Source organism: Fundulus heteroclitus, chromosome 2 (assembly GCF_011125445.2).
Source record: "Fundulus heteroclitus isolate FHET01 chromosome 2, MU-UCD_Fhet_4.1, whole genome shotgun sequence".
In the NCBI taxonomy this organism is placed as follows: Eukaryota; Metazoa; Chordata; class Actinopteri; order Cyprinodontiformes; family Fundulidae; genus Fundulus; species Fundulus heteroclitus.
Window position 1 is genome coordinate 39,483,518 of NC_046362.1, and position 62,057 is coordinate 39,545,574.

The window sequence follows — 62,057 nt, forward strand, 5'->3', positions numbered from 1 at the left end:
AAGCTCGTTAAATCCTTAATGACCTTAATCTCTGAACATGATCAGCCTCATTGACCTGTGGGGCTTCAGTCAAACGTCACACATGGACGGTTCGTCCTCCCACACAGATCTCTCACCTCAGTGTGCTCCTCTGTGGTGTTCTGGGTCTCCGTCACCTCTCTGTATTTCTCCTCAGGCTGAGGCAGAACCTTGGTTAGACCCTGAGTGACCCAGCCCATCACGCCCGTCCTGACAGACAGACAGCCGTAACGTCACTTTTCATTCTCTGCCTGTATTAAATATCATGTAATCAGGGTTTGCTTTACTATGGTACCTGTCTCCATCCTCTCCTGACTGGAGAGCAGAAAAGACAAAAAGTACACAACGTCATAAACTTTTAATCATAATAATCATCCACTATTACCATCTAACATAGAAAGTACTCCTGGGTCAATGTGAGCTTCTGTGCTTTCTGTGTCTCTGCTCTGTCTTCTCTAACATAGAAAGTACTCCTGGGTCAATGTGAGCTTCTGAGCTTTCTGTGTCTCTGCTCTGTCTTCTCTAACATAGAAAGTATTCCTGGGTCAATGTGAGCTTCTGAGCTTTCTGTGTCTCTGCTCTGTCTTCTCTAACATAGAAAGTACTCCTGGGTCAATGTGAGCTTCTGAGCTTTCTGTGTCTCTGCTCTGTCTTCTCTAACATAGAAAGTACCCCTGGGTCAATGTGAGCTTCTGAGCTTTCTGTGTCTCTGCTCTGTCTTCTCTACCATAGAAAGTACTCCTGGGTCAATGTGAGCTTCTGAGCTTTCTTTGTCTCTGCTCTGTCTTCTCTAACATAGAAAGTACTCCTGGGTCAATGTGAGCTTCTGAGCTTTCTGTGTCTCTGCTCTGTCTTCTCTAAGCCCCAGTGGGTGGAGGCAGATGAGCGTTCACACTGAGCCTGGTTCTGGTTCTGCTGGAGGTTCTCCTCCCTGTTAAAGGGGAGTTTTCCTCTCCACTGTCGCTTCATGCATGCTCAGTATGAGGGATTGCTGCAAAGCCATCAACAATGCAGACGACTGTCCACTGTGGCTCTACGCTCTTTCAGGAGGAGTGAATGCTGCTTGGAGAGACTTGATGCAACCTGCTGGGTTTCCTTAGAGAGGAAACTTTCTCACCAACCTGGAGGATCTGATGGAAGCTGACTTTGGAAAGAAGCTTTTGCTCTTTGATGTGATGCTAATTGGTGCTATAGAGATAAAAGTCATTTAATGTGTATCATCTGGTCAGGTCAGAACCCTTCCATGATGACTAAACGTCTTCAGCAGTGACTCCTCCACTAACTTCTCCTGCTCCAGCCAAACGTGGGCAGCATGTAGCAGGAAAGTGAACCGTTGGTTCTGGTTACTGACCCTGGGATCTGCGTTGGAGCCCTTGAGCAGAGGAGATCCAGGAGGTTGGGGCAGAGCGCTGACGAAGCCGTTGGACAGCCAGCCAATGACTCCACTGTTGCTCTGACTGTGGGAGACGAGACACGGGTCAGAACTTCAAACGCGTGTCTCTGAATCCCATGAAGGAAGCTGCTGCAGAAAGACTTTACCCGTCCTCTGAACCGTCCTCCGGGCTTTTCACAGACGCATTCTTAACTGCAAAGTGTCAAACAATGAAAGTGAGGGAATTATTTAGGCTGGGAGTAAAACGTGAAAGAAGCTGCAGAGATCCTCACCTTCCTTGTTCTTCACAGGCTCCTCAACGGTTGAAGATGATAAGAGAGAATCAGAGAAACAAAGTCAAGTTAAACTACGTTTCACTTAAAGGAGCCAGAACCTAAAGCTAAACCTTCATCGGGTCTGGAGCCGCCGGTTGAATCTTTTTAGTTTAATCTATGAAGAATGTCGACTCTGACCAGTTTTCTGGTTCTTACGGTCAGGACTGTTCTCCGACCCAGAGGGAGTTCTGGTTCTTCAGCAGCTGAACGTTATCCTGATCTGAACGTTTCACACTAAAGACGTCTTTCAGTCTGGATCAGGATCTCATTTAGGAGGAATCTCTTATTTTGAGCTTAAATTAAACCCTAATTAGTGAACTTTAATTAGTGTTGCTCTCTGAATTGTGACATCTTGAATAGGAAAACAGCTCCAGGCAGAAAGTTTTTATTAATTTATTATTATTTTATCTGCCAGGATATTATATTTTATTTATTAAATATTTTCAGATCGCTCCATGAATCCAAACATTGAGGTAAAAACTTTGGCAGAACCTGGTCTTCCTATTGGCTGACTGATACGGCGGTCAGCCAAACGTCCTTTTTTGATTGGCTCATCGGGTCGTCATGACAACCCCCCAGCTCAGTTCTGATAGAGGAAAACAGAACCAATGGACCAGAACCAAGCTAAATCCTGAAGACTGATGCGCTCCAGAGGTTTGGTTCTGATTAGTGTTCTGGCTTGTCCTTGGCCGGGTTCTGTTAGTATGAGCTGTCTTTGCATCACCTGGTTCTGCTGGGATAGCAGGAACCGGTACCAGGAGGGACCAGCACCGACATGAGCTTCACGTAGTCAGAACCGGCGCTGGAGCCAGAACCACCGAGCAGAACCGCCAGTGGTTCAGAGGAAATAACCCACCGGTTCTGATTCTGGGATTCTGGTGCTGGCGGATCAGGAGGCGGTTCTGAAGTGAAACCCGTTTAATAATTTAATGAACTTTAATTTTCCGTTTCATTTCTTTCAGGAACTGCTTTCTGCTCCTGGTTGGTTGTTTTTATCACTTCCTGTCTGAGTTTAATATTTATTTTGAAACCTGCATAATTAATAGAAATGATTCTTAATAATGTTAATGATTAATTAGCATTGTTTTTTCTTCTGATTAAAGTTTATTCACATTGTTTTTGTTTAATAAACTGCAGATCATTCGTACTGCAGCTGATTTATTGCCTGTCTGATCATTTAACAGCAGCAGACCGACGCGTTGAATCCAGCAGTCTGACGGCTGCAAAGGAACCGAATCTTTTCCAGGAACTGGTCTAAGACTTTGGCTCAGTAGGGTGAATAATTAGGTTCTTACAGCAGCAGCGGTCCTGGCAGCTTCAGCCGCTCCTGGAGCTTCAGCAGGTTGAGGAACCACTTTCACCACCCAGTTAAACATCCTGCCCAACAAACAGAATATTCATAGTTAGCACAAATATGAACAGGTTTCTGGTGTCCTCGTTAAAGCAGAGCCATCACGCGCCCCTGACCCGAGAACCAAAGTCTGATGACGGATGTCGTTCTTTTTATCTCCAAAAAAGACTCAAACATTTCTCAGTTATTTCAAAGTCTTGGTGCTCTAGCTGGAGCTGAGAGAACCCCGCAGACAGCAACAGTTAGAAAGCAGAGAGGTAAGCTTGTTCAGATCGCAGAGCTCCGTAAGCTGCTTTACCAGGAAGCTCCACAGGTGGGAGATGATCCACGCAGTTCAAAGCAGCCACCATCAGCCAGCAGGAGGCCACTTTAGCCTCAAGACCCACAGCATCAGAGCCAGTCTGCAATAAAGCAACGATCCTGGCTGAAGCTTCATCGTCCTGTCAGGACAATCCACCTCAGCAAGCAGGACATCCTGAGGCCTGTAGCTCCACCCTGCTGCCTCCACTCTGCTGCCTCCAGCCTGCTGCCTCCACCTGCTGCAGGCGGAGCTGGAGCCCCGAGGCGGCTGAAGGATGGAGCTGCTCTGTGGTGATGAAAACTCATCCATGGGGGCCGGTGACATTAAAGGCACATTCAGTTGGAGCCTTTCAGTTAAACAACGTTTGTTTCCTGAGCAGAGAGAACACTATGAACCCAACCAGCAGGAACCAATCAGTGCAGAATGACTAAAGTTTCTGTGACAGTTTTTCTACAAATATCACAACTTCTTCCTTTGTGAGGAGGTCAGACGGGTCACTTCCTAAGGCCGGGATAAGTTCTCATCTCGGCAGTGATCACCTCAGACCTGCTGCAAACCGCTTCAGATGATTCCTTCACAGACAGTCGGGTCAAACTGTTTGCATCCCGTCATCAGATCAGTTCAGCAAATGCTTCAATGCTGCATTTCCATCCTTCCTAATTCTGCACACAACAATCAGAGAACTGACCTCTAATCAGCTGCGAGGTTTAAAGTTCAGATTTCTCTCTCGAATCCTCCGTCATTTTGTGCACTAGCTAGTTTCCTTACCTGTGAAGCTACAGGCGGTGGTGCATGCCGATGGTGTGGAGACGTGGCGCAGCCTGCACCGATCTGCTGGGATCTCCCTGGCTGCTGCCTGCAGGGAGCTAACAGGATTATCCTGCAGCACCTGAAGGTCAGGCCACAATCCCGGGCTGAGAGCTCAGATTAATGTCTGAGAACCCGTGTAGGCAGGAAAACGGCCTTTTTCCACCGTCACATTCAACCCGTCGTCTGAAGAAAGGTCTGAATTCATCTGATAGAAACCTATGAAGCTTTAAAAGAAACGCCTGAATGGGAATTTATTTTATTTAGAGGTGTCAGAGTAAAAGGTGCTGAATGCAAATCCATGTTATATTTTCTCACAAATGTATTTTAGGGGAAAAAAAGAAAAATTAATAATTTTCCTTCTTTAAGTTGTTCTACACGTTAAACAGTATTAAATAATTCTGTTCATAAGATAAATAAGATGTAATTTTATTAACCACCAGCCTTTTATTGATTAAGGATCTTTTAATTAAGGTCTTTCATGATGAAGACACTGCAGAGCTACATAAAGGTTTAACAGAACTAAACATCAGTTATCATCCACATTCTCTAGGTTTTATGTTTGATTTGATTTTGACTCCAAGAAAAATGTAATATTTTTATTTGTAAACTGGTGATTATTTGGTAAATATGATTTAAAGCATCAGCAGTTGACACAGAGGACCACCAGCCACCCACTCACACCTCAGGGTAATTAGGACAGAACAATGAACCATATTTTATGCATAGTTTCAATTTACTTGTGTGAATTTGATATTTCAATTACATTTATGAGTTACATTAATAATTTAAATTAAAACATGTGTATAAGTTTAAAAATGTGAATTTAAAGCAATTATAGGACGTTAGTGGGCCTTTGATGAGGAGGTGGGCAGGAGGGGAGCGACAGTGAGGGGGACACGGCGGGAGGAAGGTTGGTGGCTCACGGTTTGTGGACCATGTTATGCTCGTGTTATACACTCTTACCATGTGGAGCCTTAGATTTAGATTTGTGAAAGTTTAGGAGGCATTTTTTTTCATTTGTGTTAATTTTTTGTTATCGCCTTATCTGAGCAGATTTAGTTCATGTTCACCATCAGATCCACCTTCCAGGTCCGGATCATCATCTTCCTGAACTACTGGAAGCTCTGAGGCTGGAAGGTGGGGACACGCCCATAGAAATGTAGGCGGTGAATACCTTTTAAAGGCATTGCTACCTGCTGTCAGAAGCTCCTTTAGCAAAGCAGCTGCAGCAGGTGATGCTCCTGTTTCTTTAAGAGTCCATCACCTCTGGCTGCAGCTGTTTTCTGTATAAACTCACGTTAAGAAGCTCAGCCAGTAATAATAACGATAGAAAGCTCCTGTTGCGTGATATTCAGTCTGTATGTAAGCTGACAGCCGCCTGAAAGGATGTATTTCTATCAGAAATGATTCCTTCTGAGTGTTGCTGATTGATGATTTAAAATCTCCCTTTGTTGTCCCAGAGGGGAAACTGTGGCTCAGTTGAAGGCGTCCCTCAGGGAGCAGGTGCTAACCTAACCTAACTGTCTTTACCCACTCCAGAGAGGACGATGAAGACAAACTTAGCATGTGATGATGGCAGAGTTAACGAGCGTCGGGTTGGCCCTCGCTAACGAGCAACGCTTCAAACCTTGATCTGTTGATTTGTTGCAAATTTCCAGGTGAGGCTGAGGATTCGTGCTTAAAAGCATTTTCAGCCCTCCCTCAGGTATAGACTGAACGTGAAGATCAGCAGCTGGAGTTTGAATCTGACCGTAGAGGAGGCTTCGTGACACTGGTCACAGCGCTTTCTAACCAGACCTGCTTTTATACGGAGAACCAGTGGCCGGCTGGTGAGGCAGGAGGCAGTGGGCAGATCCCATTATCAGCTCAGGATAATCTGGACCAGAACAGGTTTGTGACACAGACCCTGGGTCCTTGGCTGAAGGAGGGCAGCATCACACACCTCAGACCTGACCCAACATCTGGATAACATCTGGACGCAGGGCAGAAGACCTCAGTGCATGTCTCCTAATCCTGGGTGAGTCAGCAGCAAACTGAATATTTCCAATAAACGAGAGCAGATGCTGACGTAAAGCTGCTGCAGATGATCTGTAATGGAGGCTAATCCTGATTACCTCTGACATAAAGACCTGAAGATTGGTGCTCCCTCCTGTTCTCAGCGGACCGTCACACAACGGACATCGGTCTCACCTCTAATGATTGTCTCTGAAGATATGATAAAGAATAAACATTGATAATGATAAAGAACATCAGGTTTCCAAATATAGTTCTATTTAATAAATGAAAATGCATTTCTAGGAGGCTTGTTTATCAGATTAAAAGTCTGAGCAAAGTAACCTTTAAGGCGGTATTAAATATACTTTTCAGCCCCACTTGCTTTTTTATTGGTCTGATGTAATATTCTAATCTTATTTTCTGTTTTATTAGCTAGGTGGAAAAAATAATAAAATAAAATAAAATCACAGCTTAAAAACATCAGTCTGTCCTAATCTATACAAAGTTTCCCTGAGTGAACTGATTTAATGAAATAAATTTACTTTTCAAAAATATTCTAATTTATGAAACAATTTTATCATAAGTGTCACATTTAAAAGGATTCAGTCTTTACTTCCATATAAAGTGAATAATTGATCCAGGTCACATGACCTCAGGGTCACGTGACCCATTCAGCAACAGATCGACCCTCTCATGTGACTTGGGCGAGTTTTTGAGAAGGCTGGTCTGCATGGAGCATCAATATTTACCATAAAAACCATTTAATGTCTCAAAAAGTGAATAATTGGGTCAAAACCGACACGGTGCTGCTTTAAAGCCTCTGAGATCATTTTAGCTGAACTATCTTCTGCACCTGTTCCGGTTTTCTGCTCTCCAGTCTACTTTTAATTTTATGTTCTTCTAAACTATAGAAGTAAAGCCTGTTTTACTTTGGATTCACTCTAACCAGCGATAAACACGCCTGTTTGGTCACAGACTGGACCGGCCTCTTCAGACAACAGAACCAGCTGCAGCCATGTTGGTTCTGTTGGTTCTCTGTTACTCTACCACACCTTCTAGAACATTATGCGTCACCAAAAACAGAATCGTCTCGCTGGACTAATGAACAAAACTGTTCCTCCATCTTCCCATCATAAAAATGTTTAAATAGTTCTTCCTGTATCCTTTGCTCATTGCACCAAATGCATTATGGTCTCAGTCTGTCCGCCTGTTTCTCGTCTTTTCAGATGTTTTCTGTACTACAGGCTTTTATTACTGTATTATTGTGTAGGTAGCACATTGGGAGCATCGTACAATCCAGAGTCAAATATCTCACACGTGTTCACAGACCTGGCAGATAAAGCTGGTTCTGATCAGCTCTGGCCAGCTTCTCTAGAGTTTAACTCATCCAAAAATAAACGTTTTTGCAGATAAACTGCATAAACTAGGTGTAAAGGTGCTACACATGTGCACGCATGATTACACTACAACACACCGCCTCTACTGTGCTTTCTTCCCTCGCTCTGCTGCTTTCATTTTAGCTGTAGAGTCAGAAAGGTCAGAGACCTCAGCTAAAACTGGAGAAATATGATCCCTCTGGTTGATTTTCATCAGAACTCTTGCTGCAGCATTTTGGATCAGCTGAAGGCTTTGAACTGCATTTTGTGGACTTCCTGATAGTAAAGAATTACAATAATCCAGCCTTGAAGTAACAAATGCATGGACTAGTTTTTCAGCATCACTCCTGGACAGAATGTTTCTAATTTTGGCGATATTCCTGAGGTGAAAAAAGGAAACTCTGGAAACCTGTTTAATATGGGATTTAAATGACATGTCTTGGTCAAAAATAACACCAAGATTTTTTACTTTATTACCAGAGGCCATATGTTAAAGTATAGTTTCTGTTTCTTACTAAAGTTAACAAAAAAGGCCAGTTTTACAAGGTAAAGAAACTGGGAGGACTGCAACTGCATGCGGTTAACTCTGTACACAGGACTAAATCTGAAAATTGTTCATGTTGCAAAACTTATACAGCATTTAGCAGAAAATAGAAATGCAAAACTAAAATCAAATACATTTTTAGACAAAGAAATCAAATGTTCTTAAAATATTTTCCATCAGCTAAACTGACATGAATAACTGAGGACAGGAAACCCACCAAACAAGGCAGCAAAGACGTCACGAGTTTCCTCCTGCAGTCACTGAATATATTAAATTTAAAAAGAATCTTAGATTTATTCCCAGTTAAATCTGCAGGCAACAAAATTACAAAACCATTTTAAAAATGTGGTTTAATTTAGTTTGATTTCTAGGAATATTTACTTTTATCCTGTTTTTCTTCTGTAGTTTCAGCTTTTATGAAGCACCAGCGCCCTCCTGTGGTAAAAAGCTGAATCAGACCCATGAAGAAGAAAAGACGACGTGTTGTTTTTATTGTGAAACCTTTAATGTGCTCTACACAAGAATCCACAGGCCTTACAGAACATGACCTGCATGCACCAACATGTCCATAATAATCTACTGTTCTTACACAAACCCTACAAAAACATACAAAACTACAAAATAAAAGCCTAAAAAAGGCAAGAAGTGGTTCTTTTGTGTTTCTAGCCAGAAAAGATCCATTAAAACATGTGGATGAGTGGTTAACTATAAAATGCTGAAGGTTTAACACCAAGAATACCTAAAGATGGGACTGACAGACTGCAAGGCCTCGCAGACGCATGCAGACCAGATCTGATGTTTCATTTAGGGAACATGCAGGGAAGAGTGGAGGAGAAAATGGAAACATCAAAGTTACAACAATGACTCAGGAGTAAAAGCAGAGAGCAAAGAGACACCAGGTGTTACTTCCAACACCACCAAGACTTAAGAGGAGCTGGAAAAGAGGACTCAGTGAATCAATCTAGGTCAGGAAGTGCAACGCCAGCATTGCTCCTCCTTCCCTCCATCCTTCCCTCCATCCCTCCATCCTTCCTTTTCAACAAGGTCATGGAAAGAAAATCTCCCTCCATCCTCACCAATCTGCACCAACCCCTTTTCTCTTCAGTTACGACCATTTTTACAGGCAGGCATTGCTCTCTTTCCTCCTCCTCCTCCTCCTCTCATGCATTAAATCAGCAACATGTGGGTTTAATCCAAACCAGACTTTGACCCATTCGGATGCAGCCTGCAGGCTCCTCCCTCCATTTACAGTCAGCTTTAACTCTAGATCACAATGTAAGAGATCCAGCAGGAGGAAGAGGAGCCCTGCTGCTGCGTCTCTTATCTTCGCTGCAGACCTTTGTAAACAACGTGAATAATCCGGGGCGCTGCCTGCAGCCATACATCAGCACGGCTCGCTGGGAAGGTTGCTGCTGCTGCAGGCGGAGCCGTTAGTGTGGCTGTGGGAGGGGCTGGAGCCTGCGTGTCTGCAAGCCTTTAAAGGTTGCCTCTGAGCGCCTGCATGGGAACATATGTGCACAGATGAGCAAATCATGTGATGCATGGGGGGGGGGGGGGCATTACGGGCTCAGTGGGAGTCGGGCGGTCATGGACACGCAGCTGTCCAACATTCCTGCGCCAGTCGGAGCTTCACAGAGAGGAGCTCTGCTAAAACACTGCAGCAAAACAAAGTGCAACTTTTGAGTTTAGAGAGAGAAACACCAGGATGAGCCAGAGAACCTGAAGGCAACACATGGAAGACCCGTTCTTAGCTGGTTCTACAGAACCCTGCAAAAATATTCACACCCTCTAAACTTTTCTGTCGTTCCAGTCACAAACTAACATGCTTCATGGGATTTTATTGGACGGACCAACAGAAGCAGAACTGGGAACCGGAAATAAAAATCTGCATAGACCAGTGAGCTTTGACCCGTTCTTTACTCTAACCATCCCCACATGGGAGCACTGTGGTGGCAGCATCATGCTGTGGGAAGAAGGCTGATGGATGAAGATAAATCTGAAGTTTTAGTCGTAAAAAAAGTGAAACCAAGTTTGATTTTCTTTCCACGTCAGTTCTTCACCAATTAGTGTTGGTTTGTCACATGAGCTCCTAATAAAATAAACTAATAAAAGTTTTTAGTGGGAAGAAATGGTATAAAAGGTGAAAAAGGAGTGTTTTGCAAGGCTCTAGTGTTACACCTCTGTTTTCTATGTGCTCTATTGACTTCTCTGCAGAAAGAGCGTGCTGCGTTTCTCCAGTCCAAACTACTAAAGACATTATGCAGTGATACATTTTCTAAGAAACACAGACACTATTTCCACTATTCAGAGGACTCTACCGTATTCTGGTAGAGCTGACCTCACTACTTCTCTGCATTTCATGAGTAATAAAAATCCCTAGAATAAGAGCGGCCAGAGCGTTGAGGTCAGCTCTCTGAAACCTCGTCTCCTCACACATTCAATAAAGAAGTTAATACCAGCAACGGTCCTGCAGAGAGGACGGATACCTGTCCCGTCTTTGCACGCGTCACACCCAGTCCTGCAGGGAACGCTTGCAGTGCACCAAGGCTCTGGGGGGTTCCTTGTTCTGCAGAGTTCTGAGGATGGCGTAGACCAGGATCAGGATGCACAGGATGAGCACCAACGGTACGGTCACCATGACCAGAGTCATGACCTTTGATTCGTTGTCGGCCACAGTGACGACCACGTTCACCTCTTTGTCTTCCCCGCTGCCGTCAGGCCTAGTCTCCACATCCCGGTCGCCGCCGGGCTTTGTGGGCTGGGGTTTGCCTGGCTTTGTGGGCCGGACCGGCTTCTCCTCCGGCTTCTCCTCCGGCTTCTCCTCCGGCTTCTGCTCCGGCTTCTGCTCCACGTCTGGGTCTGCCGTTGGATCGGGGACTCCAACGCAGCCCATGAAATCCTTCAGGATGGAGCGGGGATAGCCTTTGTCTACCTCCATCCTGCTGTTGTGAAACCTCCAATAGTTGGATCCTTTGTAGAAAAAGGTGTACGCTGCAGGGAAGCACGAGGCATACGTCAGTAACGCATTAGAGAGCCAAAATGTGCTACAGTCAGCATCACTGAGCCTGATCCACAGCAGCTAATGGTGGTAGAGACACAAGGGGGCGCTGTCTAAGACAAACAGCAGCAGAGTCTGCCCTTTGTCTTGGTATCGCTGTAGGTACCAGATCGGCTCGGGGCCGGCGCCTTCTGATGACATCACTATACATGATTGGTTTAACATTTGCACAATTATGCAAAATATTGTGATTGGTCTGGACAACTTAAAGTAATTATAGCGGGGTGTAGGTTTTATTAGACAGCGGGATTGCGGTTTGTAAACGGACAATTTTACAAAGAAATTCTCCACGGTCCCCGCGCCTCCCGATGACGTCACTTTATGGCAACGCCACTCAAACAAACTACATAGAGCCCGCGGTCTGCGTTTGTAACAAATCAATTTAATTAATTAAGCGGTTTCTTTTTTCTCAAAAGCTTCAGGCTTAAAGATGAACATAGAAAATGTGAAATCATAGGAATTCAAAATAATCAACCCACTTTAGTTGATAAATATGAGGTAAAATATTTAGGTATAATGATTAACAAGGACCACACTGAAAATGAATCAAGCCATTTTACAAAAAACAAAAACAAGTAAAACAAAAAAAATCTTCAACAAATATTTGACAGCTCAATTTTTTGGAAAAATATTGTCAATTTCATCTGGAATAATAAACATGTGATCAGAAAGAACGACACAGTAATATCAATAGAAAAAGGAGGAATAAACGTTATTGATTTTAAAGTGATGAATGCCGTGATTAAATTAAAATGGCTGCAGACATTTATTAAAAATTAAAAGAGTTTATGGTTTAGTTTCGCTTCACAACTTTTTTTTTTTTTTTAATTGGAAGGAAATTTCTCTTAAGATGTAACTTTGATCCTGCAAAATTACCGATTAAATTGTCAGACTACCACAGAAGCATTCCAAAATGATTAAAGGTTTTCATGCCTCGATTAAGTTACTGGAAAATAACCGTAAATTAACAAAATAAAATTGATTTGTAACAAATGGAGACCGCGGGCGTAACGTAGTTTGAGTGGAGTTGCCATATAATGACATCATCAGGAAGCGCAGGCCCCCCGAGCCAATCTGGTACCTACAGCGTCTCTCAGCTGTTGCCTGGAAGGAAAGTTCAGCTGACACCTTAAAGCTTTGCTAGAAAGCAGAAACGTTTCTACCCCAGACTTCCTGCCCGCTTTAACATTCATCTCAGAGAGCGGCGCTACAGTCAGTTTTCTGTCCAGAGGACCGGTTCTTTAAACCTTCTCAGTGTCCTACAGGCCAGCCATGCAGAGGCCGTGGCCCTGAAGCAGGAAGTCATCAGATGAAGCAGGAAGTCAACAGATGAAGCAGGAAGTCAACAGATGAAGCAGGAAGTCAACAGATGAAGCAGGAAGTCATCAGATGAAGCAGGAAGTCATCAGATGAAGCAGGAAGTCAACAGATGAAGCAGGAAGTCGTCAGATGAAGCAGGAAGTCGTCAGATGAAGCAGGAAGTCGTCAGATGAAGCAGGAAGTCGTCAGATGAAGCAGGAAGTCGTCAGATGAAGCGGGAAGTCGTCAGATGAAGCGGGAAGTCGTCAGATGAAGCAGGAAGTCATCAGATGAAGCAGGAAGTCAACAGATGAAGCAGGAAGTCATCAGATGAAGCAGGAAGTCAACAGATGAAGCAGGAAGTCAACAGATGAAGCAGGAAGTCGTCAGATGAAGCAGGAAGTCAACAGATGAAGCAGGAAGTCGTCAGATGAAGCAGGAAGTCAACAGATGAAGCAGGAAGTCGTCAGATGAAGCAGGAAGTCGTCAGATGAAGCAGGAAGTCGTCAGATGAAGCAGGAAGTCGTCAGATGAAGCAGGAAGTCATCAGATGAAGCAGGAAGTCATCAGATGAAGCAGGAAGTCATCAGATGAAGCAGGAAGTCATCAGATGAAGCAGGAAGTCAACAGATGAAGCAGGAAGTCATCAGATGAAGCAGGAAGTCATCAGATGAAGCAGGAAGTCGTCAGATGAAGCAGGAAGTCATCAGATCAAGCAGGAAGTCAACAGATCAAGCAGGAAGTCAACAGATCAAGCAGGAAGTCAACAGATGAAGCAGGAAGTCATCAGATGAAGCAGGAAGTCATCAGATGAAGCAGGAAGTCGTCAGATGAAGCAGGAAGTCATCAGATGAAGCAGGAAGTCATCAGATGAAGCAGGAAGTCAACAGATGAAGCAGGAAGTCATCAGATGAAGCAGGAAGTCGTCAGATGAAGCAGGAAGTCATCAGATGAAGCAGGAAGTCATCAGATGAAGCAGGAAGTCAACAGATGAAGCAGGAAGTCAACAGATCAAGCAGGAAGTCAACAGATGAAGCAGGAAGTCATCAGATCAAGCAGGAAGTCAACAGATGAAGCAGGAAGTCATCAGATGAAGCAGGAAGTCATCAGATGAAGCAGGAAGTCGTCAGATGAAGCAGGAAGTCATCAGATGAAGCAGGAAGTCAACAGATGAAGCAGGAAGTCAACAGATCAAGCAGGAAGTCAACAGATGAAGCAGGAAGTCATCAGATGAAGCAGGAAGTCGTCAGATGAAGCAGGAAGTCGTCAGATGAAGCAGGAAGTCGTCAGATGAAGCAGGAAGTCAACAGATGAAACATTGCTTCTACAGGAGGAGGAACTACTCATTTCTCCTACGGTTTACTGCCTCTGCTCTGCAGCACAGAGCTGCCAGCAGAAGAACTCTGATGGAGTCGGTTCAGAGCCGTTCTGCCACCAACCAAACGTCTGAAGGAAGCCCAGTCCTACCACGACACCCCCTCCAGAATAAAAGCCCAGTACCTCCATCATCACTGAGGAAGGCTCCCCGGGGGGACGGAGGGATCTTGCCCCATTTGCTGATGTCTTTAGGAAAGTCGCGGTCTGTAGTCCGAGTCGCCTCGTTGTAGCGCCAGTACCTGCAGACATAACCACCCTGATGAAGCAGGTGACCAGCGTCCTGACTCACCTTCAGCGTGCCGTCACCCACCTGTCTCCGCTGAAGAAGTAGGTGTACTCATTGGGCTCCCACCAGATAGCCGTATCGATCTTGTGGGTGGGGATTCCTCGGCCGTAGTGATGGAGGGGCTGCGGGTACCCAGGCAGCACGTCAGCCTCCCTGAACACCCAGTATCGGTCTTCTGCAAGGACAGCAGCACATGCATTTTGTAGAGGGGGGTGGGGGGGTGCCCTAGTGGCTGGAGAGCAGGGTGCACCCAGGAGAGGTTCTGGGTTTGAAACCCACAGACCCTGGGTCACGGAGCAAGACCCTCAGCCCCAGATCAGTCCCCAGGCCCACCCAGTGAGTTTTAATGGACTGTGTTGCAACAACATAATTCCAATAATTAGGACTCTAGACACGGCGGGCAGAAACGAGGCCCTGAGAGAAAAATCAAGGCGACGCGGTATTTAAATATAATGTCTTACAGCGGGGCCCCCCCCCCACCTTGGTCCTCAGGGACCCCTGCCCTGCAGGTTGCTGCCACACACCTGATTTAAATGATTAATAAGAGGCCATCCAATCATGTGAGCAGGACAGGGATCCCTGAGAACCTGGGTAGGAACCAGATTATCTTATTAGGCGCTGGGGACTGCACACCTACAGCAGTAAATGAATCCTGAGCAGAATTTCTAGTAATTAAGTGATTAGTTTAGCTTCTCTTTAGGCTGGAAATGTTAAAAGTTTTGAGGATTTGAGCTCTTGGACGATAGAAACAACCAGAACTATTCAGAAGTTGCGACTGATCTCATATTTGGACTTTAGTGACTCAAAGATTGAGCGAGTTGTCAAGAGAATATGAGGAACATCTTCAGGCTAAAACCAAAGCCGTAGATCATATTATGGGATAGATCACATTAAACCAGCAGAGGAGAAGCCACCTTTAGCGGGATTCTTATCAAACCTTACTGTGGATTCGCTATCCTCATGCAGAACTACAGACTAACCTAGCTGGCTTTTCTGACCAATGGGGCACAACCGCACTGCATTGTGGGATACCGGGGCATTGGGAAATGGTTATCCAAAACGCTGTCTGTTTTCTGGTTTTAAAAAGTTAAAAACATGGTGCAAACGTGCTGTGTCATTAACTGTTCACACAATTGGTTCAGGAAAAACAATAATAGGTTGAGATTTATCGTTTACCAACATGGAGCGCTAAACTAACAGATAGATGCTGAATAGACTCTGGATTGCTGCATTGAGACCAAACTTTCACTTTAAATGCCATAACCCGATACATGTGGTGTGTTCAGGGCATTTTCAGACTGCTTATATTTAAATCAAAGCTTGTTGTGCTGTTTCACGCGGAGCTTAGCAGGGTGCTAGCGCTAGCCAGTTAGCGCTAGCCTAGCCCCCTGAGGCTAGCAAAAACAGTTTGAGTAAAGGAGAGCCGCTACATTTCCTCTATGCATAGGAGATTAATTTAGACATTACATCAAACTGTCCTGTAATATTTCATTATAACTGAAGTAAATTAGGCTACAATGTAATTATTAAAGCTTGTTATGTTTTAGCAGGCTGCTAGCCTAGCCAGTTAGCACTAGCCTAGCCTACTGAGGGCAGCAAACAAAGTGAGAGCAAAGAAGACCCTTTGTGAATATTCCCTGCTTCTTAAATAAATTAACCGATAAGCCCCTAAATATTTCCAACATAAATGCAGAAAGGATGCCAAAGGATTAATCATTTTAAAACACATTTGTCCAGCAGACACCAGAGTGAAGCAGGAGCGCTGTGAGGTAAAGCGCCTGACGAGGTGTCCGTTATCAGAAATGGACACATGGGTGAAAAACAGATTTCTCATGGTTTGACCAGCCAATCAGCAATCAGACCTAATTAAGGGAAATGTTCGGGTCTGATATCTCTAAATAAAACTGTTCACAGGGCTTAAATGAGCAAAACACGGAGGATCAGCTTTAAAACTAAAAATCTATTATTTTTTTTACTTTTGCATTTTGTTTCAGAGGAAAACTGACGTTTTTCAGCTTGAGAAGCTTTGGTGATTAGACCCAAACTGCTGCTCCTGCAAAAACTGACCAAAAACCCAAAGAGCAGAGCTCAGTAAAACTCAACTCCACTGCCTGACGAGGCCAGATTTGTTCAAGAGCTCCAGAAAATTCATCAGAACTCAACAAAAGGTTCAGGCTTGAAGCGGCTGGGCTGTTTGCAGAGAGGAGGCTGATGTAATCCCCCGCCTCCCTCTGCTGGGGCCTTGTGGGGCTCAGCTGCAGGGTTCTGGCCCAACAACAGCTGCCACGCTGCAGAGGCCTCATTCAGGAAGCACTCAGTGAACTCAAACAACACTGCATCTCAGTCTGCAGCCAGCAATCGCTTGGAAACACTGAAACGTTCCTGTGTGAGCTCAGCTCCTCCTAAATCAAGCTGAGAGCAGAAAAATGCTGCGTTTGCACCGTTTCCAGTCAAATCAAAGCCCAGACTCGTGTTTCTGAAACTTTTCCACAGCAGTCCAGGCTTCTACCTTTAAAGAAGACGAATTTGCCATCGTGTCGTTCATAGGCGGCGTCGATGTCGTCGGGGAGGCCGTTCCAGAAGGCGGATATCGGCATGGGGTAGTTATCCAGGACCCGGTTCCTCCGGACCCTCCAGAACCAGCATCCCTATGAAGGAAACCCAAAGTAATGATGATTATTCTGTTTTTGTCACTTTTTAAATTTTTAAATGTCTGCTCACCTTGAAAACAAACATCTCCCCCCGCAGCAGGGTCACCGTATCAAAGTCGCCATCACAGATGTCGGGGGGCCCGCTGCCCGGCACCTTGGGGGGTCTGGGTGCAGGGGGAACATCCCTCCTGACTGGTGGGGTCACAAGTTCTGGCTCGGTTCCTGGTTCGGGCCTGGATTTGGTGGGGGTGGGGGGGGCCAGAGGGAATGAGGGGCTTGGATCCGGCTGGGCTGGGGGGTCCAGGTGGCTTTGAGTCGGGTCAGGGGAGTCAGGTGGGAGGTGGGTGGGCGGCGAGGAGGTGGGCTCATCTTCAGGAGCGGCGGGGGAGGAGGGGGAGTTGTTGGGTTCATCATCATGGGGGGGAGGGGAAGTGGGCGGAGCATCGGTGACCAGAGGAGAACCTGTGATGAAACAATGGAGAGACTTTAGGATCAGACCTTGGATGGCCAGACGTTCACCACTCCGGGCTGTAAGTTGTTCTAGAAGTAATAGAATTTAACAGATGATACATTTTTGTAATTTTACCTGGATCTAGCACAGAGACCCACAACTAGTAAAACACTCGTTTCTAAAAGTACTTCAGAGAGACCAGCCAAGCTAACCTGCTTACTACTGGAGTACCCTGAGAAGACCTAGACATGCAGACGGAGAACTCCTGAACCCAAACTTCAGATTGTCCACGTTGGTCCAAAGACTGGACAACACTTGCGATAAAGAGCAAAGGTCCAACTAAGATCTTAGATCTTCTGATCGACAGCTGAAGAAAAGCCTCGTTTGTTAGGAGGCAATAAATGAGGCTGGTTCCAAAGTCCTGCAGACGGCTGGAGGCTCTTCCAGCACATCCTCAGACTGAGGAAGCTGCTCCTGGAGGAAATGTGCTCTGCTGGCAGCACACAGACTGACGCTGTGTGAAGACGGCTGGAGGACGCTCAGGCTCAGCGATGGTCAGGAACCCAGCGAGAAACCCACAGAGCTGCTAGCAAGCCGTGATTCTAGGAGTTTATTTACGGCACTTTTATTGACTGCATGTTTACGGAGCCGCCTTTAGATCCAACAAGAGGATTTATGGAGCCGTCTTTAAAAAGAGGAAGAAGAGCAGCAGCTGGTTAAAAACCAACATTTTGGGGTAATCAACTGAACTTTGCTACAACTAGGGTCAAACGTCTGAATTGGCCGTTTTTGTACTTAAACGATAGTTAGCTTCAGAGCGTCCTCCTGAAGCCGGCCCTGCTGAGCTCCTCAGGGTTCCTCTGCATCTCTGAGGGTTTATTTCACGTCTGCAGCTTCTCACCATACAGGCTCTGGATTCCTCTGATGTCGTCCTCATGCAGGGCGAAGCTCCGCGTGTCCGTCCACTGGTAGAGAGGAGCCATGGTAGCGCTGGGGTTGTCTGAATGCTCCAGACCCAGAGCGTGGCCCAGCTCATGCACCGCCACCAGGAAGAGGTCTATACCTGCAGGACAGGTGGGTTAGAACAGGACAGTGACACGTTCATGCAGCTACAGGCATGTTCTACTGTCAGGTGCAGATTGACCCATCAGAACAACCTTTGTGGTTCTCGTTGTCCAGAGTCCACGGCTCATCGGCATCAAAGTGCGTGTCTCCGCCTATCCCTGGTCCAGGGTAGTAAGCGTGGGCCAGCGAGCCGCCCTCGCCATCGAACAGGGACATGTCTCCATGGAAACCAGAAGCAAAGAGCAGCAGGATGTCGGCGAGCGGCGCATGGCTGCCGTTTCCTGCAGGCAGCTCCTGGAAGCTGAGCCGCGTCGCCCGTCTCCAGACGTCGACGGCCCGGCGGATGGCGTCCAGGGTGCGCTCCTCTCCCAGCGAGGACGGGATCTGCTGCTCCATCAGGCTGGAGGTGGGAGAGAGCTGCAGGTCAGGACCGGCAGAGGAAACCGTCTGCTTCTATGTGGCTTTGCAGAGTTTGAGGGGAGGAACCTGTAAGTGATGCGGTCCTTCTGCCAGCGCTGGCCTGTGAGGGCGTAGCGCCTCCTCCTCGCCCCGTTCACCCCCTCAGGTCTCCTGTCAGGGAGGCCGCAGCGAGGCCGCCGCATCGCCCTGCGCCGCCAGACAGACAGCACCAGTCAGACATGTTAGCCCCTGACCATGCAGCCTGCTGCTCCCTTCCTGCTAGAATGATCTACCGATGGGAACCCTGACGGCCTCAGGGCTCCAGAACTAGGAGCTAAAGCTTTCCTCTGAGCCAGAATCAGCTACAGCCACTAAGGTTCAGATAAACGTCCTCAGCAGGCTGGCTGGGCCTGCTCTCCATCTCCATCTCCTACATATTCAACAGGGTGGAGGTTCAGCGCCGCTTCATCTGGGCCAGAACCAGTCTGGAAGTATCAGAGGGACCGTTGTCCTGCTGGGACCACCGGGTCACAGCTTCATCCGTCTAGCTCTGGGCGGAGAGGAAACTGAACAAAGGCACTTTTTATACGCAATGGTGACGTTCTCTGACGTATTCAAAGCTTCTTAAACTGTAAAGGTAGAAGCTAAACTGCGTCTTTTATCGCCGGCCTTGTTGTTCCTGGTAGAAACAGACCTGCAGCCACTTTAGCTCACAGCTGGTGCATCCACCATGTAGCTAAACGCAGCGAGCGCTTGGTTTTATTAAAATACTGCCGCTTTAGTTATGGCTCAGCAGGTAGAAAGAACACTGATTTTATAAAATGTTACATTTTGTGGCCCGCCAGTACGTTGGGTTCATGCGGTAAAACGTTGTGACACCACTGATGTGAAGCTAGGTCTCATTCTTTATTCCATCCACGCTGGGCGGCAGCAGACCCTCAGCATGATGCTGCCACCACCATGCTGCACAGAGGAGAACATAAAACAGGAAGTTACACTAAAACACAGAACTCACCCAGAGCAGCTGGCCATGACTCTGGAGGAGCTGCACACATCCACAGCTCAGGTGGAGAGAATCTGTCTGAAGGACAACCATTAGGTATGAGCTCCATAAATCTGGTCTGTGTGGAAGGAGCTCTGATCAGAGGAGACCAAAACTGAACTTCTGCAGAAACCACTGAACACATCTCCAGTGTGAAGCATGGCGGTGGCAGCATCATGCTGTGGGGAGGCTTTTCTCCAGCAGGAAGCGCACCTTGGCCTTCCTTCCTTCCTCTAGTTGATGACGTGGTGCGAGAGGAAAGGCGGAGAGCTCAGCAACAATGCATCCCATCAATCCGCCGCACCAACAAGGAGACTTCCAGCACACAGTGGCCGAACTGAGACTAGATTATTTTAGGATACTTTCAGAGTTGAACTTTGTCACAGGAAGCTGTTTTCCCGTTTATTCCCTGCAAAACAGGACTGTATAACGTCTGGAATTAGAACTTCAATCCAATTTAGGTGCCGCAAAGTATAAATAACTGCGCATTATGCTTCTAGTGTTAATTTAATGACTGATTAAAATGAAAAGCTAAGCGTAGGACCCACATATGCTGCACTGACGCACCGGAACCCGTCTGCTGCGTTTCCTGCCTTGGGGGGATAATTTAAAAGCACGCCACACTTTTAAGATTTCTCTGAAATCATTCCCTTCTACTTCACAGGTGTGCAACTGTTCTGACGTATAAACAGAATAAATTAAAGGAGCAATAAGCAACATTTCATTATTTTAGAAAGAACTAAAAATAGTTTTGTAGAGAACTAAAGGCGTCTTTTCAGATGGAATATGGTATGATGTCACAACATCTGTTATTCAGTCTCTTGTTTCCAAGCTGGGCCGGCCGCACGCACATACACGCACGCAGGTGCACCATGCACGTACGTGCACGTACACCTACAGGGAGGGGAAGGGGGGCCGGGTTGCAGGTGGAGGTAGAGAGAGGCGAGGCTTGATGCACATCTTGTTTTGGTCTCCAGATACTGCTCATCAGCCCCCTGGTGGTGAAATGTTGCTCATTGCTCCTTTAAGGTTAGCGGTTGGTGCAGGAAACACTAAAGCTGTAAATCAGGAGACCTTCTGCATGTTTCATGCCTGGAAGCACCTCATGGTGCCTGCTAACAGATGTTCTGCTTACGCAATGGTGGCAGGGTCCATCTCCCCGGTCACCTCCAGGCCGTAGAAACGCTGCATGTCGCTGATGGCTCTGGATAAAACCTGAGCTGAATGCATGGTGGACATCTGTCTGCTGGCCTGGGACAGGTAGCCAAAGTGACGGAGCCAGGCCTGGAAGGAGAGAGTCAGGCTTATTTAGGTCAGAGTTCTGATGTTTGAGAGGAGAAACTAAAAGCTGCAGAGCTGCACAGGATTAACAGAGGAGATAGAAACCAGATGGCTCACATCAACATGGAGAACATTCCTGCAGTGACAGGCAAGACGAGGAGGATGGAAACACCAAGAGTAAAAATGAAACTCTGTGGTAAACATCATTACAGCTCCTGAGCAGAACCTCCAACAAGCTTTTCATGCAGCTGGATCAGGAACGGTTCTGCGTGACCCGGAGAACAGAAGCTCAGAACCTCCATCCAGGAGAAAAGCCTCAGGGGCCACGTCCCATTTCAGCTTAACCCACTAAACACAACCTGAAACCGAACACTGAGCAAATATGCGGCTGGAATAAAGTATTCACACCATCACAGACGTCTTGGTTTCAGTTTAACAGGAGAAGAATTAAACTGCCGGCAGAACCGAGCCGACCTGTGGACAAGCAACACGGTCACACCTGTCCCTGCAGAACCTCTGACCCAGTTCAGCCTGGTTTGGGTTAGACGGCAGGTTCTGACACCTGTCGTCACAGTACAGGTTCTGGATGGGATTCAGAACTGGACTCTGGTGGCATCAGCCTCACTGAACCAAGACCACCAGGTTCTGGACAGTCCTGGCAGAATCCTGACCCGAACCCGAACAAGGGAAGACCTTCACCTCATTAAGCGGTCTCCATCAACGCTTCTCACTCTTTCAAAGCTTTGTTCCATTTTCTGTCCAGATGTTGTACCTGACCAGATGTGGGCGGCATCTGGGCCGAACCGAGAAGTTAGAAAACTTCTTCTGTCCAGCTCTTCCTGGTTCCATCCAATCAGAACACAGCAGAGTTATCTGGCTGTATGGAGCAGCTGTTGCTGCACACTGCCGTTCAGCTGGCTGGTGTCCGGCTGCTAACAGCTCCACTAATTAACCAGATGAAGTCAGCTCGTTAATTCCAGGTCTTAATTTAAACCAGAACAGCACAGTAAGCATGTTTGCTTGAAACTAACAATTACTCTGATTCGTGTTCATTTTATATTTTGCTTGGATCTGTGCATAAAATTAAAGCAAAATTAATTAAATGTTCTTTTACAGCATTATAACTGTTGCATCATTTTAAAAACTAAAGAATAGTCATGTTTTAAATAAAATAAATCCAGTTTTGTTCCAGTTTTAAATCTGTGTATAAATACCATGAAAGTAACATTTTCACCTAGAGGTGCAGTAAACATCTCCATCCTGATAACCAACATGGAGTCGGACCTGAACAGCCGCCTACAGAAAAATGTCTGAAGTCATGCCGTTAAAGACAAATAAATCAGTAAAGACCAAAGAAAGGAGCATCCTTCAGCTGCATGAACTCATGGATTTACTGTCAAACATTAAATTTAATCAGAAGATTAAGATTACGTCCAGAATCAAAGAAATATTACATGTGGGGTTCCTCAGGGCTCGCTCCTCGGCCACTTTAGTTACCATCCACATTCTGCCCTCGCTCACATGATGGAGTCACAGCTCAGGTGTGTTGGTGACAGGTGAGTGATGAAGGTCCAAATGGGCCTAGAAGCTCTGACTGAACATCTGCTAAGTTCATTGACAGCCAAATCTGAGTCCGGTACCGGACCAAATCGGAGTCCGGTACCGGACCAAATCTGAGTCCGGTACCGGACCAAATCTGAGTCCGGTACCGGACTGAGAAGGCAGGGAGACCATCTGATGGCCAGATGAACGCTCCTCATCTTCATGGAGACCTTACCTCAGCATTGAAGCCCTCTTCTTCAGACGTGTGCGCGCTGCAGGAGGCCAGCGGCAGCGCGCACACTGAGAGGATGAAGATGGTCCAGCGCTGCTGGGATGTCATCGTCCTGGTGTGAGTGATGAAGATGAAGATGAAGATGAAGGAAGTTGCTCCAACAGCGGAGGACAAAGCGCTTCTGACGTCTCCTGCTGTGCTTCACACTCCTGCGCAACAAGTGCTCATCTCTGAAGGTCTCAGCATCTCCGAGCTCCTAGGAGACATTAATCCATGGTCGGTGGCCGGACAGCAGCCTCTGGGTTCGGTCCGGTTCGGTTCGGTCCGCTGCAGACTGCGAGGAGAAACCCAGCTGCAAACTCAAATATCCGAGCCGAACTCAGAGGAACTGGGTCCTGCAAACTTGGACAGTTGGTTTACTCACCACAGAAAACTGGAGCCGAAGGAAAAGCTCAGAACCGACCAGAACCCGTCTGTGTTCTGGTCACAAGTTATTTCAACATTTAAAGCTTCGTAAAAACGACGGAAATAGTCGTTAAAGGATGAAAAACGTCCAGCGTAGCATGGTCTCCTCCCTGTAGGGCAGGCCGTTATATCATATAATCAAACCCCGCTCAGAACCAATGGGTGCACAGGATCAGCTACACCTGCTCACCAGCCAATCACGTTGCAGCTGACCCTCACCTCAGTTCACCTGAGCATCAGGATGGAGACGAGAGGTGACTTTGAACGCAACATGGTGGTCGGTACCAGACGGGCTGGTCTGAGCATTTCAGAACCTGCTGATCTTCTGGGATTTTCACCCACAACCATCTCAGGTTCACAGAGAATGTTCTGAGGAACTCTGCAGAGAGCAGCAGCTGAGGAGGAGAACGGGTCGGCTGGTACCAGCTGACAGAAAGGCAACAGGAGCTCAGAACCTCTGGTTCTAACCAAGGAACCCGTCTCTGACCAGAACCTGTAGAACCGTGAAGCAGCAGAAGACCACAGCAGGTACCGGACCTGTCAGCTAAAGACAGAACCAGATCCACACGGACTCACCAGAACTGGACCAGAACAGGAGAAACGTTGCCTGGATTTCAGCAGCAACGTTCAGATGGTCGGGTCAGAACCGGGTGGAAACATCAAAGCATGGATCTGTCCTGATTTGGATCAGCATCTCCAGCTCCTGGTGGCGTCTCGGTCTGAGGAACATTTCCTAGACTTTGACCACCTGAGCATCATTTAAAGCCCACAGCCCACCTGAGCGTTGGTTCTGACCAGCTCCACCCTTCATGACCGAACCGGATCCAGCAGCAGATCATGACTGGACCTTCATCCGTCTCCAGTTAGCAGATCAGTCCAAACATGCGGTTCTGTTCGGGGTGGAGAGGAACGCTCTGAGGCCTGGGGGCGGCAGGGAGTGACGCACTTTACATTTAAAGGGACGGCACCAAAACGAGGCGTAGGACAGGAATAAAAAGATTAATTACTGAGAAATTCAGTCGCAGTTCCACTTTAACCACAACTGGATGGTTTCTATGTGGTAAGGAAGGATTTAAAGGCATGAAATTTCCCCTTCATCATCTTTACGTCTGGAAGCCTAAGGCATTGAGCTGCTGCCCTGTGATTGGCTGACTTGGAGGGCCCATGGCGGGGCCTCGGAGCAGAGGAATCTGGGGGCCAGCTTTCCTTCCATCAGTCCGGTGTTTCAATCCCCACTGGGTTCTGATCACTGAGCTATATAATACACTGGAGTGCTGATTTTGCCGAAAAACTGAAGTCACTGGCCGCCATCTTGCTACTCCCTACTCTCACAGAATCCCACAGGATTTGGTTGCAACAACAAGCAGTTTTCTGGCTGAGTGAAAACGTTTCACAGGTAATTCTACAGTCAGTGGATGTACTAACACTATCAACTACTAGGAAATTAGGTGCTGAAATATTTTTCTATATATATATATATATATATATATATATATATATATAAAATGCTAAATATTTCAGCACATGACTTTCTCAGTACTTGATAGTTTTAGAACATAACATAAAACTATATGGCATTTGACATTTTAAAAGTTTTAAGCCCCCCTGAACATGAGAAAATCCTCGTTATTCGATGCTGTAGCGCACATATTCCCTAGTTACTGGAGGGAAATAGGGAGTACCAATATGGCGGCTGGTGGCTTCACAGCAAATCGTTCTAACAGCGGCTATTAGCACTCCAGTGTATAATAAAGACCAGTGGTTCTGATCAGCTGAACTGTTCTGACTGACTTTAAGGCCATCTTTGAGGGGAATTGTGTTCTATGATAAAACGGCTTACCATACCATTGACCCACATGAACTGAGAGGACGCCACCTGCTGTTAGTGTAGGAAAACTGCAGCTTCTTATTTAAAAACATGGCTATTAGATCATTTCTTACCCGTTTAGTTCTATAGGTGTGAATGTAGTGTGAAGCGCTTTGGAGGCGGTCAATACTAGTTAAAGCGCTTTACAAGCCATTTACTATTTATTCCACATTAATCTTCCAGAATCTGATCCAGTTCTGTGGCCACTAAACGAAGATCAAACATGGAGGAAAACCAGAGAAATGTTTAATCATCTTTAATGAAAAGAACAAGTGTTTGGTTGTAACTCAGCTCTAAAGTCGGCTCAGGGTTAAATCTGCAGACTGCTCAGTTTAGAGTCTCCAGACAAACTGTGGATCCCAGACTGGAGACGGTCACCGGGCCCACGGACCTCTGGGTTCCTGTGACCCAGTTTCAGACCAGCAGAAGTTCTGCACACCGTCCAGCACCAGTGACCATCTCCCAGCAGGAATGTGTGCAGCTTTCACACATTTCAGGAATCTTTGTTCCTGCCCAGTGACTCCTCAGAGGTTCCTCCATCTCTCTGACAATAAAAAGAAGCAGATCTGTTATCTTTGGCCATTTTTATTATCGGCAACAGCTTCTGGTGGCTGGGCGTGAATCTTTGTGAAAAACCTGAGAAAATATAGACTTTCAGAGTATTCTGAGTATTTAAAGGCAGCTGGAACGTCTGCAGAGCTCCAGATAAAGTTCTGTTCAGGCCGCCGGCCGTCAGAGAGCTTCGGGTTTCGTGATCTTCCTGCTGCCGGCCTTGGCCACACTGATGAGGACGGTGAGGAAGAAGCACAGAGTCCAGACGGCGGCCACAGGAAGCACCACGGTGGTGAGGATGTCTGGAACAAAGCAGCGTTAGAGACGCAGAGACAGCGGAGCAACGAGCGGCACGACGGCAGCAGGACTCACTGGACTGGACCCGGTCCGGCATCTCTATCCTGATTGGTCCGTAGGACAGCAGGCCCTGGCTGGGATATTCCCTCACTGCTTCCCTCTTGCTGATTGCACTGCAGCTCTAGGAGAGAAGGTGGGTCAGCTTTCACCGTGCCTGTTGGGAGCAGTGCATGCTGGGAGCAGTGCATGCTGGGACCAGTGCATGCTGGGACCAGTGCATGCTGGGACCAGTGCGCGCTGGGACCAGTGCATGCTGGGACCAGTGCATGCTGGGACCAGTGCATGCTGGGACCAGTGCATGCTGGGACCAGTGCATGCTGGGAGGTGTGCACGCTGGGAGGTGTGCACGCTGGGAGCAGTGCGATGCGGCGGCGGCTCACCGGCGTGCAGGACTGCTGGTCGTCCAGCTCGCAGAGCTGCACGCTGCAGTGCAGGTAGAGCTCCGGCGGATCCGAGGTGAAGCGGAACATGTCGAAGCTGTAGCGGACCGCCGCGCTCCCCCCGTTGCTTCCTGGCCGCCCCTCGTCCGGGCCGAGGAAGGAGACGGTGTGGTCGTCCACGCAGCTGAGGGGAGAAGAGGAGGCGCTGTGAGACGCTGCCGGTTCTGAGCACGGAGCAGCAGAACCTCCCCGTGTGTTCTGACCCGTTACGGATGAGGCTGTGCAGCAGTCCTGTGGAGTTGGGCTGAGGAGACTGCGTGGCCCAGCAGTCGTTGACCCGGAGGAGGAAGTAGTCTGCCGGCTCCGTCACGGCCACCTCCACGTACACCTAGAAGACACCACCGTCAGCCCAGGTGTACCTTCTACAGCCAGAGGCTACAGCTGATCCACGTTCTCAGGGTTCTGGAGGTTTCCTCTAGAGTCTGGCTACTTGATTACTCATCTAGGTGTTCATGACGGAACATTTCACTACAAACACACCAGAACACCTGCTGGATGACAGCTCTGCAGCTTTTCTCCTACAGAGTCCAGACACCTCTACAGTTTCAGTCACGGTCCGGTACCACGCCGGCATGCAGACGGAGAGGAAGGTTGCTAAAGTGCAACCAAACCTCAGACACTCTGGAGAGCTCCAGCTGATGGGTGAAACTACCGAGTATTTCACATCTTTGGTTGCCTTCTCTAAATCAGAACATGGACCAGTCTTTGCTCCGCGTCATTCTTCTTCTGCAACAAGAACTTTGAAACCATCTCCTCCAAGAACAGTGGATCACTACAGCCTGAAGACCATTAAGACTTCTACAACCGCAGCACCCAGCGAGGGAACCCCCGCCCCAGCGAGGGAACCCCCACCCCAGCGAGGGAACCCCCCGCCCCAGCGAGGGAACCCCCCGCCCCAGCGAGGGAACCCCCGCCCCAGCGCGGCGTTTCAGCGGATCGGTCACCTCACCTTGTCTCTGAGCTCGATGGTTGGCGTAGCGGCGTAGGCCTTGGCGAAGGTGTGGTCAGCGTAGAGCAGCATCTGTATGGTGGCGTCCATCTCGCCTATCTGCAACACCGTCTCGCTGATGGAGGAGACTGAAGTCAGTGAGTCCACATTAACGGGCCGATCAGAACCGGTCAGCGGACTTACCTGGAGATGGGGCGGACGGGGAAGGGCAGGCTGACCCTCCTGACGTACGGGTAGATGCACGTGAAGTCCATCTTAACCAGCGGGTCTCGGATGATGTTCCCGGTAACCTGCGGTTCTGTCTGGACAGCCAGGGAGTACAGAAGGTGGGTCGTGTTTTTCTGCAACAGAACAAAGTCCGTTAGGACCCCGGCCGGCGGACCCTGGAGCAGATGGACCCTGCTTTTACCCTCAGAGGTTTTCCTCCGCAGGCCAAGTATTTCTCCTTGGAGACGCGGAACATGAAGTAGGCCGTTTGGCCGATGACTTCTCTCCGGGCGTGGCACGAGGCGTTGGGCAGACGCAGCGCCTCCAGCGCCACCTTGTGGTACAGGAAGAAGTCCTCTGTCGCCCTGATGCTCATGTAGTCTCTGCCACACATGACTTTAATCTGAGCACCTGGTGGAGAGAAGGAGGTTAACCCACAGCGTTCAGAGTCGCTTCTGGTTCTGGTTCTACGACTCGGCTAACATTCATCAGAGTCGCTTCTGGTTCTGGTTCTACGACTCGGCTAACCTTCATCAGGAGATTCCTCCTCTGAATTAGAGCCAGCAGGTCCCTGAGGAAGGCTGAAGGAATCTAATCCTGTTCAGATGTGCTTAAAGTACTAAAGGTTCTAGAAGCAGCTCAGATTCTGCTGGTTCTGGTAGCAGAACTCCAGCCCTTTGCAGTCCGGCTCCACTGAGACCGCTTCAGGAAAACCTCGAGATGATCAACAGCGACTGGGCCTGAAGGAGCGAGACGGGTCGCTGGAGCAGCACCAGCCTGGAGCTCTGACCCAGTTCTCCTCCTGGACCCAGAACGGAGCAGAACATCACCCTCAGTGAAGATGATGGCGCTGTAGAAGTTCGCCATCCTCGGTTACAGTCGGGTCAGCCTTGGACCGGGTCACGGCCCAGCTGCAGCAGATCCACTCTGCAACCTCCCATCTCTCCAGAACCGGCACCTCCTGGACCCAGAGACGTGCAGCGGGCCCCTGCCACCCTGGACACAGACCCTTTCAGTCCCTCCCTCTGGCCCATCAGAACCAGGACCTCATGCCATCAGAACCAGCAGTGGCCTAACTCCCCCAGCTGACACCCACACCACCCCAGAACCTCTTGTGTAAACGGTCCATTTCTACCTGTTCAGTTTTTGCACCTTTTGTTTCTTGATCACTTCGTGTTCTGATCCATTCGTCACCGTAGAACTTTCCTGGTCCTGTAAAATGTTAACGGTACCGGGAAATGAATCGATTCTGATCCCAGCAGTCAGTACCTTCTACAACCAGGCAGAAGGTTCTGGTTCTCCACACGGTTTAGTTCTGGGTCCATCAGCCGGTCCAGATCTCTAGTATTTCCTTATAAACGTCGCCTGAAGGCAGACGAGATTAAAACGATTCAGCCGGTTCGGGTCTTTAGATCCGGTTCAGTGAATCTTTTCCCACATGGAGGATCTGACGCAGGACTTATTTTATATTTGTCGGTAAAACGGGTTTTGGTCACAGATTTAATAAAACCTTCCTGAAGACGATCAGGTGACGACCCAATCAGACGATCCGGAACCAAACCGTGGACTCAGGACTGGGTCGGCCAGTCTCAGCTAACGAAGCCAAACGGTTCAGATGAATTCTCCAACATAGAACCGGGCCTGTTCTCACAGAGCGCCTTCAGAACCACGACCCACTGTCCTCTGGTGACAGAGGGGGATCAAACATGGTTCAGCAGGAACCCGGGGGTCCAGATGTTCTGAACCCCCGGGTTCCTGCATGAGAGAGAGTTCTGCTGTGGTTTGGTGGAACATTTAACGGACCTTCTGACATCCTGATGTTTTCACTAAACTTTAGGGAGGTTCACCTGGAGATGCAGGGAAGCTGCTTGAGATCCTTCAGGTCACCACGGACCACAGGGGAAAACGTTTCTTAAACTATCTGCATGAATATTTGATGCTTAACTTAGTTTGCATGTTCTGGAACATCAGAGTCATGGTGGCCTTTCATCTACGGGTCTTAAATGACGTCATTTCTGACGCAACATCTCATTTATTGACGTTTCTCCTGCAGGAAGGAGGCCTACTTCGGTCACAGCGGGAAGAATAAAACCCGGCGGCGCACTTGCAGCTCTTCTGGTCTTCAGACAGGACGCATCTGGTTGGGTCGGTGCACTGATCCACGCTGCAGGTTCCTGCACAGAAACGCAACTGCTCACCTGCAAAGCCAGCAACACACCAAGCTTCCCAAGCTCCTCCAACTTCTCCTCACCTTCCGCTCTGAGACACACGAAGCCGAGGAGAAGCACCGAGATCAGCTGATGAGATAAAATCACCCTTTTAGTCTCCACATGCATACCTGCAGCAGAACCCACAGTAGAACCTACAGCAGAACCTGCAGCAGAACCCACAGTAGAACCTGCATCTTCAGCGACACCCACCTTCAGACTGTTTGAGGTCATTTTCCGTAAAAAACAAGAAAGTTTTTTCCTGTTTCTCTGCAAACCGGGACGTCGACGAGCACGCGCTGCTGTGCTCCGGGGGTTTTCTACACCTGCGGTCTCCAATCAAGAACACCTGAGGCTGTTTAATCACGGCTAGCCGCGCATGCGCCGTAAAGACCCGCGTTGGTGGGAAATTAATATTAAATGGCAAATCTGTTCACCGCCGGACGGGAAATATTGAAATATGCTGAAGCAGATAGCCGGAGGAGTTTGAGAGCAAACGGACAACAACCAGACATTCATTTAATTTATTAATTGATTTAGCAGATAAAATAAGTCAGACTAAAGAGCAGCGGAGTTATTAGAAGCAGGAAAGTTACAGAAATATTCCGGGTTATTTAACCCGAGGTAAAAAAAAAAAGTGGGTTAATTTTTTTTACCATCTTATTCATTTATAAGTCTCAAACTAAATGAATTAAATTGGGAAGTAGCGTTAAAGAAATGAAAGCAAACATAAAAGTAAATAATGCAACAATAGGAGTTTTGGAATAGATTATTTTAGTTGGAAATAACAGAACATTTCTGCAATCTAAATAATCAAGAAGTATTTTAACTTTAGGTAAAGAATGTACTTTTTAAAATCCCAAATCGCTCTGGCTCCTTTATTGGAGTTTATGTGGAGAAGTTTGAGGAGAGATGCATAAAATACAGGAACCATTATGGAAACAAATCTACTATTTTACAAGTTAAATGCCCATAAATTAGTTAATCTGGTCAAGTAGACCTGCTGCCTGTAAAAGTACAGAAGATGTTTTCAGACAGAGATGGAGGCCATAATCTATATAATATAAAGATTTTCAGCCTTAGAACAACTTTAAGTGTTTCTGTCTGGAGAGAAACTGAGGAAGTGTCTCTGTGCAGAAATGTATTCATGTGCAAACATCTCCCAGTTTAAAGATTTAAAGATATTTCACTAAAACTGTTCAGTTGAGGAGAACCGGAACTATTCTTGGGTCGTGTTTCTGTTTTATGGGACCTAAGAGAATCATGTTGTGTATGAAAATGATGAAACTATTTTATCATCAGTTAAAGAAACGCTGGATGTTTAAACAGACTCAGTCTGGCTTTTATTCACTTTTATTCACTTTAAGGTGCTTCCAAGCCGCTCTGCTGCAAATGGTGATAAATCTCTGATGATTGATTCTTAGTGTTTGTTTTACTGCTTTCTTTCCAAATCTCGTTTGAAATCAACCAGCAAACTAACATCAGAGCGATATGTTAGTTTAGCTGAATTGTACTTTATCTGCACTCATTTTATTTGTCTACTTTTAATCATGTGCATCAAGAAAAGAAGTAAAAATAGGGTTTAGGTTTTAAAAAAATACTCCGATTTTTTTGTTTTATTTAGAAAAAACATTTAATTTTAAAATGATCTTTTAATGGTGTAGATAATTATTTGCGGAATTTAAATCTATTTATTTTATTACATACCTCTCCATCCAGAGATTTTTTAGAATATAATTTATAGTCTGTTGGTAGAGAAACTACAATGTCCCAGCAGCAAAGTGAAGCATGTAGATCCACACAAAGATAGAATATAGAAAAACTGAGAATAAGAGGCTGAAAAGTCATTTACAGCATAAGAGAAATTGGTGCAGTTATTTATTACAACACGCATTCAATTCAGTTCAGTTTTATTTATTTAGCATCAATTAACATCATATAGTCATCAGATCCTCCAGGTTGGTCAGAAAGTTTCCTCTCTAAGGAAACCCAGCAGGTTGCATCAAGTCTCTCCAAGCAGCAATTTTTAAAATCAATGATTTATTTAGTGGTTTAAACCGTTTTAACTTCAGCTTAATTTAATAATAATTTAATAATTTAATTTAAAGGCACGAGAAAAGCAGCAGGTTGAGCAGCAACATGTCATCAGAAGCCGGGAAGACGTAGTTTTCCAGGTCAAAGCGCTGATCTATGGAGGGAAATCAGAATATCTGGAGGGGAAAGACAAAAGTGGGCCAGAACATTTCAGAGAGCCAAGGCTTCAGCGCCGCAGGACTAACAGGCCGTACCTCCAGGCCGTCCTGCTGCTATCTGGGTCAGAACCATCTGCTGTGAACGGGCCGAGCTGAGGAGGAACTTGATCAGGCGGGTTTGCAGATTCTTTGGTTCTGCTGGTGACCCGTTCCACTGTGATCTAAAGGAACCAACGGGTTCTACACGCAGAACGTTTGGCCTCCAGCCGCATCACAGAGAAGAAGCTGAAGAACCAGGACCTCATGGTCCAGAGACCTGGATGAACTTCAGTATTTAACGCGCCGCACATCACACAGAAAAGTTTGAACCGTGATCCAAAACAAATAAAGTTTATAGTTCTGTTAAATTAATTAACTGCGATTGGTGCAATCGTCCGCTGAAGAAACTAAACATTTTTAGGAAGGACTTGATGCTGGGTTTCAAACCTGTGGAGGCTACCTAACCTTGGTGGTTAGGTGTGGGTGGGGCCCAGGGCCCAGCTCCTCCTGGGCCCGGCCCTGACCTTGGTCTGCAGCAGCATCCGGCGTCAGTGATGCGGGGCCACCCTGGTGTTGTGAAATAGCCGGCTTACAGGAGGGGTCTTCATCGGCCTGATTCACAACACCAGCTGCAGCACACACACCTGAGAGGAAGGTCCTCGCTGCTCAGCCACACCTCCACACCTCCTGGTCAGGTTCTGCAGTCCTGGGCTCCCCTCCAGCCCCCATGGGGACCTCTCAGCTGACGGGTCTCCTGACGGGACATTTCTGCCTCCTGTTGCCCTCAGAGCTGCTTCTGACCCCCCCCAGCCTGAAGCTAAAGCAGCCATCTGCCAGGAGGACTCGGCCCAGATACCAGCACCAGCACCGCGGACTGAGGATCAGCATCTTCTGGAGGCTCCTGGCAGAGGACCTCCATTCCCAGCAGGAGGTTTTAGGAGAGAGAGAGACAACGTCTCAGCCAATCAGAGAGCAGCTTTGCTCTGCAGCCTCATCTTCTCTCAGCAGCGATGAGATGAAACTCTGCAGATCTTCAACCTGAACAAAATGTTTTCATGTTTCCAGTTCTTATAAAAGTATAACGAGGCAGCTGCACAGTGGCGCTTCTAGACCAAATAAACAGGGGGGGGGGGGGCACAGAGCAAAAGAATGAAACAATAAAACTGGAATAATAAATGATTTAGTAATATTAAGCGAGCTGCAGGTTTCAGGCCATTAATCTAGCAGATGGAAACTGTGATCCCAGCTCAATAAGGCTGAAGCTAAACATGAAGCACCGTTATTTTTAAATCCTTGTTAGAATAAAACTGTATTGATAAAAATAAAATTGGACCAATCAGTTACGAGTGCATATAATCGTAAGGAGGGTATTTAATGTTTGTTTAGTTTAGTACAGGGGCCCTACAGGGGCCCCTGTACTAAAGATCCGGGTCATTTCTCTGACCTGGATCAGGGAAATGACCCGACTGAAGACGATTCGCCTCCTGGAAGAAATCCCAGCAGCTCAGCTGAACGTCTAGTTTCACCTTCAGCAGCATCTAAAGGCCAAACATCATCATGACTCGTGAATTTCCACACTGTGAGATCAATAAAGTCCATCTAATCTCATCTTATCTTATCATAGCGGAGCATTTCACTCCTGTTCCATTCTTCTATGGGGACAGGTCCAGCAGAACAAATTCTTAAGAACTCAGGGTTGAAAATGAGCGTTTTAAAGAGCTGTATCATCATGGAATCTCGTGGGCCTCTACAGACGCAGCTCATATTACAGCATCAGCAGATTTCAGTTAATTCACTACACACAAGGACCGTTACAGTTCTGGTTCTGTCTGTCGGACCCAGCTGCTCTTTACACCTTAAATCTCCCCCAAACTCCTGCAGAGTTGCTCCAGCATCCTCCCTGTCTGTTGCTCACACGTTTCTAGCAGTTTTTCCTTCCACACAACTTTCCACTGACCCTGCACTCTGGACCAGCAGCCTCGGCGCCTCAGGGCGTCACAAGGTGCCGCTAACCGGACCTCCTCTGGGCTTCCGTAACTTCATCACATCTACAGACATTAACATCCGAGTCCGCTCATATAAACATATATATCCGCATTTCCTGGATTTAATTACAGGAAACGAGCGTGAATGAAAGCAATAATCATGGAGGGAGAAATGATAGAAAAAAAATGGATTGAAGGTGCAACATAAAAAGACAACAGAAACGTTTTTATTTTCAAAGTACAAATATGGAAAAATGAAGGAGAAGGAAGTGGGATGGATGGGTGGGGCTCAGTTCATCAGCAGCTCCATCTGCACCAGCCTGGCGTTGGTGTCGCCGGCCATGTTGTAGGGAATCATGCCGGCGAAGGTGATGAGCGCCCGGGCCTGGCTGCGCAGCTGCTGTTAGACGACAAGCACCAGAGGTTGACTCAGCGCCTCCGGCCTGTAACTCAACACAACCAGACCAACATCTGGCAGAACCAGCTGTTACGTTGCCCTCACCATGCCTCGGTCCTCCACGCTCCTCGGGGATCGTCCTGGCGTGCCCGCTGGCGCCCCCTTCAGGCGCTTATGCTGGCTGAACAGGATGTTCATGGTGGCCAACAGCACTTCAGACAGGTTGTGGCGCACCTGAGGACCAAAAACAGCTTTAAAGACTAAACTGTAATGGGTCGAATGGTAACGGGCCGGATGGTAACGGGCCGAATGCTAACGGGCCGAATGCTAACGAGCCGAATGCTAATGGGCCGAATGCTAACGAGCCGAATGCTAACGGGCCGAATGCTAACGGGCCGAATGCTAACGAGATGGATGCTAACGGGCCGAATGCTAACGGGCCGAATGCTAACGGGCCGAATGCTAACGGGCCGAATGCTAACGAGCCGAATGCTAATGGGCCGGAGGGTAACGGGCCGGACGGTAACGGGTCGGAGGTAACGGGACGAATGCTAACGGGCCGGATGCTAACGGGACGGATGGCGACGGCTCATTTTATGATGAAAACGCTTACACACATTCTGGCTAATTTTCACATTCTGGTTCTTCATGAGGTTCTTCCCCACCCAGTCGGACCTTCAACACGACTCCAACCTCATCTCCACCAACCGGTTCCTCTTACTCTAAGCCCCGCCCCCACCAGAACCGCTCCCACCTCGTCGCTGAAGTTCCTGAACGCCGCCACTCGCTCCTCCACGGCGTCCTGGCTCAGAGGCAGCAGCTTCAGACGCTCCATCACCTGACGGAGACACGCGACACGTTATCAGCGGCCTGCGGCGGCGCCGCCTGGCGGGCCGGCGGTCGGCTCCTCACATCGTACGCTCTGTCCAGGTGACCCGCGTGGTACTCGTCGAAGAAGGTCATCAGGTCCAGAAGCAGGTAGAAGGTACTGTTGACGCTCTTCTCCGCTGCCGTCCCCTGAGAGCGGTACCTGGAGGAGAGGCGGGGTCAGTCAGGTCCATCTGCAGGTTCACCGGGCCCCCTCCCCCACGTGTTTCTGCCGTACCTCTCAGCGATGGCCACCGCCGTGTTCTTCAGCCTCTCCTTGTTGGACTGAGGCGCGCTGACCTGAGCGATGACGGGGCTCAGCAGCCTGTTCATCAGCTCCAGAACCTTATCGGGGTTCTGCAGCGTCAGCAGAGCAGCACAGGTGAAGAAGGAGAAGCTGCGTGTGGGTCAGATGCTAACAGCGGCGGTTCTGCTCACCTTGGCCAGCTCGTAGAGCCTCACCGCCTCCTCACACAGGCCTTTGTTCTCCGCTTCCAGAGCCACTTTGCTGATGATGGTTCTGGTGTCGCCCGCAAACTTATCGATGATGCCGGGCTGCAGAGGAGAGCAGAGTTCTGGATCTAGTTCTGGACTCTGAGACGACCGACCCAAACATTAAAGATTCATTTAGTGTCGGTGAAGGTCCGGTCCGCGGCCCGGCCGGCGCCGTCTTACCTTCCTGCTGCCGTCCTTCTCCAGCTTCCCCAGCAGCATGTCGAACTGCAGGAGATCAGAGAACCGGGTCAGAATCTGCTCAGAACATCAGACGGCGCTGTTCGTTCCACAGATGCTTAAATTAAATTAATAAATAAATTAAATAAAACAGATTCTTCACTGCAGGTCCTGAACCAACGACCCAGTACAGGTTCTGACTCTGGGAACCTTCTCATGGTGGACCTCATGACCAGCAGACACCTCGTCCTCCAGCTCAGGTCGTAACCGGGTCAGAACCGAGACGTGTTCAGAACCAGCAGCGCTGCAGAGGCTCGTCATGTGACCTGCTGCGCGGTTCTGGTCTGGAGGAGCTGAGCCCATCAGGCAGGTGAGTCTGAACACACCTGGCGCCCTGAGCGAGCCTCGTCTGCTCAAACGGCCGGCGGTTCTGATCAGGTTCTGATGAGGTTCTACTGCAGGTGGCCACTAACGGAGGCAGCTGTGCATGAGCAGACCCTCCGCCAGAGCCCGGCCCGTCAGAACCAGAACCAGAACAGACAGGCAGCTCACCTCTCGGCTCTCGATGACCAGCTCGCTGACGCAGCGCATGAACATGTTCTCGCCCTGGCTGTCCCTCTCGTTGCTGCAGGAACAGAGCAGAGGGTGAAGAAGGCGTTCCTCCAGGCGGCGCCGGGCGTCTGCAGGCGTCTGCAGGCGGCGCCGGGCGTCCGCAGGGCGTCTGCAGGCGTCCGCAGGGCGTCTGCAGGGTGTCTGCAGGCGTCTGCAGGCGGCGCCGGGCGTCTGCAGGGCGTCTGCAGGGCGTCTGCAGACGTCTGCAGGCGGCGCCGGGCGTCTGCAGGGCGTCTGCAGGCGTCTGCAGGCGGCGCCGGGCGTCTGCAGGGCGTCTGCAGGGCGTCTGCAGGCGTCTGCAGGCGGCGCCGGGCGTCTGCAGGGCGTCTGCAGGCGTCTGCAGGCGGCGCCGGGCGTCTGCAGGGCGTCTGCAGGGCGTCTGCAGACGTCTGCAGACGTCTGCAGGGCGTCTGCAGGCGTCTGCAGGGCTTACCGCAGGAAGTAGAAGTACTGCAGCGCCTCCCGGGGGTCCGTGGACTCAAACTTGCGGGTGTAGAGCATGAGCAGGCGGATGAAGTTGAGGCGTCGCACCATGGGCGGGTCTCCGGGCTCCTGACTCACTGCGGGCGACACGGAGAAGCTCATTGGTCTGGGGGGTGATGATGATGATAGATGATGGCGGTCAGAGGAGAGGAAGCTCACACAGCTGGGCGCTTTGGCCCGATGACTTGAGCAGCAGCCGCAGCTCGTACAGAACCAGCGCCACGTGCACGGCGTGGCTGCGCAGCCTCTCCACGCGGAACAGGAACGCCACGGCGGCCTCGAACTGAGCCGTCAGGAACAACACCTGGAAGTAGAGGAAGGGATGCTGGCTGGCAGAGAAGTGGGACTCACCTGTTGGACAAGAGACGAGAGACAAGAGAAGCAATCAGCACCTGAGAGGCAGGAGCAGGTTCTGCTGGACCGGTTCTTTAGCTTTAGAACCCGGCTCCAAACAGTCAGAAGATGATCAAACTCAGCGTATTTCTGCTCGTTAGTGAGACCGACGCCCTTCTAGGCTCCGCCCACTCAGGACCGGGGAGGAGACGGGAGCTGGAACCCTCAGCCAATCAGAGCAGAGCTCATAAATGACTTCACTGAGGTCCAAGGCTTTAACGTCCTCGTCTTCATGGCCGAGAGCTAAATGTTAATGGGGGTGGGGGGGGGATCCTGTCATCAGGGCTTATTATGGGATGTTATTATGGGATGTTGGCAGAGCTCTGAGCAGAACGTTAGAGCTTCAGGAAGCCGGCGCCGCTGGCCTTATCTACTGCGCCACAGGAAACTCTAATATGTTGGTGAGCGCCGCTGCTAAGTCATCAAGTTTACTTTTTAATTAGAAATCTTTTAATCCTCTTGTTGGCAGAGTCTGAGGAGGAGAACAGGCTGGACCCTGTCAGCCGTTTCCCAGCCTTATCTCACAGTTACAGCCTTTCAGTTCAAAAAGCACCAGCGCCTGGGAGGAGGAGGAGGAGGAGGAAGAGGAGGAGGAGGAGGAGGAGGCTGCAGCAGGAGGGCAAACAGCGGCTCAATGCAGGAGGAGAGCTTTAGAGGACAGAAGAGCCACTGAGGAGGAAAAGCTGAGATGCAGCCAATCAGGCAGAGAAACGGCGACAGCTACAAGGACGACCGCCCCGGCGCCCCAGCAGCCCGGCGCCCCGGCGGCCCAGAGGCCCGGCGGCAGGACGTACGGGTTCTGACCGCTACGCCCCACAGAGCGGCGGGTCGCTTGGTCTTCTGTCAGCCGTTAACCAGGCCGGTTCTGGTGGGAGCTACGATGATCGGACCAGAGAACGGCCGCACGTTTCCAGAGTTGCTCTCCATGTGAAAACACGGCTGGAGAAGCAGGGAAGGACAGCTGGCTGCACTATTAGCAACCAGAACCAGAACCAGAGCCAGAACCAACAGAACCACGGCGAAGCAACAAGAACCCCAGAAATCTCTCCATCCAGATCACATCTCACAAGTGTTTCTATGAGCAGCTGAAAAAGCTGCTCCAGGTTCCTGGCTGTCCCTAGCAACAGCTGCAGAGGCTCATGGGTAGTGTAGTACGACAGGGATATAAACAGCAAGGTGAACTGGGAAATGGAGGAAAATAGATATGGATGGATGATGATGGATGGATGTGTCCCTCAGGGCCGTGGTTCACACATGAGGTGGTTCTGTGTTCAGGGTTAGCTTCATGTGGGGGAGAGAGAGATGGATGGACTGATAGATGGAGGGATGGATGTTCCTCCATGTGGGACATAACGTGAAGATCCTGAGCAGGAATTTTTATTTAGAACCTGTTTTATCGCTTTGGGATTTGTATAAATATAAAGTTCATTACAATCCAATGTGTTATTATCCTGGTCGTGAATGTATCCTGGTTAAGGCTCCTCCTCCAGCAGGAGGGTGTAGGGTGGAGGTGTAGGCGCTGTGTGGAGGTGTAGAGTGGTTAGGGTGGAGGCGCTGGGTGGAGGTGTAAGGTGGAGGCGCCGTGTGGAGGTGTAGGGTGGAGGCGCTGGGTGGAGGTGTGGGTGGAGGTGTAGGGTGGAGGTGTAGGGAGGAGGTATGTGTGGAGGCGCTGGGTGGAGGTGTAGGGTGGAGGCGCTGGGTGGAGGTGTAGGGTGGAGGCGCTGGGTGGAGGTGTAGGTGGAGGCGCTGGGTGGAGGTGTAGGGTGGAGGTGTAGGGTGGAGGTGTAGAGTGGAGGTGTGGGTGGAGGTGTAGGGTGGAGGTGTAGGGAGGAGGTATGTGTGGAGGCGCTGGGTGGAGGTGTAGGGTGGAGGCGCTGGGTGGAGGTGTAGGTGGAGGCGCTGGGTGGAGGTGTAGGGTGGAGGTGTAGGGTGGAGGCGCAGGGTGGAGGTGTGGGTGGAGGCGCTGGGTGGAGGTGTAGGGTGGAGGCGCAGGGTGGAGGTGTAGGTGGAGGCGCTGGGTGGAGGCGCAGGGTGGAGGTGTAGGGTGGAGGTGTAGGGTGGAGGTGTAGGTGGAGGCGCAGGGTGGAGGTGTAGGTGGAGGCGCTGGGTGGAGGCGCAGGGTGGAGGCGCAGGGTGGAGGCGCTGGGTGGAGGCGCTGGGTGGAGGCGCTGTGTGGAGGTGTAGGGTGGAGGTGCTGGTGGAGGCGCAGGGTGGAGGTGTAGGGTGGAGGCGCTGGGTGGAGGTGTAGGCGCTGGGTGGAGGTGTAGGTGGAGGCGCTGGGTGGAGGCGCTGGGTGGAGGCGCAGGGTGGAGGTGTAGGGTGGAGGCGCTGGGTGGAGGCGCTGGGTGGAGGCGCAGGGTGGAGGCGCTGGGTGGAGGTGTAGAGTGGAGGTGTGGGTGGAGGTGTAGGGTGGAGGTGTAGGGTGGAGGCGCTGGGTGGAGGTGGAGGCGCTGGGTGGAGGTGTAGGGTGGAGGTGTAGGGTGGAGGTGTAGGGTGGAGGTGTAGGGTGGAGGCGCTGGGTGGAGGTGTAGGGTGGAGGTGTAGGGTGGAGGTGTAGGGTGGAGGTGTAGGGTGGAGGCGCAGGGTGGAGGCTCAGGGTGGAGGTGTAGGGTGGAGGCGCTGGGTGGAGGTGTAGGGCGGAGGTGTAGGGTGGAGGTGTAGGGTGGAGGTGTAGGGTGGAGGCGCAGGGCGCAGCACCTACCGTAGTCCTCCAGCAGCTGCTTCTGTAGCTGCGGCAGCGTGAGGCGGTCCTGAGGAGAGCTGCTGCCGTCGTCATCAAAGCACACCTGGTTGAGCTGATGGGAGAAGAGACGGAGTCAGGCCCGCCCTGCGGAGCACCCCCACCCCCACCCCCCACCTCCACCCCCCACCCCCACCCCACCCCCAGCAGCACCACCTTCAGCCACAGGTAGTCGTCGGTCTTGTCGGCCACCTCTCCGTGGTTGTCGTTGACGTCACATTTGCCCACCAGGCAGTAGACGGCCCTCTTGTAGGGATCAGCGCTGTTCCTCAGGGCTCTGCGGTAGTGGAGGCGCAGCTTGTTCTCCGAGGTGGGGGAGAGGCTGAAAGAGGGAAGGAGACGTGAGACGGAGGAGGTGGAGCAGCTCCATCAGCTCCATCAGCTGCAGCAGAGTGGTCAGACCGTTTGTCGGGGCTGTTGATGTACTCGTGGAACCAGGACTTGAAGTCTCCCAGCTGGTGCTGCGCTCTGTTCACCACCTGCATGGCTGCGTTCAGGTCTCCACACCGCAGGCAGTAGTAGATCACCGCCCACACCGGCTGGCCCTCCATCTCCCCGTCCTGCCCACAACACACCAGAACCCATCAGAACCTTTCCATCACCTGTGGGTCCGGGAGCTGCTCAGCGCCGACCTGCTGCGGCGATGCCTTCAGGGAACTCACGGCCTTCAGAGAACCGTTTCTGTGGAGCTCAGCTCAATGGAGTCACCAGAACCAGAACCAGAACCAGAACCAGAGTGGGTGGTGGGACTAATCTGGTGTTCACAGGTTCCACATCACATCTGAAATGATCAGAACCAGAACTGGACCTTCAGGCCGGGTCCACATCTGCTGGACAGGTGAAGAGGTTCCTTCTCTTGAAGAGCTTCTTTTAAACGTCACAAATTAAACTCTACGCACGGCGGGCGCCGTGTGACGCAGCGCCGCCATGTTGGCGCCAGACGCCACGCGGCGGACATCAATCCCGTCTTTCTGCTACATGTGGACCCGGCCTGAAAGTCCAGCCTTCTGGTTCTGATCAGACGTCAGCTTTGGGTCCAGCTGTGATAAAGTAGCGCTCCCTGTAAAAACCCAGGGAGGACAGAAGCAAAGGGGAACAATCCGGTTCTGGGTTCTCTTTGTTGGTCCAGCTCGGTTCTGCAGGAACGTCTAGCTGAAAACCCAACAGCACTGCAAAATGTTCTTAGGATGTGTTTTTGTCCTTGTTTTGAGCAGATAAATAATATTATTATATAATATTAATACCCCTAGAATAAGATAACCAGACATATTCACCTGAAATTAGACGATGGAGTTGTTCCTATTTTAATTACCAAAGTCTAATTTCATTAGCAGATCATCTTGTTTACCTCCTTAAATCAAGGACAAATGCACTAATTTAAGAACATTTTACTTATTTTTAGCTCCGTTTTTGCAGTGAGAGGTTCTGGAAGTGTAGACCTGCCAGAACCCTCTGGTTCTACACCTGATGTGCTTCTGAGGACCGGTTCTGTAAAGCATCCAGCAGCAGGAAGCGGTTCTGGGAAGCATCCAGCAGCAGGAACCGGTTCTGGAAAGCGTCCAGCAGCAGGAACCGGTTGTGGACCGGGCCGGTTGTGGACCGGGCCGGACCGGGCCGGGCGGCGGCGGCGGCTCACCTGCATGCCGGGCAGCGGGCCGGGCAGCTTGATGTTGAGGAAGCTGCGCACCAGCTGGTAGGTCCCGGGGACGCCGCCCAGCTGGGCCTGATGGAGGTTCCCGAACACCGTCCCCATGGTGAAGCTCTTATACCTGGGCGGGTGGAGAAGGAGCTGAGTGGTACCGAAGAACCCGGGACGACCCGCTTACACGCGCCGGTACCTGTTCTCGAGGAAGCCGAGCGCCTGACGCACGAAGGCCATCTGCATCTCCACCGAGGTTCTGCTCTTCAGGGCGTCTCTGGCCGGAACCAGCAGAACGTCCGTCATCTGCTTCACCATCAGCCACAGGTCCGATACGTTCTGCAGGCGCCACAGGTTCCCCTCAGATAAATAACACCTTTCCCCTCAGATAAATAACACTTTTTCCTGGGTCGCACCATGTGGACTGATCCAAACCGGTCAGAACCACAGCTGACTGGTTTACGCAGTAAAAGCTGCTTCTCTGCAGGAAGCAACGCTAAACCCATCAGCGCCGGCCTCCGTCCTGAGGACTGGAGACGCCAGCACCGCAGAACCCGCGCAGCAGAACCGGCGCAGCAGAACCGTTACACGGGGCCGGGGGGGGGTTCTCCTACCTTGTCATCCAAGCCGTCGGCCACCGAAGCGCACAGGTCTCCCAGGTTGGGCTGGATGTGTCCGTTGACGATCTTCTCGTTGAAGACGTAGATCTAGAGCAGGCAGAGAGGACAGCCGTGAGAGGGGGGGGGGGGGGGGGGGGGGGGGTCACTGCGGCCAGCGCATGAAATGATTGACGATGAAGAAGAGCAGCAGCAGAACCAGAACGTTGAACAGGTCCTCAAACAGGATGACAAAGATCAGGCCGAGGACGCCGCACGCCATGTGGCGACACATTGTGACAGAGCTGACTGATCCCCCCCCCCCCCCCCCCCCATCAGTCAGGCGACACATTGTGACAGAGCTGACTGACCCCCCCCCCCCCCCCCATCAGTCAATATGTTTGATCACTTCCTGCCTCTGACCCACTTCCACAGAACCAGCCGCCTGCTTTCAGGCCTCACAGCGCCGTGCCAGCAGGACACAAAGCACCTCGTTAGCAGAGCTAATTAGGGGCGCCATGACAACGCAGCTTCACCAGGACACCCAGTCCATCAGGTGTGTCCTCAACCTTCTAGCAGTGATTAGGAGGCTGAGGAGAACCAACGTCTGGGTCCAGAACCTTCAGTTCCCTTAGTGTTTTATAGGAACCAGCTTTGTAGAAGACAATAAAGGGACTTTATTCAGATAACAACCATTATGATCAATAAATTAACATTCTAAACGTCCCGTTTCTACCTTTGGCAGCTGGGCCGGTACCAGACGCTGCTGCAGAATACACCAGCAGCTCCATGCAGCTCGTCTGCAGAGGGAACCATGAAGTCCTCCAGAACTTCCTGCTAGGTGGCTGCATTGACTGTGGACTCCAGAAACCCAGTGGACCAGAACCAGCAGATGACTGGAGCACTTCTTCCTTCCACTCAACTTTCTGTTTGTCTGCTTGGACCCAGAACTGTGAAGGTCTTCAGCAGGGACCTCCTGCGGTTCCCCTCCTGGTCAACGCTGCTGATGACCTCCTCTACAAAGGTTCTAGATGTTGTGACTCTACTGTCTGAGACGCCATGTTCTAATTCTTCCAGACGTTCCTGAGATGTTTCTGCACGGCTGATCGCTGCAGATCAGACTTTTCTAGCAGCTGAATTCTCTCCATGCAGATTAAACTCGTTCAACTTTAACAAATCTTTAAGAAAAACTTTTAGACTCATTTTGAACATTTAAAGCCGTCTGCGTCAGTTTGTTTTATTCCGTTTTCTCCATTTTAGTGCAGAATAATTGAAATTGAAAGCTGACAACCTGATAAAGATCAGATAATAAAGAATAATCTTTTCTAAGTGATGCTCCTATCTGACTTTAACAGAAACAGACGAGTTTTCCTGTGGAGCAGCGTTCCTGACTGAGCTAATCAGTTAAAGGAAAGTTTTACCTCACAGTAAATGACGCGGCTGTGAACTACAGGAACACTATGAGGGCACACCTGAGCTAGCACACCTGAGTTAGCACACCTGAGCTAGCACACCTGAGTTAGCACACCTGAGTTAGCACACCTGAGTTAGCACACCTGAGCTAGCACACCTGTAGAACGCGGGGCTGGGGACTCACCTGTCGGCCGTAGGCCACCTCCACGCTGTTCAAGGCGCTCCTGCCCGGCGCCGTCGCCTCGCTCACGAAGCTGGGCTGCAACAGACCCGGAGAGCAGACATCTTCAGTGTCGCCGTAGCAACCCAGAGGCCTCAATGCATGCTGGGAAACGCTCCCACAGGATGAAACCCTGTTTTACTCTGACGGGAGGTAAAAATAGCTTCCAGGACTGTCAGGTCAGATCATGTTGGTCTGATGAGCATCATGGAGGCTCCTGATTGGCTCCAGAAGAAAGATGCAAACTAAGCAGAAAAGCCTTTAATACCAATGTTAGTGTTAATGATGCTGCTTTAGACCTTTAAATGTGAAAACTCCTCCTAAAATAAAATGCCCATCTTAACCGGGTCCAGTCATGAGAAAGGCAGAACCGGAACCACCAGAACCATCAGAACCATCAGCTGGATCGTCTCCAACCAACATCAAGCATCTTTTATCAGAAATTATTTAAAAGCGTTCCTAATGAGGGCAAAGCAAACAAAAAGGAGGCAATAATTAACGTGTCACCTCCTGCCTGATGCAGCAGTAGAATTATTAAGTTTATTTATGGATGTAAGTCCTAATTATTTAGTTAGAATCCAGTTTACCAATGATTGCCTCCATTTCTCTGCTAACTTCATGAAGAAACAATTAAATTGAAGGACAATGATGGTTCTAAATGTTTGGTAGCCAACAGGTTCTGGTTTTTCTGCAGCAGCTCTGGCTGAACCAGAACCAGAACCAGAACCAGTTATTAGGCACGGCGGTTCTGAAGCCGACGGGTGCTGACCCGCGCCGCTCCTGCTCTGCGATGGACATTTTTTTTTTGTAGAGGCTCCCAGAAATAAATCTTCATCGTCGTTTGTCCACATTTCCTGACCATCATCTGGGGGAACCAGCGGTCCGTTCTCCACGGCGAGGCGAGCCCTTAGTTCTAGAGCTGGGTATCATTTAGGATTCAATACCATTATAGCTTCATTTGACTCCAATATCAATATTTATTGCTCAGTCATTCAATCAACAAAACCAGCCAAATATTATATTTATTTTTATATTTACACAGATATATTTAACTGGAACATAAATGCTTTTGGTTCAATGCATTTATCACAGAAACCAAAAATGTCCCAAATGTCTGATTTTAAGAAGACATTAAATTTGTCTCTGCTCTTCTTCGCTATGAACAGTAATGACGTGATGTCATAACGCCCCCTAGGGGTTGGGAGGTATGTTGATATTAAAAGCCATAATATCAATAATAAATCGTTTTTAAACAAAAATCTATATTAATCTTTGTATTGATTTTTATGCGTAGAAGCTGCTCAGGTTCCTGCATCAGGTTCTCCAACATCCTCCAGGAATCTCAGCAGCATCATTTAAAGGATCCCTCAGCTCAGTTCAAGTTGTTTAATAAAGACCTACATCATCATCATCATCATCTCATTGTTTCTATGATGAACCAGGAGGGAGGAACATCAGCAGCTTTGTGGCTGCAGGAGCAGAACGCTGCAGTGATCAGACGTTACCTTAGCGTCTCCTACCTCCACATCCTGGCTGAAGTCCAGCGCGTCTTCTCCAGCGCCCAGCAGAGTGTGCAGGACTCGCTGCTTGACCTGCTCCCACTGGACCAGCATGGACTCCCGGTGGTACTCCTCGGCCAGCAGGAAGGTCTGGGTGTGCAGCAGAGGGACAACGTTCATCAAGTTCTGCTGAGGCTCAACGTCTGGTAGAGATGCTCAGTTTAATAAGAAATTCATGCTGAGGAAGGTTAACTTCACATTTCAGCTGCAGGGACAGAACCGGGTCCACCAGGACCGGCTGAGTCTATTTCAGACGTCCACAGGGACGTGAAGTGAGACAACGGGAGCAGCAGATAATTGAATCTGCTGCTCAGGGGGACAAATCTAGACCACATGCACCATTTCCTCTCTACCTGCTGCCTTCACGTCCACTTCCTGTGGACCAGAGGAGCTTTTCTGGAGCAGCGGATAAAGCAGCATTTACTGTAGCAGGCAGAGAAAGACAGGAACGTCTACAGCAAGCAGCCGTCTGCAGGAACGTCCACAGCAAGCAGCCGTCTGCAGGAACGTCTACAGCAAGCAGCCGTCTGCAGGAACGTCCACAGCAAGCAGCCGTCTGCAGAGCTGAAGCTGCAGCGTAGGAATCAGCAATCTCCCCACAGTCTCTGCGTGTGTCAGGCTCTGCAGAGCGCCGCGTGGCCTTCGCTCGCTTCAGAGGGGGAAACCTGATCCTCTGACAACCTGAGCCGGTTCCACCTGAGCTGGTTCCACCTGAGCCGGTTCCACCTGAGCTGGTTCCACCTGAGCTGATCATCAGAACCACCCAGAACCAGAGGTTCTGCTGCAGCGGGCGGTACTGACCCGGCGGCGGGACTCCTCGATGGCCGACAGCAGAGCGTTGTCCCTCTCGTTCTTCAGGAAGCCCTGTGAGAGAAAAGCAGAACCATCAGAGATCAGAGGTAACGCCTCATCAGGTGAGACACACGGCCGGCCGCCTTCCACGCCAACAACGAGACAGCTAGATGGCGGCCATTTTGATTCCAACTCAAAATGGCCGCTGCGTTCCTTATTTGGTCACTTCCTGTGAGGGCGGCCGATCTTTATGCAACATGAACCATCAGAGGCAGATCTGCATTGTATGAACGGTTCTGGTTCTGAAGGGAGGAACCTTCCAGTACCGACTCCCAGAATCCTTAGCGGTCTGAGCTGCTGGGTTTGTGACGGGAAAAAGGTTCTGCTCCCTAAGCGAGTCCATCAGAACCATAAGAGGTGAGCTGGTCTCAGCATCAGGTGGTTCTGCTGCAGCTGCTGGGCTTTAACATGCAGCCGGTTCCATTAATTAACTAATTAACTAATTAGTTAATTAGTTAATTAATCACTAATGAACGCTGAGCTGCTGCTAAAGGTTCACACACCAGGTTTTGTTTCTTTATGCCTGACGTGTGAAGACTTCCTCTGCAGGCGGAACCAGTCGGTTCTCCGCCGTCATCGATGCGTCAGAGAAAACGGGTCCACTTCTACGTTTCCAGCGTTCTGACGGCGCCGCTGGCGACGGCGCTGATGTCTGACGGCGCCGCTCCACCACACTGGTGTCGTTACCACCTGCTGCCAGAGGGGGCGACGTCTCCAGGATGACATCAGGCCAACCGCTCCACAGGGAGTGACCCAGTTCTGGGTTCTACAGCGGGTCCAATAGGAACCATGTATCAGGTTCTGTTACTCCTCTCCTCAGAGATCGGCTTTAACAGACACCAAAAACAACCAAACAGAACCGACCCAAACAGAACCGACCCAAACAGAACCGACCCAAACAGAACCGAAGGAAAAGGTGACGGGAGCGTCATCTTTCAGCAGCCATGGTGGACCAGTGCTCTCCAGAACCACCAGAACCATCAGAACCACAGTGAAGCGGACCTCGGAGAAGGTCCGGTTCAACAGGAAGTTGGCGGTTCTGCATTTTGTGACCAACATCTGCATTTAAAGCTGCAGCGCCTCAGAAACGGTTCTGAATCGGGTTGAAATGTCCGGCGCTGCTCAGCGACCCGTTGCTCAATCGGACCAGAACTTCTCAAGCACACGTGCCGTCAGATCAGACAGCGCAGGTCCGATGAGGTCCGAGCAGCTGACGCTCAGGCTGTAGGTTCTGACCACACCCTGGAGCCCAGAACCCAACCGACCCAAACCAAAGAACCCGGCCCAGACAGAACCACTGGTCCGGTTCTTCCTGCAGCCGTCAGCTCAGGTAAAGATGTCGCATCCTGCTGCCCCACCCCAGAACCTTCCACAGAATCAGAACCCAGCGACACGCTGCATAACCATCACACCATCCGGTTAGCAGGGGGGGGGGCTCAGGCCCGGTTCCCCTCCAGAACCGACACGTCTAGAACCTCCAGGTATCGTTTCCTAAAACTACGTTAACATAAAATGATCACATGACGTCAGAACCAGGTTCTGGAGCTTCATGTGTGACCCAAAGCAGGACGGGTCCGGCCAGAACCAGCCAGAACCATCCAGAACCAGCCAGAACCATCCAGAACCATCCAGAACCATCCAGAACCGGCCAGAACCATCCAGAACCATCCAGAACCATCCAGAACCGGCCAGAACCATCCAGAACCAGCCAGAACCGGCCAGGCAGCAGCAGTAAGTTACAGTAACGGATCAGAACCCAGCAGCACCGGCAGCCAGAACTACTCACTCACGCTGGCAGGCGTCCAGACTCACCTGGACCCAGACGACCACAGAACCGGCGCCGTCCGTCCTCCTCCTGGACCGCCATGCCGGGGCGTGGAGAACCCCCCCCCCCCCCCGACCGGAGAGACAAGGAGCCGGAGTGGAAATGCCACATAGAGACCAAGTGGAGGAGGTTTTATTGAGGACGGACTGAACCATCTCTCAGACAGAGGAGGGGGGAGGGGGGGGGGAGCAGCCATAGAAACATATAGAATATCTGTTCCCCCCCCCCCCCCCCCCTCTCCTGTCTTTACTTCCTCCTCGTAGCTCAGCCTCCTCCCTTCTTCAGCTTCACTCCTTTTCTCTTTTTTTAATCCCTCCCTCGTTCCTTGCCCCCCCCCTCTTCCCCCTCCCCCCCCCTCTCCCCTCCCCTCTGCCCCCCCCCTCCTCTGCTCAATGCAATTATAGTAATGGATGTTCTCCCCCTCAGTTGATGGCTTCCGACATCCTGTCTTGAAATGAGGCTAATCAGGCTCTTAAGGGTCATGTTTAGTTAATGAAGGCACATGGTGGGGGGGGGGGGAGGGGGGGGGGGGGGGGGGGGGCTTTATGAAAGGCGGCCATCACGGCTCACATGCAGACACGTGGGGCTCACACCTCCACCTAGTTTAGTCAGACGTCTCATCCCCACCAGCAGCAGCAGCTCTGAAAGCTCCATGTGAGCAGGTCTGATGGGGGGGGGGGGGGCAGGGTGGGGGGGGGGAGCAGGGGGGGGCAGGGTGGGGGGGGGGGGGGTGAGATGAGGCAGAGGAAGTGGAGATGAGAGGGGAGAGATAGCGGTAATATAAGGAGCGTTAGCAGGACCTGACTGAGAAGCAGGAGAAGCCGGCGGCCATCTTTGCTCCAGCAGCCTGATCATCTGATTGGTTCTCTTCGTCTCTTAAACACGCAGCAACGCCGCGGCTCAGAGCCACCAGATTATGAACGGGCAGCAGGACGTCAGCTGGTGAAGACGCTGGTGAAGACACGTGGCTTCATCAGCTGCAGGCAGTGACAGCATCAGCTTAGATCCAGAAAAGGTTTATACGCCCATATTAGGACACGACTGGATTAGGCTCATTAAAGAACAACAGGCTGCAGCCCAAAGGTTAAACTGAAGACAGCTCTGAGGAACATCTCTCCACGTTTGGTGGCTGCAGCGATGTCCACGGCTAACTTACAGCTAGCTGAAACTTTACCTGAGAGGACGGGCTTTACCTGGCTGGGAGCAGGTAGAGGGTCTGAAAGGTGATTCATGATCGCAGCTTCCTGAAGGTGAATCCCAGGATGGAAATTAATCTAAAATTATGCAGCTCCTCATCTCAGCGTCTACTTGCTGCTCAACCTTTGGCCGGATCAGAACTCCTCACATCTCTTTTATACCGTTAAGTCCAAATGTATTCATACCCCTGGCTACGGCTGATGATACCAGGAAGAGCAGAAAATGTTGCTGCTGCTGTAACGATAAATAAAAGAGGCTCTGCTTTAAGTTCACAGCAAACAAAGAGCCCAGATAACAAATCCATGGAGCCACCAGAGAAATAACGTTAATATTCATCATTTCCATCCCCACAAGGTTTTATTGAAGAAGTTGCTTCTGGCCGACATCTGAATGTCTGCAAGCTAAATAATAATTAGCCGAGCAGTTCTTCATGATGTGAATACTGCTTACTATGGAACACCACAGTGTTCAAAATGAAATACAACATTATGAAATAATGATCTGCTAGAATAAATAAGATATCAATAAATATTGCTGCAAAGCCAACAATGCAGACGACTGTGTCTGCTCCGTCTTCTCTTCATAGAAGGTACACCTGGTCTGGCGTTCTGTTAGCTGTGACATCATCAGGGGAGGCAGATCATCCTCTATTACCATCTAACATAGAAAGTACTCCTGGGTCAATGTGAGCTTCTGTGCTTTCTGTGTCTCTGCTCTGTCTTCTCTAAAATAGAAAGTACTGCTGGACACCCTGGACACGCCCACCCTGGACACGCCCACCCTGGACACGCCCACCCTGGACACGCCCACCCTGGACACGTCCACAGGCATCATGGGACAACCAGCCATGCACACTGATGGCTGAGGGTAGTTTAGACACCATTAAACCCAGATGGTTCAGCCAGAGAGAATCCCTTCATGCCCAGGCTGGGAATCAAACCCAGACCTTCTTTCTGCAAGGCAACCGTGCTGCTGACTCCACCATGCAGCTCATAACACTAAGATTACACTGAAATGGCTTTTCCATCAACAATCACAAAGAAAAGGAAAAATAAATGATTGCATATATGTTGCTACTGATGTCACAATGTCCAGATTCTTCAGGGTCTCATTTATTAAACTTTGAGGAGAATCCAGACTAAAAATGTACACATGTCAAGAAAAAGAAAACGGCAAAAAATATTGATAATTCTAATACCATGCACATGTAGATCAGCAGCAGTTTCCCTTTCTAGATCCCAGCAGCACCAGAACATCTGGTAGCAGGTTCCTCCTCAGGTTCTGCCCTCTGCACGCCCACATTCAGCCATAAATGGTCGATGCAAAGCTCCTCATGGATGGTAATGTGGGTTAAAATGGGTCAGCTGATCTTCCTTCATCATGGTGACCAACCACAGACAAAAAAAAAAAAAAAAAAAAAATCACAGCAAGGAGTTTATTAAATAATAATACTAGGGCTGGGCAAGTTAACGCGTTAATTTCGCGTTAATTCATTAGACTATTAACGGCGATATTTATTTTATCGCGCATTAACGCATGTTGCTCACATGCTTTCAGTCAGTGTCAGTCAGCAGGCGCTGACTGCAGCGCGCTGTCACGGCAGCACTCTCCCGCTCCCCCTCCCCTCTCGTACATGGCTCAGCGGCGCCAGCCAATCAGCACGCAGGCTCAGCCTGGCCCGCCCACTCAGCTCTCACACAAACTTACCAAACAAACAGCTGAGAGAGAACGCAGCAGCGGAAAAACATGAACAGGGGAAGTAGCACCGTTTGGCTTTATTTTAATACCGTAAATGAAATCAAGCTGTATGTTTTGTAAAAAGCCGGTTCATTTCAGTGGAAACACAACAAATTTATCTAAGCACGTGAAAAAACATGAAAACGTCGAGCCCCAGAAACGGAGAGAGGAGACGATACTTCTCTCATTGCCCCGACAGACCCACATATATTAAAAAGTGTTATTTAAGATAAGATAACATTAGCTAATCCTTTTTTTATCCCACGACGGGGAAATTTATAGGATTAAAGCAACAGGCAGGTGCACACAACACAGACAAAATTACATAAGAATTGAAATATATAAGAGGTGGATTAGCGAAAAAACACTGAACATAACATTATTATTGTTATTATTATTATTATTATTATTATTATTATTATTATTATTATTATTATTATTATTATTATTATTATTATTATTATTATTTAATTGTAATAATAAAATAAAAACCACAAAACCCAAAAGATCAACAGTTTCATGATACATCAAGCTTAGGGACTGGCTAATATACAGCAGGTCAAAAAAGGCCATATTTTGGCTGCAGTGCTGCTGTTCTCTTATGAAGAAAAGATCAACTAGTGCACTAAATTCAATAGATGGGTTGAAAATATCCAGTATAAAATAAGTGCTACAAATGTTACAACACTTTTGTTCATATGGCAGCAGAACATTAAAATAAAAGTGCTCTTTACCCTACTTTTGAATTCATTCTTGGAGTTTGTAAATACAATGCGATTAATCGCGATTAATCGCGATTAATCAGGGCGATTAATCGCGATTAAATATTTTAATCGATGCCCAGCCCTAAATAATACTAATAATAATAATAATACTAATAATAATACTAATAATAATAATAATAATAATAATAAGTGAAAGCACAGACATTGCCCACAATAAAATGTTAAAAAGTTGAATTGATCACAGTTTTAAACGCCTCACACTGAGCTCCCTGTTGAAACTCCTCTGAGGATTTGAGTTCAGAGCGACAATCTGAGGAGGTCTGACCAATCAATAATTTTTTAACCTCCTGTTTCTAAATCCATAATTTATTAACTACTGTTAGGATGGAAGGACCATTTTACCCAGTATAACAAAAAGTCAGGATTAACTATAGCTTTAATTTTAATTTTATTCCAAAAGACTGATCCTTGCTTTGCAGAAACTAGTCGGAGGACAAGCAGAATCAGTCAGGATGATCCAGACGATGCTACGGCTGGTGGGTCTGCCCTGAGCACCAGGCTGAGCTGTGAGGGTGAATAAATCAGGTTTACTAAAGGCAAACGTAGTCTGACTATTATACAAACACCTGATTTGTTTTACTAAAGTATCAGAAGCAGAATAAATGGTCCTACTTTTAATGCTCTGTCCTTCCTGGGCAGAACAACCCTTCACAAACATCTTTCCTCTCTGGCTTTAATATTTAGCACGGTGTTGGTTTTATAATCTTATATTAGTTTATGACCATGTCTATTAAATTAGAAGTGTATTGGTGTAATCTACATTTTGCTGTTATCTGAGCAGCACTTTGGTCTCTGTGCTTTATAAATAAAGCTGGACAGGATAAAAGATGAAAGCCCAAACGGACGGCTTTGGTTCCCAGCTGGTTCTAATAGAACTGACTGGTGCAGATTTAAAGTCACTGACTTTGTTTCTGATTCAGGGAGCAGCAAAGAGCCGCAGCGCTGATGCGTTTCCATCAACGCTGCGGCTCTGCGGAACGACAGAGGAAACCAAAGAGCAGCAGGAAAAGATGGAGACACACCGGCAGAAGCTAAGTGCTCTTCCAGTCAGCCTGGGAAACCACCCAGGGCGCCAGAAATCCAGCTGACCAGGAGAACACGTCTCCACGAGGCGCAGATCAAGTAAAAGCAGAACTGCAGAGAAAAGTGTTGAAGGTGAACCGCATTCATGCAGCAAAATGATGAGGGCCTCCAGACTGACGGCGTTCCACCTGAACGCGGGCGGGACGTTCCCTGCTGCAGGAACCCTCCTGCTGCAGGACGGATGAAGCAGCCAGGGCTCATAATAATCCACCAGAGGAACAGAACGCCTGCTGGCACAGAGCTGATCACCTTCTGAACTAAAGGCTCCTCCCTCATACCTGCAGACGGGCCGGACGACCTGTTTTATGTGAGATCAGAGCGGCTGAGCTGCTCCACAGGTGTGGTGGCGCTCTGCAGCGCTGAGATAAATATCAATAAAAAACCAAACGTCTAAAAACACGTTGCCAGTTAAGCTTCTTCTGGACACGTTGGGCTGAAAATATAACCTTTGGTGAAATTTAGGCTGCTTTTCACATTTAGTAATTAGTAGGAAAGTTATATCAGAATAGTTGTCATTATGTGGCAGAAATGTAAAAACTTCTACATTTTAATAAAATGATGTCTCCTTGCACTAATTTTATTAGTTCATTTATTAAGAAATGTGTGAAATCCATGGAACTGGATATAATCATTAATTAATAGTCTCTGGTTAATCATGTTAATTATAAACACCTCAGATGGACTGAGATCTACTGATCAACTGTTTCATGGAGAGAGAAATGTTATATTAAGGTAGATTTATAACTATATATTAATAAATAATTTATTAATTAGCGGTTGCTATGAGGTTTTTCTTTAGCTGGGCTGGTTTTATGTTGTGTTTGGGCTGGAAACAGTCAGATCTGGCAACACAGCGTTGTTCTGGGTCCATTTAATTAACTCAAACGTGAAGAATAAGTAGAACAGATGCTTTGATTAACATCAGCAGGGATGTTACTCAACACTGAAGTAAACTTTCACACCAGGAGAGGAAACTACAGCAGCAGAACAAAGCAGAAGTCACCGTGTTTGCGTCTTTAAATGGATCGACCAACAGCGAGTCCAGCAGAAACGGAACAGCGACGCAGCATCAGTTTCTCTTTGCTGCCTTTTGTAACAGAAATAAATCCAAATCGGGTCAGAATCAGCAGTCAGGCCTGAACATCAGGACAGTTTGGGCCAGGAAGAGCCGGCTAACGAGGAAACAAGACAGAGTAGAACCTCATGCTGCCGTTAGCCAGCAGCCTATCTCTGGTTCTGAACCCCAGTACCATTCTGCGTACTGGCGGATGAATGTGGTTCCGGTGTAAAGCGCTCTGAGCGGTCCGGTTGCCAGGCTCGGGTCAATACCTGTATATCGGTGTCTTTGACCGGCTCCAGCGGCTCGAAGGTGGTGGCAGCGCTCAGACTTTCCAGTCTCTGAGAAATGTGAAAGATGTCCAACCCTCTGGAGCCGAGCAGGATGGACCTGAGGGAGCAACAGAACCTGTGAGCGGCGCTGACAGGGAGACGCAGTCGCTCCTCACGACCACTAGAGGGCCCTGAAAAGAGCTCCGTCTGTCATGCTGCTTTACTCAGAACCAGGAGACACTTACGCCTTTACGTCTGCTGCATCCTGGGAGGTACGGGTCAGGGTGCGGGATCGAAGCCTCTCCCCGGCCTGCTGGATCTCCTGGAGGTTCCTTTCAACGTGGGGCAGCTCAGACACGGCTTCAGTTTCTGCAGCCAGCTGCTCGGCCTGCTGCAGCAGCTCCCCAAAGCCTTCTGCATCCATAGCTGTACGAGGAGGAGCACATTCAGACGGCATGCTTCGTTAAAGCTCCTGCTTCACGTTAGCATTAACTACCAGTTCTAGTTAAGTCAGAATAATAAGAGAGAACTGTGTTAATGATCATTTCTCATCATGGTACCATCCTTTTTGGTTCTAGAAATAATGTAAGCTGAATTTCTTTGATTCCAGAGAATATTTTTAGTTTTCACTGGTAAAAAAAATATATATATATATATATATATATATATCTCCTGTAGAGGATATATATATATCCTCTACAGAAACAAGTGTGATCTTTTAATAGAATCAAAAAATAGTAATTAAGTCAGATTTATTTTAATAGAAGGGTTCATCAAAGTTCAAAAATCTAAATCATTTATAGCAACTTGGAATCACAAAAATATTGCACCTTTTTATACTCTTTATAAATGATTCCAGTCATTTAAATATTGTTAATTTATCTTCATCACACCATCAGAGGGGAGCAAGTGTCAGAAATTCCCACTTTGAATAAAACGATCATCAGACACGACTGGAGACACATAACGGTGGAGAGATGGCAGGAAATGTGGACTTAATGCAGCTGATAAACACAGAATCATTTCCTGGTGATTCCTGGTAAATCTAATATTCACTCTATAAAAACTCAGAAGTGCTGCTTTTGTTTAATCTAGCTGCTCTGTGTTAACTTAAACCAGCTCTCTGGTTTCTTTTGCAGTCCTGTTAACAACACTGCGGGAAGTAATTGCTGAAGTTTTGCTCCAAGACAACAAAGCCTGCTTTACCCGGACACAGGTTCACGTTTTCAACCCAGCAGCCGTCATACTTGCTGAATTAGTTCACATAGGATCCAGATTCCATATAAAAAACTAGAAAAAATAAAATGCTTTAACTTGGGCTGCACAATATCAGAAAAGCTGCCGTTCCTATAGTGTTGCTGAATGTTGTCATGACGGTTCCTTCACTTTCCCTGATTCTTCTTCTTTGTTTCCCTTCATCACAGCCGGGCTGGAGGAACCAGGGTTGGTTCTGAAACACTGAAACTGAGCCTGTGGACCTGGGCCTACTGACCCAAACATCACTGTAGGAGCCTCAGCATCTCAGCCGCTGGAATTATCAAATCAGGGCCGGATTTATTACTCGCGTACACAATCGTCTGAATTGTCAATTTACATAAAATAGCCACCTTTATTTATTTTTATAGATAGAAACTTTGGTTTTAACTGAAAAAAAACAGACGCGAAATGAATGGATTTTAGTTTAAAATCGGGATATTCTCTGTTTTTAATGGGAACATGGGAATTCTGGGTCCAGTGAAGAGGCTGTTATGAAGCAGCTGAAGCCCTGAGAGGCCAGATCAACTGATAAAGGAGGTTTAGCAGCTTGTTGAATGAATTAAATCTGACGTAAACACGTCGACTGGCAGCTGAACGACTGTTTCTGCGCGCACATGTAGTCCTGCGACTGTTAGCGTGAAAAATAGAAATAAATTACAAACTTGGCCTAAAATGTAATCCACGCGAGAAAACATGAAAGCATGTCAGAAAGACTTCATTCGCTAAGATTCCACATGCAGAAATCGTGATAGTTATGCGCTGAACTATTAGGCAAAGCTAGCCGCGTTAGCATGCTAACGGTTAGCCTGAACCAACGGTTCATCACAGCTAGCATGCTAACTAGCAGCCTCAGAAGCTCCTCCCGGTGCTAACTGGTCTACTGCCGCTGCCGAACAGCTTCATACCTGTAGCGGGACGTCAGCCACGCGGCGGTCTGCTCTGCACTCCGCCAGATAAATAACTTTAAAGCTATAAGATAGTTTCGCTCAGCGTGAACAGCAGCACATCTTCCACCCGGTATTTCTAGGGTCGATTCTGATTGGTCAAAAGCGAGCCTTTCGACCAATCAGAATCGACCCTCCACCGGAAGAACCCTCTTCTTCGACTCTTCTACTCAAACGTTATGTCGCCACCTGCTGTCCAGTAGCGACACTGCAAAGGCACTGTACAGCAAAGCGTTCAGAAGCGATGGTAAAAAGGACCAATGCAGGTACATTACCATCCGGAGATGATGATTTAGATTTTTACAACACATTTGATGTTTTTATCAGTGGCTGTTTAGTCCTGTTTCTCTACAGCAGACAGAGGGGAGCTGGTCAGAGGTGATGGGAAGATGGGTGGAGCTAATCAGGACCATCCTGGAGGAGAACCTGTTAGAGGCTGCAGGAGACCTGCCAAACAGCCAGAGATATTATGGGATAGTTTGGATCAAAGGGTTAGAATGGCCTAGTCAAAGTTCAGACCTGAGTCTAAATAAGAATTGGTGGCTAGAGTAAAATAAAACACTCCATCCAATGTGACAGAGCTAAAGCAGTTCCTGAAAGTTTATGACCTGTCTCTGTCGAAGTGGGAACTTCCACTTTCCCTTTTTAAAACGTTGTTTTCCAGCTTATTCTATAGAAACCAGCTTGGACTTCTCTCAGCCAAATAATAACAGGTCTATTTCTCAATTACCTTAAAACATCCTAGAAACTGTTTCAGTCAACCACCTGATTTGTTTTCTGTATCAACATAAAATACCAGTTAAATACCAGAGGTGTGGACTTTGACTTTAATGACTTGGTTATTTTAGAAAGACTTGACTTTGACTTAAGCTGCTACACTTGAAACGACTCTCAGTAAGGGGCTGCACAGTGACGCAGCAAGAAGGTTGTAGGTAAGACTCCATCCTGGGTCTTTCTGCATGTTCTCCCTGTGCATGCGTGGGGATAAGCCTGATGGAAGATGGATGGACTCTCAGTAAGTTCAACAACATTCTGTGCAAAATTATTGTAAAAATAAAACATTGATCTGTGTTTTATGTTTCAACAATTTTCTATGGCCTGATGGACAGCTCAGGCGTCACATTGTCGGTTCTGTTTGTCCCAGAACGTCCCAGAACCTTTCAGCATGTAGCTGTTAAACAGCCTAGTCTGCAGAAAAGACACAAGCTGAGAAGTTCAAGGTGATGTTAGCTGACAGATTCAGATTATTCTCATCAAACTGATGACATCATGTTTGTTCTTTTACGCTGAGTCAGCCGTATAATCTCTAAATAATAAACGGACATCCTGCTGCTGCAGCGTAGTTCTGCTGGACGCATCAGAACTCGGGTCCATTACGGTCACAGAGAACAGGAGGAACGTTTGGTTCTAACGGACCAAAGCCTGCTGAGGAACCATGGAGCCACCTCCACCAGCGGCGCTGATCCGAGGCAGGATGGATCTGTGCTTTCACGGCGTCGGCACCAGATTCTGACCCAAACAAGGTCCAGAAAGATTCTGACTAATATTCATCACCGGGCCAGAAGATGCTCCTCTGTGCTGTAAACCCATTTCTAACCCCGCAGGTTTCAGTCCTCTCAACAACACACCTGATGTGATCGCAGCTGTCTGAACCCACAGCCTGGTTCTGTCTGGTTCTAGTAACTCGGTTCTGGCCCGGTTCTGGCCCAGTACCAGCAGATGACATTTTCTATATTGTTTTGCCGCTGCTGAAAGTCTGAAAGTCCTGTTTTTATTTCATGAGGCATCAGAGAAAGTTCTGAAGCAGCGGTGCCCCTCCCCCACCTGTTGCTGCTCAGGCTTCTAATGCTGACAGGAAAGAAACTGAGTCATGGTGTGAAAGGAAGGTTTAGTTTATGGATCAGAGTAACTAAGAAATGTTAAATACACCTTAAAACAACCCAGATGGGTCATTTAGCAGAAACAGGAACCGGGTTCCCGACCAGAACCTCCTGCTGGGCCACAGGACCAGTGCCGCTACGCGTGATTAAAGATTACTGAGGGCCTCTGGTCAGCTTCACCTCCTCCGTCTTCACGGCGATCATTTTTCATCCTCAGAGGTTCTGAGAACCAGAACCAGTTCCAGAACAACACCAGAAAACGAGCCGGTTCTGGAAAGATCTTTATTCTGTTCAGAAAGTTAGTTACAGACGAGCAAAGCAGCAACTCAGGCACATCCAAACGGCCCGATTTCACTGAACGCATCAGCGGGTCAAAGAGTGAAACTAACTTTCCCCCCGTCATTAAACGCATCATAAGCAGGAACCCTTTGGTCCTTAAACGCATCAGCTGACAGGAAGTCCTTCAGCAGTTTCCTGTCAGCAGAAAGCTGATGGTGCATCTCCATCACCAGAGAGCCGAGTGTCCAGAGAAACCATGTCCAGCAGAGTCCAGGTGGGGTTCTGGAGGTCCGACCCAGACCCAGGTCCAGGACCAGACTCAGGTTCAGATCCAGAACCAGACTCAGATCCAGACTCAGATCCAGACCCAGACCCAGATCCAGATCCAGACTCAGATCCAGACTCAGATCCAGACCCAGACCCAGGTTCAGATCCAGACTCAGACCTACTTGAACTGGTTGTCGATCAGCGTGCCCTTCATCTTGGCCCTCTTGGCCTCCAGCTCGGCCAGCTCCTGCAGCCTCCTCTTGCTCATGCCCTTCCTCTCCAGCTGCTTCTCGATCACCTTGGCGTTCTGCGCGTAGGAGTCGGCCACCTCCCGCGCCTCGATCTCCTCCTCCTCCTCGTCGATGGTGGACACGGTGACGGAGCTGAACTTGCCCATGTCCTTGGTCCTCTTGGTCATCATCACCCGGACCTTCTTGGGGGCCTCGGGCTGCTTCTGGCTGTAGACGCTGGTGTTGCCGAAGCCCTGGCCGAACTTGACCACGGCGCCGTCCACGATGAAGGTGGCGGCCGCGTTCTTGTCCTGGTGCTGGTAGAAGAGCAGCAGGCCGCACTTGCCGCACTTGCGGCGGTGCTGCCGCTCGATGCCGTCCGGCCTCTTGATGAAGGCCGCCTCGTCCTCCTCCACGTTGCAGAACTTGTGGGCGTGTTTGGCCGCGTCGATGACCCGGGCCCGGTCCCGGGGCCTCATCGGCAGCTTCTCCAGCTGGCAGTCCAGAACCAGAACCATCTGGCCGCACAGGCAGTAGTAGACGTGCAGCGGCTTCTCGCCGTCGTCGTACTCCTCGCGGTCCCGGGTGTCGGAGCACACCACGCTCCTGGAGACCACCTTAGGCATCTTCCCGGCCCGCAGAACCCAACCAGAACCCTAGCAGAACTCTGGCAGAACCGGCACAGCGCGGAGGTTCTGGACGCGACGCTGCTCAGCCGTCAGGACAACAACTGCGCACTACTTCCGGTGTGACTTCCGCTGCTCCGTGCAGAAACCGGCGCCCTGTGTTTGGTTCCGCGCAGTTCCGCGTTGTCTTTATGTTCTGTTACAACTTCTCCCAGAGACGATTATAAACCAGGCAAGGGACTTATGCAAGATTAAAAAAGAACAACTAAATAAAACATTCATAAATGTAAATAATAATTCACAGGTTTACATCACAAACGATGTCAATGACTAGTTTTTACACATCACACAGAGGACAAGAACGTTTTACACTCATTTCTAAAACACATTCAATTTGGTAGATGTTTCTTCCATTTATTGTGAGCTCCACTCACTCAAACCTCCTCCACATTCCCAGAACCAGACTCAGGACAATGGGAGATAGGGCATTTTGTGGAATGCCCTCCCTGACACCTTGAGGGCACCTCAGTCCACTGAGTGTTTTAAAAAAGGCCTTAAAACATTTCTTTTTGGCAAAGCTTTTGGTCCCCTTTAGATGTTTTATTTTTAATGCTTTTTAACGCTTTTATTTTTTTTATTTATGTTTTTTATTTTTTTTTATTTTATCAGATCTTTTGATAGAAAGTGCAGTATAAATTAAATGTATTATTATTATTATTATTATTATTATTATTATTATTATTATTATTATGAATATTCTTTTAACCCATAATTATATTAATCCAAACTGAAATTTCCTTTGCAAGATTATTGTATAAAAAATTATATCCTCACTTGGAAATTGTCTGGTTCCACTGAATTTATTGGACATCTTGACAGAAATTCCCACTTATTGAGCAATAAAAGGAAACGTGTTCTGTTTGCTCCAGACATTTGTGAAAAAACTCACATAGATCCACTTAAAACTAAATCCAGCCCTCAATGTCTCTTGGTTTCAAAGCCAAGTTGGGAACTGATTTCTCTATTTATGGCCTGAAACAGGCAGCAAGAGCATATTTAAGAAAAAAACTAATCTGGGTTAATTGGGTTCATTGATGCCTCTAAGGCTTTGATCGTGTCAATCACTACAAGTTATTTGACAAATTAAAACAGAGAGGGGTTCCACATATTATACAGATTTTAGTTTACTGGTATTCTAAGCAGAAAATGCATGTAAAATGGGGCAATAACATCTCTGCTTCCTCTGGAGTGAGTAATGGTGTGCGTCAGGGTGGGCTTCCTTCACCTGCCTGTTTAACTTGTACATGGACGACCTGTCAGAATAAATGCACCTCTGTGAAACTGCATGTCTGATTGGTGATGCTTTAGTAAATCACTTCATGTCTGCTGATGATCTGGCTGTCCTCTCACCCAGCAGGGCTGGTTTTCAGCAGCTACTGAATATCTGCTCTGATTATGGGTTAAGATTTAATGTGCAGTATAACGCAGAGAAAACTATTGTTCTAGCAGGTAAGACTAAAGCAGACAAACAACTTTGCTTCCCTGATTTCCTTTGTCAGGCAAAAGTTAAATGTTTGTTCCAAAACTAAATATCTGAGTCACTACATCACAGACCAGCTCTGTGATGATGATGATGATGATGATGACGATGATGACATTTATCGGCAGTGTGGCGTGTCGTACGCCCAGGCAGACATTCTGGGGAGGATATTTTATATGTGCACTAGTAAAAATAAGCCTGTTTAAAGCTTACTGTAATCCTTGTATGCGGCTCCTTTGTGGTGCAAATTTAAAAAAGCTAGCATGCAGAAGCTTAAGGTTGCTTATGACTGAGAATTCTGCTTAAGAAACCCAGGTTCTGCAGAGCCAGTGAGATGTTCTGTAACGCATGTGAGAACGTTCCAGGCACCTGTGAGAAATCTGATATACAGGTTTATGTGTCATTATGGCAGCTCATTGAACGTCTTATTGTAATGCTTTCACATTCGTCTCTCAGTGCACTAAGACTCCAGTCGGCTCTGTGGAAACATTGGTATGCAAGTATTTTAGATTTGTTTGTTTTTATGTCATGTTGTGTATCATCTCTTTGTGGACCATGAGTCTGTTGAATAAAGCAATCTCCCCTGATGG

The 62,057-nt window shown here is 48.6% G+C and overlaps 5 protein-coding genes across 10 annotated transcripts in view; all 5 read right to left on the reverse strand.

Annotated features, from left to right (window-relative positions):
* LOC105931378 overlaps nt 1-4,253 on the reverse strand; it is a 36,204-nt gene extending 31,951 nt beyond the window's left edge. The window contains 7 exon segments of the mRNA XM_036127184.1: nt 117-228; nt 314-333; nt 1,370-1,475; nt 1,558-1,603; nt 1,684-1,705; nt 3,021-3,102; nt 4,146-4,253. Coding sequence (XP_035983077.1) covers nt 117-228; nt 314-333; nt 1,370-1,475; nt 1,558-1,603; nt 1,684-1,705; nt 3,021-3,101 — 387 coding nt within the window. The 5' untranslated portion in view covers nt 3,102; nt 4,146-4,253.
* Nucleotides 4,254-8,585: 4,332 nt separating this feature from the next.
* On the reverse strand, nt 8,586-23,374 carry LOC105931566 (matrix metalloproteinase-14). 4 transcript variants are annotated; one of them, XM_036126996.1, is made up of 12 exons: nt 23,210-23,374; nt 22,789-23,119; nt 20,866-21,014; nt 18,776-18,895; nt 18,382-18,689; nt 18,126-18,287; nt 16,844-17,235; nt 16,632-16,770; nt 14,147-14,297; nt 13,960-14,075; nt 10,947-11,093; nt 8,586-10,910 (listed from the first exon to the last, which is right to left on the reverse strand). In XM_036126996.1, exons 2-12 carry the CDS (start codon nt 22,891-22,893, stop codon nt 10,609-10,611), a joined length of 2,091 nt encoding a protein of 696 aa, XP_035982889.1. In that variant the 5' UTR covers nt 22,894-23,119; nt 23,210-23,374; the 3' UTR covers nt 8,586-10,608. The 4 variants fall into 4 exon arrangements, with proteins under 4 accessions (XP_035982889.1, XP_021176048.2, XP_035982882.1 ...); XM_021320373.2 differs by having other exon boundaries at nt 8,586-11,093; XM_036126989.1 differs by having other exon boundaries at nt 10,609-11,093; nt 22,789-23,038.
* A 2,310-nt stretch (nt 23,375-25,684) lies between these two features.
* On the reverse strand, nt 25,685-30,183 carry zpd (zona pellucida glycoprotein d). Its single transcript, XM_012870304.3, has 10 exons — nt 30,043-30,183; nt 29,874-29,919; nt 29,689-29,796; nt 27,825-28,033; nt 27,599-27,756; nt 27,416-27,530; nt 26,670-26,794; nt 26,407-26,590; nt 26,042-26,147; nt 25,685-25,971 (listed from the first exon to the last, which is right to left on the reverse strand). The coding sequence occupies exons 1-10, from the start codon at nt 30,061-30,063 to the stop codon at nt 25,850-25,852; spliced, it is 1,194 nt and encodes a 397-aa protein (XP_012725758.2). The 5' UTR covers nt 30,064-30,183; the 3' UTR covers nt 25,685-25,849.
* A 4,067-nt stretch (nt 30,184-34,250) lies between these two features.
* On the reverse strand, nt 34,251-56,746 carry nup93 (nucleoporin 93). 3 transcript variants are annotated; one of them, XM_036126950.1, is made up of 22 exons: nt 56,607-56,746; nt 54,690-54,870; nt 54,445-54,562; nt 46,438-46,500; nt 45,598-45,726; nt 44,042-44,116; nt 42,463-42,555; nt 42,048-42,187; nt 41,846-41,978; nt 40,612-40,769; nt 40,366-40,531; nt 40,171-40,264; nt 37,236-37,427; nt 37,027-37,153; nt 36,534-36,606; nt 35,985-36,029; nt 35,748-35,864; nt 35,548-35,666; nt 35,355-35,472; nt 35,197-35,280; nt 34,548-34,676; nt 34,251-34,445 (listed from the first exon to the last, which is right to left on the reverse strand). In XM_036126950.1, the coding sequence occupies exons 2-22, from the start codon at nt 54,866-54,868 to the stop codon at nt 34,335-34,337; spliced, it is 2,463 nt and encodes an 820-aa protein (XP_035982843.1). In that variant the 5' UTR covers nt 54,869-54,870; nt 56,607-56,746; the 3' UTR covers nt 34,251-34,334. The 3 variants fall into 3 exon arrangements, with proteins under 3 accessions (XP_035982843.1, XP_035982846.1, XP_035982857.1); XM_036126953.1 differs by lacking the exons at nt 54,445-54,562; nt 54,690-54,870; nt 56,607-56,746 and adding an exon at nt 48,301-48,492; XM_036126964.1 differs by lacking the exons at nt 54,445-54,562; nt 54,690-54,870; nt 56,607-56,746 and adding an exon at nt 48,275-48,299.
* A 2,463-nt stretch (nt 56,747-59,209) lies between these two features.
* Nucleotides 59,210-60,071, reverse strand: c2hxorf56 (chromosome 2 CXorf56 homolog). Its single transcript, XM_036127155.1, has one exon. It carries the CDS (start codon nt 59,925-59,927, stop codon nt 59,250-59,252), a length of 678 nt encoding a protein of 225 aa, XP_035983048.1. The 5' UTR covers nt 59,928-60,071; the 3' UTR covers nt 59,210-59,249.
* Nucleotides 60,072-62,057: the final 1,986 nt, after the last annotated feature.

Excerpts from the sequence above, each read along its gene's own strand:
- c2hxorf56 (XM_036127155.1), bottom strand. The coding sequence starts at position 59,927 with ATGCCTAAGGTGGTCTCCAGGAGCGTGGTGTGCTCCGACACCCGGGAC.
- zpd (XM_012870304.3), bottom strand. The coding sequence starts at position 30,063 with ATGACCTCAAACAGTCTGAAG. Across the intron at positions 29,797-29,873 it reads CGTGTGTCTCAGAGCGGAAG|GAACCTGCAGCGTGGATCAG; the intron begins GTGAGGAGAAGT and ends GTTTCTGTGCAG. Across the intron at positions 25,972-26,041 it reads GCCGGACCGGGTCCAGTCCA|ACATCCTCACCACCGTGGTG; the intron begins GTGAGTCCTGCT and ends GCTTTGTTCCAG.
- nup93 (XM_036126950.1), bottom strand. The coding sequence starts at position 54,868 with ATGGATGCAGAAGGCTTTGGGGAGCTGCTGCAGCAGGCCGAGCAGCTG. Across the intron at positions 45,727-46,437 it reads TCGAGGAGTCCCGCCGCCGG|ACCTTCCTGCTGGCCGAGGA; the intron begins GTCAGTACCGCC and ends CTGCACACCCAG. Across the intron at positions 37,154-37,235 it reads GGGCCAAAGCGCCCAGCTGT|TGAGTCAGGAGCCCGGAGAC; the intron begins GTGAGCTTCCTC and ends TGTCGCCCGCAG.
- LOC105931566 (XM_021320373.2), bottom strand. The coding sequence starts at position 22,893 with ATGACATCCCAGCAGCGCTGGACCATCTTCATCCTCTCAGTGTGCGCG. Across the intron at positions 16,771-16,843 it reads GGGAGATGTTTGTTTTCAAG|GGATGCTGGTTCTGGAGGGT; the intron begins GTGAGCAGACAT and ends TTTCCTTCATAG. Across the intron at positions 14,298-16,631 it reads CAAATTCGTCTTCTTTAAAG|AAGACCGATACTGGGTGTTC; the intron begins GTAGAAGCCTGG and ends CTGTCCTTGCAG.